Here is a 72,089-nt window from a genome sequence, read left to right as displayed (position 1 = left end):
AGTGGGGTCATAATGAGTAGGGACACAACTGAAATGACTGAACAACAACATTAAGTAATGTTGTCTGAGGACCTGAGTTCAAATCTTAACCACCAACACTTATCTGTGTGACACTGGGCAAGTCCCAAGAGTAGTTAATATTCAGCCTGGATGGTCCCTGATGGCCCTTTCAAATCTAGAGATGTGAACCCCTGACTGAACTGAAATGTTAGAGGGAACAAGAGCTGGGATGGAGAAAGAGTTAATAAGTAAAGATCCCCACTTTCCCTAGTCTTGTAAATGACTGATCACAGGGCAGGGATGGGGAACCATAATACTGGATTGATCACTCCAAATGCAGAGGCTTGGGTGAAGGAAAGCAGAGAATTCTATCTTCACATTTGACTCAATATTTAAATAGAATCTAGATTCCCTCATCTAAATTCGCACTCAGTGCCAACTCAATAGCCTTATTCAGCAATGATAGAAGATGACTCAGAAGATACATGGTGTTGAAATAAGTCTTTAGTTCACATTCTGAGTCCCCAGAAGTATGTTTCTTGCTCCTTTGGCCTAAGGTTTAGAAACTCTTATAGATATGCTCATAGCACAAGAATGATGTTAAAATAAGAAAACTTTTGAAATGAAAAATAATCTGAAATATTTTATTTTTAAAAATACTAGCAAAATCAATAGTTAATTAGCAAGTCTAGGGAAAAAAGAGGGCAAATCTGAATCATCAAAATTAGAAATGAAAGATCTCAATAAAGGTCAAAAAAATTATCACATTACTAAACATAGCTCTATCCTAAACAATTTTTTAAAAGACTGATTGTCTACAAAAATATGAAATGCTAATATTAAAAAAGAATTGGATAACTTAAATAGCATAATTTCAGAAGTAGAAATCATAGAGGTCACTATGCTCTGACCTGCAAAAAGATACTTAATTATTTTGATTAAACTTTCTTTTTTTATAAATGAATACTATATTTTTTATTTTTATCGATATTTTATTTTTCCAAATACATGTTATAAAGGTTTTTCAACATTCATCCCATATGCATATGTATATTTTTAAGTTACAAAATTTCCTTCCACCCTCCCTTCCCACTTCTCTCCCTCAGTGGCAAATAGTCAGGTTAATATTGTACATGCACATCTGTTTTAAACATGTTTACAGATTAGTTATTTTTGGTATGAGAAATTAGGATTAAGGGAAAGAAATACCTAAGAGATGTTTTAATTAAAAAAGTGAATATGGTATTCATCAGATTCTGAGGGATTTTGTTTTATTTTGTTTTTATTCCTCTGGATGGGGACAGCATTAGCCATAGCCGGTCTAAAAGGGTTGTTCTGGCCCTCTGAACTGCTGAGAGGAGCTTCCATCAAGGTTGATCATCTCACAATGTTGTTGTTAATGTGTAGATTGTTTTCTTGGTTCTGTTCCCTTCACTCAGCATCAGATCCCATTAAGTCATTCCATGCTCCTCTAGAGTCTGATCATTTATGATTTCTTACAAAGTAATAGTATTCCATAATTTTTATGTACCATAGTTGTTCAGCCATTTTCCAATTGATGAGCATCCCCTCAATTTCCAATTCTTTGCCACTACAAAAAGAGCTGCTATGAATATTTTGGATCATGTTGGACTTTTCCCATTTTTCATGATTTCTTCTGGGTATAGGCCTAGAATTGCTGGGTCAAAGGGTATGAACACTTTTATTGCTCTTTGGGCAGAGTTCCATATCACTCTCCAGAATGGTTGGATCTGTTCACATCTGCTAAACTTTCAAAGAGTGATGAACACATACTGTATATTCTGATGGGCAGTTTGACTTCATGGAGAGAGCACTGAACTGGGAGTCAGGAGGACATCAGTTTGAATCTTTTCTCAAACAAAGTGATCCTAGAAGAATCTTTCTTACCCTCAGATTCCTCACCTTTAAAATTCTGATAGTCATAGCAATTAACCTCACTGATGTGTCATAATAAACAAATGACATAACCAATTCCATGTGTTGTGCAAACCTTATCATGATATATAAATGTTAGCTATTGCTAGAATAATACTATTATTGTGTATAAGGATATTTGAAACAGAAAAGTAGATAGTTCGCTTCCCAGTTCCTTCTATAAGGCAAATATGGATTTTGATACATATCAAAATAAAACTAAAAAAGAAAAATATAGAATGAGGAGAATAATTACTATTTTGATGTATCTGTGATCTCATGAATGCAGACACTAATTTCAATTCTGTAATCTACAACTCATTCAGGCCTGCCCATCCTTTGCTACTCTTGTCCATGTTATTCCTTGAATTCTTCAAGTCAAAAGCATTTGCTAATAAATTTAATACTATTAATTAATGTTAAAATTATTAACATATCATTACTGATTTGACCTGGTGTATACTCAAAATACCACAGTTTTCTCCCTATAGCATAACATTCATGTATGCCAACAGAACATTCTAATTGTTCCTCAGTTATCCCTCATTCTTATTATGTGACTTAATCTTTTTTTCCTGGTTACATGTCTCACTAGAAACAGAACTAGAAAAGAAAATCCAGTTGAAGATGAATGAAAATATGGCTCATAAGTTTTCCTTGGAGATGCCAATAAAAAAATTGACAGAATTGTTTTTATTCTGCATCAAAAGGCAGCAAGAAACAACAATGCATTACCACTAATAGAATATTGATGAAGAAATTTAAAATAAAATATTTGAAAATAAAATATAAGACTACATCAAGAAATATTTAGCATGACCAAATAAGATATATATATCTACAGCACAAGGATCATTTAACACCAGGAAAAATATATACATATACATATACATATACATACACATACACATACACATACACATACACATACACATACGCATATACATAATCATATTAACAAGAAAAAAGTTTAATATGATGTCATTCATATTTTGGTCATTCAGTCATTTTTTCAGCTATATCTGATCCTTCATGACCCCTTTCAGGTTTTCTTGGCAAAGATACTAGAGTGGCTTGCTATTTCCTTCAATTCATTTTGCAGATGAGGAAACTGAGGCAACCAGTTAAGTGACTTGCCCAGGGTCACAAAGCTGGTAAGTATCTGAGGTCAGGAGTACAGATTAAACTCAAGGAAATGAGTTTTTCTCACTCTGTACTTGGCACTCTATATTCTTCGTCATCTATCTGCCCGTTTCAAATCATTAAATATAATTAAAAGTTGTTCATCAAATCCAATATTCAGTTACATAAAAAATAATATACATATATAACAACAGGCTGTTCCCTTAAAATGATCCAAAAAAGTTTCTAATATAACTGACAAGTTAATAGCATTTACTATTAGCAGTATTCAAAGTTAAAGTCATTTAGAAAAAGGTGAAAAGGGGGAATGCTTAGTCTTTCCTGTCCTCTTTGAAACAATTTTAGAAATAACAATATATCATGAAAAAGAAATTAAGGAATGCGATTTGACAATGAAGACAATAAAGAATCTCTATTCACAGAAGACTCCATGGCCAGAAAAACTAAGACAACCTATTACAACAAAATTAAAAATGGTAATGAGTAAAATAACAGGATATAAACTAGACTCATTAAAAACAATATATATTCCTATAGTCTACCCTCAAGTATCAAGGAAAACAGGGGAATAATCTTTAAAATAAAAATAAAATATGTGAATTGTTTGGGAATTAACTGATTAAGACAGAAGACAGTTGTAAAAGGGGCAAGTTCAAAATTATTCTAGTAGAGGACAAAGAAAAACTGATCATGGTTAGGTTGAGCAGTATATTAAAAAGGACAATCCCTCACAAACCAATTAATACATTAATATAATATATTTGTATTATTAATATAACCATATCAATATATTATTAATATTGTATTATTATAATATATCATTAATATAATATATTAGTCAAAATGTCAATAAGTTATTACATTACAGCAAAATTCATAACAAGTACATGAGCAACAATAGCTAAGAAAAAACTTGGCAAAGGGAACTCTCTCTCTCTATAAGATTTCAAAGCATACTCTAAAACAATAATTATAAAAACTGCCTGCTACTGGAAAATGAATAGAGAAATCCATCACAGGAACAGAATAAAGAAACCAAAAATAAAGCCCAATGTATATTAAATGTTCTTATTTTATAATACTGCAATTAAAAACACTGAGAAATACAATCACTGGTCAAAAATGTTAGGAAAACTAAATAGATGCACAAGGGAAAAAAGAAAGAAGAATTTGCATTCTTATAGCAATTCACATATAATAATTCTGAGTCAAACTAAAAAAAAAATCATAATGAACTAGAAGAAAGAGGGTATTGTATTTATCTGAACTATGGAAATGAAGCAGCATAAAATAGTGACAACAGGGGTAGCCTTAGAGTCTGGAAGCATGGCCTCTGTCACATATTATCTGGGTGACTTAAGAGCAAGTACTTAACCTCTCAGTTCCTAAGCAACCCTCAAAGATTTCAGACATATTGCTGATCTGCATCATTGAAAGGAGTTTCCATACCACACCCACTCTGATGAAACTATAAATCTAGACCACAAAAAGAACAAAAAAAGTTTAATTAACCCCCAAAACAGAATAATTTTAAGAGATCAAATTAATGAGTTTACACCATGTATAAATTACTTGATTCTGGTGATATTTGGTAGCTTAAGTTCAACATGGGGTAGTTATGATGGTGCAAATATGACTTGAGCCTCTATCTAATCCCTTCTTTACCTACAAATGAATCAGGAATTATAAATCAAAAAGGAAATAATTTACTTAACGTCGAATAGTACATCAAATAAGGAGAAATCAACTAATAGAATCATCTCCACTCCATTCCTCTTTTCCATTCACAATGGAGTGGAAACTCCAAAAGATTCTCACATTTTTGGAAGAGTGAACATTTTTCAGTTAATTCATTTGACTGAATTTATATAGCAATTGAAATCTCTTTGTGCTTCCATCTCCTGGCAACTAGCCATACCTCCCTACTGCTCCACTTTGCCTCCCAAAGATACCACTTCTATCTGCCTCTGAAATTCAAATTCATAGCTTTTTATCAAGATATTACTGCTATCCATTGGCACCATCAGTTGCTGTTGTGGTTTTTAATTCTATACTCAATTTCTGCTGCCATCTGTTGGAATTGCCTTCCCCCTCTAAAAAGCACTGTCATTTTTCTAAGAGACTTCACTGGGTCAAAGTGCTTAGGGACTGATCAACACATTTTTGCCTCTTTCTTAAGTCAAATACACAGTCACACCTGACCAACATAGAAATGGGCCTCTTAGGTAGCTTGTCAAGACATTTTTTTCAATTTTACTTATTCCTCCTCAATGAAAAATTCCCTAAGCTTCACTATAAGTTGAGTTAGGCCAAGTGAATTTTGCTCAATGTCCATCATGCCTCTGGTATCTAATATGATAGTCATACTTGAAACTTCATTAAGCTTCATGAAAGTACTAAACAATGTTGGAAAAAAAGGGCCAGAGTTCCCAAAACCTTTTCTGTTTTAAGGCTTCCATGCCAAAGTGATTGTGTCCTTAAACAAAGACTAAAACATAACAAGAAGCAATACCTTTTTTTTAAAAAAGCTAAATGAATAATGTTGAGGGAAATAATATTTGCAACACCTACAAATAAATCTGTCCAAGTCCTGATATCCAGAATCTCTAAGAAACTGATACATATATGAGACTAATAAGCACTTCCCAATGGAAAAATAGTTAAGAATATAATTTTTAAAGAGAGAATGCAAACTTAATAACTGTATGAAAAGATGATTAAATCTAATAATCACAAAAATATAAATCAAAGATATCTTAAGAAGTCACATTATAGTCATTTAAGTGGCAAAATAAGAAAAAAAATTTTAAAAATAAAAGTCAACAATGGCAGAGGTGCAAGGAAATAGGCACATTAATATATTGCTGACAAATCTGTACACTAGAGCAATAAGTCATACAACTGATCACACCTTTTAAATTTTTATTTAATTTTAATTTATTGAATAAACAAGCATTTCTATAACATTGTATAGTAAAAAAGATGATTGCACATGAAACTGCAAATTTATTTTTTTGATTCTGTGATTCCATTGCTAGCATTTTATTTTTAAAAAATTAAAAAAGAAATGTATTCAAGATGCTTTCTTTATAATAAAAAAAACCTAGAAAAAACCTTTATGTGAATAATCAGAGAATGATTGACTAAATTGCTTTATTATGTAAAGCAATGGTACCATAAAAATAATAAAGATTTAGTAAAAAATGAAATCTGCAAAGATCTATATTAAGTAATATCAAGTAAGATTAGTAAAGCCAAAGGTGGTAGACCATGGGAAGACATTTTTTAAAATGTTTTTGTCACATATTAATTCTTTAAGCTCTGTCTTCTTAAATCTCAAATGTTCCTACAAAATTTTATATTTGCATCTGTATGTTTATTTGATTATTTGTATTGTTGATTATTATAGCTTTTTTTTATTTTAAGTATTTTGGAAAGTGGCTATTACAGAGATGTGAAGGATCTGAGATGGGGAATTCTGTGGGGCTTCAAAAACCACCTCTCCTCTCCTATGTGGATTTAAAATGCTACTCTCCAACAACAGGCAGTCTTTGGAACTTTAATTTGAAGATGCTTGAATGAAACTTTTCTTTTAAGGATTTTGAACTTTCTAGTCTTGAATGATGATGTTTGTCCTTCATTCATGAAGAAGATCATGACATCAGGGAAGTAATGCCATGGACAAGAACATGAATTGCATTGGAGTGAGGGAGGTCCTGTGCTAAGTCACCAGCTTTACCTTCTTCTCTAGAACCCATTTGGGACCAGTGGCTAGATATGTATTTGGATGACTGACCCTGGATGCAAGGCAATCAGGGTTAAGTGACAAACAGAGTTAAATTAAGTCCAAGGTCACACATCTAGTAAATGTTAAATGTCTGAGGCTGGATTCAAACTCCTTTTTCTCCTGACTCCAAGGTCAGTGCTCCATCCACTGCAGCACCTACCTATTAATAGGTTAGGTCAGTAAGAGACCCAGAAAGGAAAAAAATATCTCTGAATATATACAGTAGATTCGGTAAAGAAAGAGATTTTGATTTAAAACCAAAGGTTCAAAATAAAAATTCTTGGTTCTATCACTTACTAGCTATATGCCCTTAGACAAGTCATGGTGGCTAGGTGGTGCAGTGGTTACAGCACTGGCCCAGGAGTCCCTGAGTTCAAATCCAGCCTCAGACATTTAATAATTACCTAGTTGTGTGGCCTTGGGCAAGCCACTTAACTGCCATTGCTTTGCAAAAAAAAAAAAAAAAAAAACCCTAAAAAAATGTAGGACAAGTCATTTACCTCTCTTTACTTCAATTTCCTCATCTGTAAAATGAGAAGCTTCAAATTAAATGACCTCCAGCTCCAGAATCTATGAATCTATAATATATTCTGCCAAAATTTTCTGGGCATTATTTTATGATCATTCAACAACAGGGCACCCAAACCATCACCCAGTACAATGGTACATTCAAGTAAGGAGGTCTTTTTTTTCTCTCAATTACTGTGAATTTACTTCCAGCAGCACTCATAAACAACTACCACTATTATCAAGATCTTTTCAGTTAATTTGTTAGGTCTGGGCCTAAATTCTGGCCCTACTACCTAATACCTGGGTTATCTTAAGTAAGTCATCTATATTCTCTGGGCTTCAGGGTCTCTCCATCAATGTGGGGCAGAAAGATTGATGAACTCTAAGGTACTTTCCAGATCTACAGTTATTACCCTACTAAGTCTTCAACAAAAGTCATAAATAAGAGCTTTTATGCCTAAGAAAAAAGGACTACAAATCATGCCTGGGGCAAACAGAACAAAAGGACCCCTTAGTGGAAGGGGCTTGAAAATCCCCAAGACATTGATTGACATGAGGATGGTGCTAGATATGAATGGGAAGCAGGATTTGGGAGGAGGGAATCATGCTAGCATATCATCTGATTGTATCATTATTAATTAATATCAATTTTTAGATAAATTATTCTATGTACTAAATTTTATTTTTACAATACTACACAAAAACCTTAGATGCTTTTATATCATGAACATTTTTTCTGAAAAAAAGATTATTAGATGCCAGATGTAGTAAGCAATAAATATCACATAATATCAATAATTGTGGGCTCACTATGGAAGAACCAGTTAGCCAACTAATTCATCATCATCCTTTCTTCCCTACTTTGTCTGAAGAATCACATACCCTAGTAGAACAATTAACCCTCCTTTTTTAAAATCTAAAAACAATGTAATTAATCCTCAGGTCCATATGGTCTCTTTATTTTGCTTCTTTTTGAAGTTTATATTAAATTAAATGTAAGGAGTGCAATCACAGTAACTTGAAGTCCCTATTAGGAAAGTGCTTAACATTTAGAAGAATCCAGCTCTCTGATCTAAATTTATGTTTACCTTTAGCTACCCAGTTCTCTTTATGGTTGAAACAAAATTCAGGTTTCCTAGAAACTGCAGAGTAATCAAATGAATAGAATATGTTATAGTGTATGTGGTGGAATGGGAAGTTGGAAGAAAAGCAAACCATTTCCCTTAGTCTTCAAAGAGGTATTTATAATAAACAGCTTAAGCCTGAGTCTTCTCCAAGATGACTCTCCTTTAACTTTTCTTTCTGTATTACAGCTCACCTCATACTTTTACCTTTTTTATTGATTTTTCCAATTATTTCAGTGCCTCCAATTCTTTTTTTAAAAATTTTTATCTATTTAAGGCAATGGGGTTAAATGATTTGCCCAAAGTTACACAGCTAGATAATTAAGTGTCTGAGGCTGGATTTGAAATCAGGCCTTCCTGACTCCAGGGCTGGTGCTCCATCCACTATGCCACAATTCTTTCTAGCCCAGTTCTTGCCATCCCCCCTTTTTATGCCTCATCTGCCTTTCTAAAGTTATTTGTGCTTCTTTAAGAACTCTGGAGTATGACTTAATTCTACCTCCAGGTTCAAAGATCCTAATAAAGCCAAATTTATCTCAAAGCTGAGAGGAAACAAAAAAATTTAAAAAAAGAGAGAATGTTTATTGCTCTAAATAACAGATCTTAAAAGGGCAGTCAACTCTCAAGTCCATAATATAATCACAAAAAATGAAGCAGAATATATTTTAACTTATGAGAAAAGATTTGTATTTTTGTGGGAGTTGTTTCTGGATCAAATCTGTATGATGAGAACACTGGTTTTTAGGACCAAAGATCAGAATAAGTAAAAATAGAGAAGAGAGAAGAATGAGAATGAAGTATACCTGAAATAAGCACATTCTAATTTTTTTAAACAATTAACCATACAGAATTTTGGAAAATGAATAATAAAACTAACATCAACAATTACATTGATTTATGTCCAAATTCAACTGCTGAAAATCTATTGGCCCAACAAGAAAATAAAAAGAACACTGAAAATGACTTAATCAGCAATAATTGAGTTGCTCACCAAATGGAAAAAGTTGGTTTCTAGAGGCAACATGAACTTAGAATGTAAATGTATTGGTAAAATGCTATGAAGGAGGCAAGATGACATCTAATATATAATTTTGATATCTCTTAAATAACAGAAATATCTATGTGTCAAAAAAGAAGAAGTTATCAGCTGTAATAAGGAAATGGGAATTTTTCCTCTTTAGAGTGGTTATTGGAGCCTTTTACAAAGTTAAGTATATTAAGTAAAGATATGTATTAGCAAGACTACAATGACATGAAAAAAGGAGGTATTGTTAATACTCCTATGGTGCTTACTGTTTATGTCCTGCTCAAGTATTATGTGGTTTACAGGGAGTTCAAGCTTGAATAAAGGCAGAAATACCACTGAGAAATGAAGAAATCTCAGATAATATTTCATTCCTTAGAGAATTTTTGCAGCTTTAACTTTTCTTGGTAAAGATCATTTGATGTACTAAAACTAAGCATCTAATATTAAAGGATGGATTTAAATATGGAAAAAGAATAAAATCTTAGAAAGCAGGATGATGGATGATCATGAGCATCAGCATCTCAAAAAGGCAGAGAAGCAGTGGAGGGAAAAACTAGTTTAAAGAAATCTTGACAAGAAATGCAACTAATCAAGGTCATTTGAAGGATTATGTAAGAATGAAACAGAGATGAAGACAACACATAAAAGAAAAATGGAGATAGATAAAGATTACTATGATAAACTGTTCTTTTCCTACAATAACAGAGGAACCACCATATTTGAACTCTAACATCAAAATCCTGAATGTGCTTATTAAGAGGTAGAAATGTTACTGAAAAGACCAAAGATAGGAAAAGCAGATAGTTTGGGCCTGGTGAATACAAAAAGAGTAAAACATAGAATACAACAGTCTCCAAAAGAAATTTAAAATTATGATCACAGAGTGGGCAATGGAGAAATGCTGGCAATTTGAGCTAGCTGCATCATATAAGCAGTAAGGTACAATAAAAGGAACGAAGGATGTTTTAGGAGATTTATTAGTAAGAAAAAGAAGAGGGGCCATTCATGAGGCAAGGGCAAGGTTTTATAGTTTGAACACCAAAAGGTACCAATGACATATAATCATGATGTCAGGAGAAAGTGAGGAAGGACTTCTATATGTTAGGTAGACAATACACACACACACACACACACACACACACACACACACACAAAATCCATGAGAAACTGTTGGGATGACATGCACAAGATGTACACACATGATGAGCAGATATGAATGTTATAATTTTTCATCACTGAAGAGAACACTCAATTTCATGAAATCAAAGATTCATTTAAATACTCTCTGAAAGTCTGTGTTTTACTTCTGATAAAATGATGGAAATTTTATCTGGAATACTCACGTTACTCACTCAGCTTCCTCCCTCTGTACTATACTCCAGAATGGAGCTCTGATATTCATTCTCCTGCATATGGGGGCTTTCGACAGGATTCATAATGACATTTATAATGACATCCCAACATGTTTGCTTCCTAACCAGTTTGTATTTCACACTTTGTCATGAGATAGAATTGACACAACACAAATGGAAAGGAAACTTGATCTCAGCTACTTATTCTCTAAGATTTAAGCAACTCTTTTGGTGGTGTTAGGAATATATGACGTGTCCTTTACTCACTCTACATCCGTGCCCCTTGATTTTACAGTGCTGCAATGTATTCATTCCACAACACTTATCAATTCATTCTTTAAGAAAGAACTTTTTTTCTCACTAAGTAAAATACAACACCAAATTTAGAGGAGTTTATTTCTGTCATACATACTTATACATATTCTAAGCAGGTATAAGAAAATCAGGAATCAAACAGGGATCTTCTGATTTAAGGTGATGTTATAATTTCATCTGCATCTGGAGAAAAGTAATCCTCTTTTAAACTATTTGGGAAAAAAAGGATTGCTTCATTTTTAGTCTCTTATCTCTAACTCCTAGCATAGTATTTATAACAACATTCTATTGATGACATAATTTCTCTGGTAAATGCCATACATATATATGTTTATATATTTATATATTGTTGTTTGTTGTTCATCCTAAAAGAAGACCATGACATCAGGGAGGTGATGTCATGACATGTATGTGAACTGGATTTGAGTGAGGGGGGGTGCAATGCTAAGCCACCAACCTCACTTTCTCCATTGGAGCCATCTGGATCCAGTGACCATATATATGGATTAGGATAACTGGAGATGGCCCTGGATGAAAGGCAATTAAGTGACTTGCCCAAGGTCACTCAGATAGTAAGTGTCAAGAAGTAGAGAAAACATTTGAATTTAAGTCCTCCTGACTCCAGAGCTGGTTCTCTGTCCACTACACTACCTAGTTGCAATGAGTGCATATATGTATATTGTGAAAGCATGGAGAGAGAGAAGGATTTGGCTTAGTCAGATGGAAAATAATAACCTTGCCATTTATTTATCTTTTCTTCTGGTTCACATTCATTTTAATGCTAAAACAGAAAAGAAATTGGGAATTTTTTAATTCTAACTAAAAGAACAGTGTGGGACAGAAGACTGAAATCTCTAAGATTTACAGATCAAAAAGAAATACCTTAAACTTAGTCTAGGGACACTCATTCTTGCTTTTGTTAGTTGTATGTTACTTGGATATAAATAAAGATATGACAGTCTACTAATTTATAGGATAGGTTTCTAGTGATCAAACTCTAGCAGACTAACATGAGATGATTGACAAATGGCTCCATATGATGGAAAGCTATGAGAAGGAATACAAGGCATAAGGTGAAGAGTGACCTTGAGAGATTCAAATTTTACTCCCTAGAACAAGAGTGGGAACTATTCTTCTGTCAAGGGCCATTTAGATATTTATAGTATCATATAATTAATTCACCCCTAAAAAGCTCCTAGATTTATTGAATTTCAAGTCCTGACTGCAATCTTTGTGGCAGCACCAGGCCAAAAGTAAGGTCCAAGGATCAGACATTCCTTCCCCTGCTAGAAGAGACTTTATCATTGAAACAAAGTTAGAACTATTATATCAGTCTGTAACTGATACTTCACAAAGTACCTGGAAGCAGTCAGTGCTTTTCCAAGGATTTATGCTTTAAAATCTTGGTAATTCTACATGTTAATTTTGTATATTGGGGTCAAGAGAAGATATTAGCTAATAGAAAACTGACTTGACTGATCCAAAAAGACCATATGAATCATTACTTTTGAATCTAATATTTTCAAATGAAATCACTACTAATATATGTTATATAATTGTAGAAGAGAAAAATTAGCAAGCCATCAGAACCTATGTTAAATCTCTCTCAGATCAGAAAAAATTCAAACAACATTTAGTATACTCAATTCAAATCCTCATCTCTGCTATTTACTATTTTTGCAACCATGATTAATCATGTCTTTCAGTCTCAAGTCTCTTCATTTGCAAAATTTGAAGTGACAATGTTAGTGGTGTTTATCTCAGGGGTTTACTTTGAAAATCAAGAGATAGTAGATTTAGATTTAGCAATTTACATATAATGCTTTATAAATCTTAATGTGATATAGAAACTTCAGTTATTAATAGTATGACAGGGAATTAGAATGAAATATGGCAAAACTGAATGGCACTGAATTGTGGGATTTCCTGATTTCTAAAATCTGACATTTATGCTTTATTTGATTGGAAATTGTGAGTTAATAGTTACTGAGATGGTGATGGGTTTTTTTTAAGTTTAATACAAAAGTGATAACTATGGCAGATAGGTGACACAGTAGATAGAGAACCAGGCCTGAGGTCAGGAATACCAGAATTCAAATCTTACATCAGATACTTGCCAGCTGTAGGACTCTTTTTGCCTCAATTTCCTCATCTCTAAAATGATCTCGAGAGAAAATGGCAAATTACTTCAATATCTTTGCCAAGAAAACCCCAAATGGGGTCATGAAGAGTCAAACACAACTGAAACAACTGAACAACAATAACAAAAGTGACAAGATGGGGCAGCTAGGTGGCACAGTGCAAAAATGTTAAAAAAAAAAGTGACAAGATGATAGCAGAGCATTAGGAAGAATGTTATGACACCTGTGATAAGAAGTATTGATGAAATAACTAATCCATGTCAAACAATTAGTAAATGTATGAGGAAAGATTAAAATCAGGTCCTTCTGACTCTTAACTCAAGATCTTTAGACATTATTCCACACCCCTCTTAAAGATGATTCAGAGAAAGAAGCAAAGAAATTCAATGAATGTTTGGATGACTAGGATGAGGGAGCAGGATGTGGCAAAAAAACTTGGAAGATTTGGTGTCTGGGTGGTTGAGAAAGGGGGATCTCCTCAACAGAAGCAGGGCAGTTTATGGGAAAGTAACCTTCTCTGAGACTAACAGAAGCAGTAAAAGAATATTGACCAGTTCTGTAATCTCTCACTTCATGACTTAACTATTTACCTGGCCTATTATTAATAACCAGAGAGCTGAGGTTGGATAGGAATGGGGAAGCTGAAGGATTTGAGTTGAGTCCCTTAAACTGTACCATATACAGAAAAAGAAAATATTGCATTAGGTCCTTACAATCCTAGTTTCCTACGGAACTCAAACAAGTCCTGAGTCTTATGCTTGAGCCTGAGCCTCCACAGGACCTTAGAGGGTTTATCCCGACTCATACTTCCAATAGGGCTCCTGCAACTAAGCAGTGCCACCTAGTGACCAATGTGGTGGGGGGGGAGAGAATAATGGCCTCTATTGGGAGGCAGAAGAGCAAGAGGCCAATGACCATTCATCCAGCACTAAACACACACACACACACACACACACACACACACACACACACACACACACACACACACGAAACCCCTACCTGAAAGCCCATCAGTGTCAAGTCACCCAATTTCTGTTCTTTAAATCTTTGAGCATGGACCCTCTATCCCCTGACTGAGAGTCAGTCTTGAAAAGTGGGGAAAAAAACAGCCTATGGATCAGGAAGACCTAAATTTCTAGTCATGTTGACATATATTGATTGGCCTTATTAATCTGGGTAAGGCATTTAACCTCTTACTTCCCCTAGCAATTCTTTACTTCTAGAGTTGTGTTTCTAGGAGAATTGCTCTTTTTTTTAAACACAGAAAATCACAGGTCTTGAACCATAATGACCCCAAAAAATGCTTCAACTGCATGTAGCACTTTGCTAGGAGTTGACAATAATAAAGACCTAAAAGTAAAACAATCCCTGCTCTCAAAGTACTGAAAAGAAGATTTTTCTACTCCAGATACAGATCCTTTCCCCAAAGAGATTAAGTGAATACATGGACTCAAAGTCAGGGGATTCTTTTTTTTTGTCCTGGTTCTCCTTATACTATCTACTTTTACTATCATGACCTTGCATGAGTCCCTTTCCCTCCAAGAGCCTCAATGTTCCCATCTGTAAAAGAAGATACTGGACAAAATTATCTCTAAGGTCTTTCCAGCTCTGATATTCAACGAGCTTCTGATCATATTTAAACTGTTTGGTTAGAGACACATCAAAGCTTTTGGCAGCAAAAACAACCCAGCTTTGCTTCCATCTATTTGATCTAAGCAAATAAATAAGTCACTTTCATTTGCAGTTTAACATAAGAAGAAAATTTTACATGATAATTTGCTTTTTTAAAAGCTAGCTGTGAAGTTTAATAACAGCATGTGAAGCAGTCTGTCATTTTGTATTTACATTCCACACAAGTTTCACTGGTTCCCTGTGGCTCAGGAGAGCTTCCCAGGAGATATTTTGGGCTACTTTTTCATAATCACAGGTAGGAAAATTTGCTTCAAACCTGGATGGAAACAGACAAAAGAGTCCTTCTTTCTCCCTACTCCTCCACACAAACACTCTACCATCAATATACACATAAATTGTTTGGAAGCTATTCCTGGTTCTTTTCTCTATTCCCTTTCTTCACCATTTATTACTACAAAGTTGAGCATTGGACCTGGAGGCAAAGGAGTTGGGTTCAAATCATAGATCTGATTACTTACCAGATATACAGCTATGAGTAAGGCACAGTCTCCTCAGGGGAAGTAAAAATGGGGAATATTTATTTCTATATTCTAGCATGTTTCTCTAAGTAATGTTAGTAGCATCATGGAGTCAGAAATACATGGATTTAAATCCCACATTTGACATCTACTAACTACATGAACCTGCTTAAATGACTACTTTTACACATCTCCAGCAATTCCTATGGACTTATGTACTGAGTTACAGAGTAGTGGCAATCTTCATAATAGATATTCTTTGGAAATATATAAATTTCACTTAATAATTCTAATAAAAAGAACCATGAATTTTGAAGCAGAAAGCTTGATTACATTCTGAGCTCTGTACTTTACTTGGTAACCTTGAACAAAGCATTTAACACCTTTGATCTAAAAATTCAAAATCCTTTATGTCTAAAATAATGAAAATCATAAATAACTTGTATGCCAAAATTTGATTTTGAACTGTCAGACCATATTATAATTGAATTTGAGGAATTCTTTTTAATTATAATCTCTGTGGCATATCCCTACAGCCTAGGAACATTTGAATTTGACTCATTTCTCTTCAAGAAACACCAGATCCACTGCAAGCACTCAGGTTAACAAAGATATGTAACAGATGTTTATTTTTTTAGTTTTTGCACGATAATGAGATTAAGTGATTTGCCCAAGGTTACACAGCTAGGTAATTATTAAGTGTCTGAGGATGGATTGAACTCAGTTCCTCTTGACTCTAGGGTTAGTGCTCTATCCACTGCGCCACCTAGCTGCCCCTAGCTCCCTCATTCTTAACAAGACAATAGAGTCAATCACTGTTCCCTCTCCCATTTTCATACCTCATTCCTCTACTCTCTCAAAACTGTTCACTACTAGGGGCAACTAGGCAGTGTAATAGATAGAGCCCTGGAGTCAGGGGGACCTGAGTTCAAATCTGACTTCAGACACTTAATAATTACCTAGCTGTGTGACCTTGGGCAAGTCACTTAACTCCTTGCCTTGCAAAAACAAAAAACTGTTCACTACTCATTCATTCATTCAGCAAAATTATTAAGTGTCTTTTCTATATTAAGTAAGATTATGAGAGATAGCATAAAAAGAAAAAATTAAACTATTTCAGTTTTCATGGAACTTATATCCTCTGGGGAGTAGATAATGTATGCAAATAAGTAAATATAAAATTCATATAAAGTAAATCTTAAGAGTAATTTTAGAAGGGAAGAACTAGCAAATGGGGTGACAAGAATTGTTTTCATTGAAGAAATAGCACTTAATCTGAACCTTGAATTTGGGATTCTAAGAAGTAGAAATAAGGAAAAAGTACATTCCAGGATGGGGGAAAGCCTGTGCAAACACTTGGCAATGGGAGATAGAATCAAGTATGCAAGGAAAAACCAATAGGCCAATCTGTCTGGAACAAAGTAAGTAAAAATAAAGCCTGGAGTCTAATTGCAAATGACTTTATATTTTTTTATTAAAGATTTTATTTATTTTGAGTTTCATAATGTTTTGCCCAATCCCACTTCTCTGCCCCCACCCCCACAGAAAGCAATCTGTCAGTCTCCACATTGTTTCCATGCCACACATTGATCCAAATTGAGTGTGATGAGAGAGAAATCATATCCTCAAGGAAGAAACAAAGTATAAGAGATAAGAAGATCAGACAATAAGATTATCAATTTTTTTTCTAAATTAAAGGAAATAGTCCTTAGACTTTGTTCAAACTCCACAGTTCCCCATCTGGATACAGGTGGCATTCTCCACCGCAGACAGCCCCCAAATTGTCCCCAATTGCTGCACTGATGGAATGAGCTAGTCCATCAAGATTGATCATCATCACCCCCATGTCACTGCTAGGGTATACAGTGCTCCTCTGGCTCATCCCACATCGGCTACAGTGCTCATCCCACTCAGCATCAGCTCATGCAAATCCCTCCAAGCCTCCCCAAATTCCCATCCCATCCTGGTTTCTAATAGAACAATAGTGTTCCATGACATACGTATACCAGTTTGCTGAGCCATTCCCCAACTGAAGGACATTTACTTGATTTCCAATTCTTTGCCACCACAAACAGGGCTACAAATATTTCTGTACAAGTGATGCCCTTACCCTCCTTTATCATCTTCTCAGGGCATAAACCCAGCAGTGGCATTGCTGGATCAAAGGGTATGCATATTTCCATTGCCCCTTGGGCATAGTTCCAAATTTCTCTCCAGAAAGGCTGGATGAGTTCACAGCTCCACCAACAGTGCAATAGTGTCCCAGATTTTCCACAACCCCTCCAACAATGATCATTGTCCTTTCTAGTCATATTGACCAGTCTGAGAGGTGTGAGGTGGCACCTCAGAGAAGCTTTAATTTGCATTTCTCCAATAAGTAATGATTTAGAGCAATTTTTTGCAAAGGACTTTAAATACTAATCTTTGAGCTACAAGGAAATCTTGAACAAGAAAGTAATGTAGTCAGAACAGTACATTCCATCTCCTAAACATCATTAACTAATTGCTTTTTGATATCTGTTTCACTATACTTCTTATGTTTCAGTTCATCCATACTAATCTAGAAACTCAGGATTCTGTGGGTGCATATGCCTTCAGGCTTCTGCCTGGTAGGGTAGAATCAGGGACTACACACAATTTCATTTCATAGGATAATTGTGAGGGAATCAGTTCTGAACATTAAATTACTAAATGATTAGAGGACCTCAGTCTTTTTTAATCTGGGGTCATCTCTAGTCATCCTGATCCAAATCTGACCACTGGACGCAAATACCTCTAGAGGGGAAAGTGAGGTAGTGACTTTGCATAGTACTTCCTCACTTACATCCAGTTGGCTTGAGACTTCCCAGGTGAGCCAAGATGGCAGCGTGAAGCTAACATGCTCCTGGAGCTTTTCCCTACCAAAGATAAACCAAGTCTCTATTCTGACATATACAATATAGATCCCGCTAAAAAAGGGAGAAGATTCAAAGACATTTTCAACTATAGACATTATAGAGAATCTTTGGTGAAAAAGGGGGAAGTAAATTTCAGGAGGTGAGAGAGCAGGAAAGCCAGCAGGAGACTTTTAGCCACAGTGCAATCCAGTTCCAGACAGCTTAACAATAGCAGAGCTCCCAGCATCTAGATAGCAAGCCAGCACAGAGGATCCCAATCCCAAACAAAGTCTGAACCCTGAAAACAACCAGGGTAAAAGACAGGACTGGGTTGGGATCAAACCACTGTTAAGTCAGGACCTGGACAAAAAGGGGGAAAAAAATCTCTGCAAAGACAAGGCCTAGACCACGTAGGCAACATCTTGGCCAACATCAGGGATCAGACCCCAGCCGCACAAAAAAAAAAAAATGTTTGATCTATAGTCCCTATACCCCAGGAGCAAACTAAAGCACCAAAGATGAACCAAAAAAAAAAAAAATCCTAAAAGACAGTTCACTATAGAAAACTACTTTACAAACAAAGATGACAGCAATACCATGTCTGAAGAAGCAAGGAGTGAAAAGTCACTCACAGGGGAAGTATCAAAACAGTCTATAAACTTGATCAAATACAAAAGCTCATTGAAGAGTTTAAAAATGAATTTAAAAACCAAAGAAGAGAAGAAAAATGGAAAAGAGAAAATTATAAAAAAAATTGATCAAAAAAAATCAACTCTGTTAAAAGTAAAAATAACCACTGGAAAAAGAAACACAGAAGCTAATTGAAGAAAATAAAACTCTAAAAATTAGAATTAAACAAATAGAAACTAATGAATCTACAAGACTACAAGATTCCATTAAGCAAAATTAAAAGACTGAAAAAATTGAAGAAAATGTAAAGTACTTTTTAGGGAAAATGAATGACCTAGAAAATAGATTCAGAAGAAACAATCTACAAATCATCACACTACCAGAAAGCCTGGACCAAAAAAAAAAAAAAAGAACCCGGAAAAAATCATGCAGGAAATTATAAGGGAAAACTCTCCAAATCTATTAGAACAAGATAACAAAATAATCATTAAAAGAATCCACAGAACCTCTCCAGAAAGAGAGCCCAGGATAAAAACTCCAAGGACAGTAATAGCCAAATTCCAGAATCCTCAAATAAAGGAGAGCAGCAAAAAGAAAACAATTTAAATACAAAGGAAACACAATCAGACTCAACACTGAAGGATGAAGAACTGGAATAGCATATTTTGGAGAACAAAGGACCTGGAATTACAACCCAGTATATACAAAATTCAGTATATATTGTCAGGGGAAAACATGAATGTTCAACAAAATAGAGGACTTCCAGAATATCCTAACAAAACGACCAGGACTAAACAGAGAATTCAATCATCAAATACAGGACTCAAGAGTTGCATAAAAAAAACATAAATGAAAAAGGGGAAGACAAAAAACAAAACATCAAATTGTATACAACCCTAAAAGGGAAGATATAACATTTCTAATTCTTTAGAACTTTACTTCTCTTAGGATAATTAAAGGGTAGAATATAATTGAAGGATATGGGTATAACTGGGTCTTATTTCTTCCTTGAAGAAGACCAAGATGACATCACTATATTTGAGACAAAAAAGCCCTGAAGGAAAGCAGGAGTGTTTAACTTTAAATTTAAGTGTCTCATTATCCTTTGACCCACTTTAATCCTACTGTCCTTAGCACCTTGTCTAATGAGGGCATCATTAACTGTGAGGACTTGAGTCAGTGTCTCTGTAACTTCCATCCTTTGAAAAGTTCTCAGGTGAGACCTTCAGAGTACTTAGAGATCTTTCAGATTCTTGTAGTTAATTAGATCAGGGTTGGATTTAATGTGAGCTTCACTTAACAAGGTGTTAAGTACCCTGGGTGGGGAGAGGGGAGGTAAATGAAAGAAAATAGGCCTTGCTTCATTTAAATGTTCTGGGTGGGGATGGGGGGGGGGATAAAGTGGGAGAGAGAATAGGCCTTGCTTCACTTAACAAGGGGTTAAGTACCCTGATCCTGGATGGGGAAGGGAGGAGGGGTAAGATGTGAGAGAAAATAAACTGGAGGGAAGGGTACAGATACTTCAAGAAATGATATGGCTTTGGATGTGATACTTTAGTTCATGAGGGGGGATTGTATGTATTTGAAAGATACTTGAAAAGGGGATAAGGTTAAAAATGAATATAATTATAATTTGATGAAATTTGAGTCAATGCTGCTTATCAAGCAATCAAGCAAACAATCAGTGATGATACCTTGATGACAATATGAGCTTATCAAGCAATTAAATAATCAAAGTATGATCTATGATACCTGATTTATTTTTATAGATTGTATTAGAGCAATAAATAAACCAAGGCAAAAAGCACAAAGATTTATACTTTTAAGGGGGAAAGAAGGGAGAATGTGAATGCTGAGTAAATTCTATTCAATAGATTTAGCCCAGAGAAGGAATAAGATACAGTCTCACTTGGGTTTAAAAAATCTAATCTTATCTACAGGGAAGGGGGGGGGGGGACCGGGAAAGGAAAAAGATAAGAGAAGAAGGGACTGATAAAAGGGAAGGTGAAGGTATGATTGAAAATAAACTGAAAGTTAAATTTTTAAAAGAAAAGTCAAAGGGAAAAAAGTAAAAATTTCCTGCATGAGGAGGAATAAGAGAAAAGGAAAGAGACAAATATAAATGAAAAAATATAGCATGAAGGGAAATACAGAATTAATCATCTTAACTGCAAATGTGAATGGGATGAACTGTCCCTTAGAATGGAAATGGATATCAGAATGGATTAAAAAACAGAATCCTACAATATGTTGTTTACAAGAAACACATTTGAAGCAGAGAGAGATACACACAGGGTAAAGATAAAAGGTTGGAGCAAAATATATTATGTCTCAGCTGAAAAAATTTTGGGATAGTGATCCTAATCTCAGATAAAGTAAAAGCAAAACTCAATCTCATTAAAAGGGATAAGCAAGAAAACTACATCTTCTTAAAAGGCACCATTGGTAATTATTAAATATATATGCATCTAGTGGTATAGCATCCAAGTTCCTAGAGGAAAAGCTGAGTGAATTACAAGGAGACATAGACAGCAACACTTTAATAGAGACTTCAATCTCCCTCTCTCAGAACTAGATAAATCTAACAACAAAATGAACAAGAAGGAAGTTAAGAAGGTGAATGAAATATTAGAAAACTTAGATATGATAGAAACAATGGGGATAGAAAAGAATATACCTTTTTCTCTGTAGTACATGGCAACTTCACCAAAATTGACCATGTACTAGGGCACAAAAGCCTTATATTCAAATGTAGAAAGGCAGAAATAATAAACACTTCTCAGACCATGATGCAATAAAAATTACATGTAATAAAGGGCCATGGAAAAATGAACCAAGAACTAATTGGAAATTAAATAATTTTATCTTAAATAATGGGTGGATGAAACAGCAAATAATAGAAATAATCAAAAATTATATTCAAGAAAATAATAATAATAATGAGACATCATACCAAAATTTATGGGATGCAGCTAAAGCAGTTTTGAGGGGAAACTTTATATCTCTAAATGCCTATATGAATAAAATAGAGGAAGAAGAGATCAATGAATTGGGTATGCTACTAAAAAAGCTAGAAAAAGAACAAATTAAAGATTCCCAATTAAATAGCAAATTATAAATTTTGAAAATCAAGGGAGAGATTAATAAAAGAGAAAGCAAGAAATCATTGATCTCATAAATAAAACTAAGAGTTGGTTTTATGAAAAAAACAATAAAAATAGACAAATATTGGGTTAATCTGATTTTAAAAAAGAAAGAAGATAACCAAATTACCATTATCAAAAAAGGAAAAAAGGTGAACAAACAACCAATGAGGAGGAAATTAAAGAGATAATTCAGAGCTACCTTGCTGAACTGTATGCCAAAGAATTGGATAACCTGAGTAAAATGTATGAACATTTACAAATAGGGGGTAGAGCCAAGATGGCAACATGAAGGCAGCATTTCCCAAAAACTCCTTCTTCCAAAAAACTCCAAAAGCTGTCCAATTATGACTCTAGCCAAAATTTAAAGGGGGCAGAACCCATAGAAAGACTGAGTGATACAATTTCCAAGTCCAAGATAACTTCAAAGTTTTGCAGGAAAGGTTTGTTTCACCAGGACTAGAGGTTGGGAAAAAATCCCAGCCACAGCACATTCAGCCCAGGGATCACTGGGAACAGTTTGAAGGGACTATAAGAGAACTCTGCTGCATCAGAATGAGTGTGGAGTGAGGAGCGCTAGCCTCAGAGCAGCCGTGCAGTGAGAACCTGCAGTAGGAATTGGGGGAAATCAGCCTGCACCTCCAGGGTCAGGGGAAACTGCAGAAATCTCTCTACTCTCCCTGGGGGAGGACTCTGCTGTTTGCCCACACTCAGATCTGGGTTGCAGTTTGCACTTCCATACTAAGATAGCCAGCAGGGACCCTCCTTAACCCTCCTTACAGCTCCAGGGCAAAGGGGAGCACCTGTGGAAATTTACATATCAAAGCACAGGCAAGAGAGCATAAGACCTCAGGGGAATAAAGGTCCCAGTGGGATGTCCCAAAAAAAACCCAAAGCCTTAGAAGGGCTGTAAATTAGTCTTAGGCTGAAGAAATGAGTAAACAACAGAAAAAGAAGAATCTGACCATAGAAAATTATTTTGGTCCCATGGAAGATCAAAACACATAACTGAGATAATGACAAAATCAAAGCTTCTGTATTCAAAACCTCCAAGAGAAATAGAAAATGTGCTCAGGCTATGGATGAGCTCAAAAACAGACTTTGAAAAGCAATTAAGGGAGGTAGAGGGGAAAATTGGGAGGAGAAATGAGAGCAATGCAGATAAATCATGAAAACCAAATCAACAGCTTGGAGAAAGAAATACAAAAAATACTGAATGAAATAATATGTTAAAAAAACAGTTTAGGCCAAATGGAAAAAGCAAAACAAAAGGCAAATGAGGACTGCCTTAAAAAGCAGAATTGGCCAGTTGGAAAAGGTGATAAAAAAGCTCTCTGAAGAAAATAACTCCTTCAAATGAAGAATGGAACTAAAGGAAGTTGATGACTTTGCATGAAATCAGGAAGAAATAAAATTCTTCCAAAAAAAGTCAAAAATTAGAAGAAAATGTGAAATATCTCATTGGAAAAACAACTGACCTCGAAAAACAGATCCAGAAGAAATAATTTAAAAATTATTGGGCAATCCAAAAGCCACAACCAGGAGAAGAGCCTAGACTTCATTTTTCAAGAAATAATACAGCAAAATTGCCCTGAGATCTTAGAAGCAGAGGGTATATCAGAAGTCACCTCCTGAAAGATATCCTAAAAGAAAAACTTCCAGGAATTTTATAGCCAAATTCCAAAACTCCCCAAGTCAAAGAGAAAATATTAAAAAACAACTAGAAACAAATAATTCAACTACCGTGGCTCTATAGTTAGGATTAAACAGAATCAGGCAGCATCTACATTTAGGGCTCATAGGAATTGGAATATGATATTCCAGAAGGAAAAAGATCTTGGTTTACAACTGAGAATCAACTACCCAGCAAAACTGAACATCTTTCAGAGGAAGATGGACTTTCAATGAAACAGGACTTTCAAACTTTCCTATTGAAACAACCAGAGCTGAACAGAAAGTTTTATCTTCAAATACAAGACTCTGGTGGACCAAAGAGGTGAGGTGGACAAGAAGGACTATGCGGAACTAAATGATATTGAATTGTTTGTATTCCTGCATGGGAAGAAGATGCTGATAGCTCATGTGAAGTTTCTCATTTATAAGAGCTGTTACAAGGAGTATATAGACAGGACACAGGAAGGAGAGGAACATAATGGTATAATATAGTAAAAAGATGGAGTCAATGGATAATAAAGGAAAGTACTGGGAGGAATAGAAAGGAGAGGAAGAAGGTGTTAAGATATTTCACATGAGTCAAGAAAAAGCTTTTTCAATGGAGTGGAACAGGGGAAGGCAAGGGGGAATGAGTGAGCCTTCATTCTCATCAGAAATGGCTCAGAGAGGAAATAACATACACACTTAATAGGGTATAGAAATATATCATCTTACCCTAGAGAAAAATGAGAAGAAAGAGATACAATAAGGGGGAAGGGAGTAGGGAGGAAAGATTGTGGGAGAGAATACTCCAGTACAACACACTTTTGAACAGGGACAGGATGAAAGGAGAGTGATAATAGAATAAATGAGAGTAGGGAGGAATAGAGTGGAAGGAAATACAGCTAGTAATAGCAACTGTGGGAAAAAATATTGAAGTAACTTCTCTGGTGGACTTATGACAAAGAAGGCAACTCACCCCAGAGACAGAGCCATTGGAATCTGAACACAGACTGAAATACATTTTTTTTCTCTCTCTCACTTCTTGAGGTTTCTCATGTTCTAGAGGGTGGGGGGGGGGGCTATGTTTACTCTTATTACAAAATTATTGTAATAACATAAAAGAAATAAACCAAAAAAAAAAGGAAAGAAAACAGGAGGGATGTGAATTCAGTGAAGCCTAGAAGGATTTACATGAACTGATGCTTGGTGAGCAAGATGAGCAGAACCAGAAGAACACTGTATACCCTAACAACAACATGGGATTGATGATCAATCTTAATGGACTTGCTCATTACATCAGTGCAAGAATCAGGGACAATTTTAGGGTACCCAAAGAACTAACTGTGGAGTTTAAGCAAAGACCAAAGACCTTTAATTTAAAAAAATATATAACTTATTGTGTAATTTTGCTATCTCTGATATTTTATTATTTTCATTTAGGATATGGTTTTTGTTCTCAACACATTCAATTTTGATCAGTGTATTGCATGGAAAAAAATGTAAAAACTATCAGACTACCTTCTGTGGGGGGGGAGGGAAACAAGATTAGGGGAAAATTGTAAAATTCAATAAAAATTTAAAAAAAATTAAAAATATTTACAAATATACAAACTGCTCAGATTAACAGAAGATGAAAAAAAACTTACTTAAATAACCCCATTTCAGAAAAAGAAAATAAATCCTTCAATAAACTCCCCTAAGAAAAAGTCTCCTGGTCCAGATGGATTTACAAGTGAATTCAACCAAACATTTAAGGAACAATTAATTCCTATTCTTCATAAACTATGTTAAACTTAGGAGAAGGAGGAGTTCTGCTAAACTCCTTTTATGACAGCAACATGGTGCTGATATCTAAACCAGGCAGAACCAAAACAGAAAAAAATAATTACAGACCAATCTCCCTAATGAATATTGATGCAAAAAAAATCTTAAATAGAATTTTTACAATGAGACTACAACAAGTTATTACCACCATTATATACCATGATCAGGAAAGATTTATACCAGGTAGGCAGGGATGGTTCAACATTAGGAAAACACTCAATGTATAATTAATGTATAATAATGTATAATTAAGCACATCAATAGCAAAACCAACATAAATCATATGATTGTCTCAATAGATGCTTTAGGAATAAATGGAGTTTTCCTTAAAATAATAAATAGTATCTAAAACTATCAACAAATATTATATGTAATGGGAATAAACTCAGAGCATTTCTAATAAAATCAGGGATGAAATAAGGATGCCCATTATCATCATTATTATTCAACGTAGTATTATAAGTGCTAGCAGTAGTAATAAAAGAAGAAAAAGAAATTGAAAGATTCCAAATTGGCAATGAGGAAGCAAAACTTTCACTCTTTGCAGATGATATGATGGTATGCCTAGAGAACCCAAGAAAATCATCTAAAAACTCCTTGGAACAATTACCAAATTCAGCAAAGTAACATGATATAGAATAAACCTACATAAATCATCAACATATCTATATATTAACAACAAAACCCAAGAACAAGAGATAGAAAGAGAAGTTCCATTTAAAATAACTATAGACAACATTAAATTCTTGGGAATCTACCTCCCAGGACAAAACCAGAAAATGTATGAAGACAATTAAAAAGCACTCCTCACCCAAATAAAGTCAGATCTAAATAACTAGAAAATGTCAAATGCTCATGGTTAGGTCAAGCTTATATAATAAAAATGACAATTCTACCCAAATTAAATTACTTATCCAGTGCCCTACCAAGTAATTTAATGAGCTAGAAAAAATAGTAATAAAATTCATCTGGGAGCACCAAAGGGGCAAGAGTAGCAAGGGAGAGGCAGCTAGGTGGTATAGTTGATAAAGCACTGGCCCTGGAGTCAGGAGGACCTGAGTTCAAATAGGGCCTCAGACACTTAATAATTACCTAGCTGTATGACCTTGGGCAAGTCACCTAACCCCATTGCCTTTTAAAAAACAAAACAAAGCAAAAAAAGAATAGCAAGGGAACTGATGAAAAATATAAAGGAAGGTGGCTAGCTCTACTAGATCAAAAACTATACTATAAAGCAGCAGGCATCAAAACTGTGTAGTACTGGTTAAGAAACAGAGTAATGGATTAGGATAGGTTCAAAAGAAACTGCAGTAAATGACTACAGCAATCTACTGTTTAACAAACTCAAAGACATCAGCTTCTGGGATAAGAACTCACTATTTGACAAAAATTGTTGAAAAAACTGGAAAATTATATGGCAAAAACTAGGTATGCACTCACATCTCACACCCTATACCAAAATAAGATAAAAAATGGGTACAGGAAATAGACATAAAGAGTAATACCATAGATAAATTAATAAACTATCAGATCTATGGAAAGGGGATAAATTTATGACCAAACAAGAATTAGAGCATATTATAAACTGCAAAATGATTTGACTATATTAAATTTAAAAGTTTTTACACTAATAAAATCAATGATGCCAAAATTAGAAGGAAAGCAGAAAGCTGGAAACAATCTTCATAGCTAGGAATTCTGATAAAAGTCTCATTTCTAAAATATATAAAGAATTGCATCAAATTTATAAGGTCACAAGTCATTCCCCAATTGATAAATGGTCAAATGATATGAACAGGCAGTTCTCAAATGAAGAAAATAAAGTTATATATAATCATAGGAAAAAATGCTTCAACTCACTGTTGATTAGAGGAAATGCAAATTAAAACAACAATGAAGTATCATCTCATACCTATCAGATTGGAAAAGATGAGAAAAAGGGAAGATGATCAATGTTGGAGAGGTTGTGGGAGGATTGGGACATTTGATTCATTGCTGGTGGAATTGTGAACAGATCCAACCTTTCTGGAGAGCAGTATGGAACTATGCCCAAAGAGCAATTAAAACTGCTCATACTCTTTAACCCAGCAATTCCAACTCTAGGTTTAAAGAAATTATTTAAAAAGGGGAAATTATTTAAAAAAGGGGAAATGTCCTACATGTTCCAAAATATTCAGAGCAGTCCTTTTTGTAGTACCAAAGAATTGGAAATTGAGGGGATGCCCATCAATTAGAGAATGGTTAAACAAGTTAAGGTACATGAATACTACTGTTCTATAAGAAACCATAAATGGTCAGACTAGAGAAACATGGAATGACTTACAGGATCTGTTACTGAGCGAAGGGAGTAGAACCAAGAGAACAATTTACACATCAACAACATTGTGAAATGAACAAACTTAATACAAGCAACTCCTCTCAGCAGTTCACAGAGCTAGGACAACTGTATTAGACAGGCCATGGACTATGGTATCCCCAACCAGAGGATCCACAAACACACACAAACACACACACACAAAAACCCCTCCAGAACCTGATGAATACTTTATAAAAATTATATCTTAAGTATCGTTTCCCCTTAATCTAATTCCTCATACTAAAAATAACTAATGCTAATCTGTAAACATGTTGATCCAGATATGTATGTACAGTGCTAACCTGACTGATGGGAGGAGGATGGGAAGGGGGGGTGGAAGGAAATTTTGTAACTTGAAAATATGCATGTGCAAATGGATGAAAATAAATTAACTAATTTTTAAAAATCCAATTCATTTTCATGTCATGACATCACCTCTCATGTCATGATCCTCTTTGAGAATGAAAGACAACAGCAACTATGTGAATTATTACTGCGATTCTTCCACTAATATTTTCACATCCTTCTACAATGCCTAATTATGTTTTGGATGCACTCTTCTACTCTTGAAGGCTACAGTCATTGAAAAAAGGCTTGATCCATCTGTACCAAGTTGGAAAGACTTTTAGTATGAGCAAAAGATGGACTATTTTCTGAGGACTAACCTCACTAGATTTAGAGAGCTCCCCAGGAGGCTGGTCATGAAGGATAAAATTTTGGTCATAGTAATTCATTGATACATGACCTAAGGCCTAGGATTGATATCTCCATTGGAAGATGAAGTATTCATACTGATAAAATTATGAATCTATTAAGTATTGAAGATCATTAGTGATGTCTCTTTTATACTTCAGTTGATGTGTATTTATCTCAGTGGTTCAAGAGATTTCTCCCCTAGCAAAGCTCAAAAGAGGAAACATGATAGGGTAGATAGATTCAGAATCTATCTGAATTCAGAATCAGAATCAGAAAAAACTTAGATTCAGTAGAATCCAGAAAGTTCATAGGATCATATTTTTATTTTCAGAAGGGATCTTAAAAGTCATTTATTCCCATCCTCATTTTACATAAGGAAAATGAAGCCCAGAAAGGTTAAGTCAATCAAAGTCCTGTGATTCCAAGTTCAGTCGCCTTCTCCCTGTACCATATGGTTTCTCATTCTCAGAATAAAAATAAATTTAATTTCTCTTTATTTTGAAAAAAAAGTTTGCAAAAGAATAAGTACATGTTCGAAATGAACATAACTTTGAGGTTATACCTCAGACCCAATAGATTGTCAAAGATGACAAAAAAATAAAATTATAATTATTAGAGATGTCAAAAGATATACACTCATATATCACTAATAGAGCTATGAATTGGTCTAACCAATCTAGAAAGCAATTTGTAGGTTACCTCCACCCCTAAAATCCTTAAATTATCCATACTCTTTGATCAAGTAAATCATCACTTGGGTCTTTTAAGAATCATGAATTTTGGGGCGGCTAGGTGGTGTAGTGGATAAAGCACCAGCCTTGGAGTCAGGAGTACCTGGGTTCAAATCCGGTCTCAGACACTTAATAATTACCTAGCTGTGTGGCCTTAGGCAAGCCACTTAACCCCATTTGCCTTGCAAAAACCTAAAAAAAAAGAATCATGAATTTTACAACCTTTTCCAGTCTTGTGGTGACCCAATATTGAAAGGACTTTACATTTTAACATTAGTGGTAAAATTTCAGCAGTTCCTTGATGGATACATCCCCAAGTCACAATGTGAGACTGCCAGGGGGAAAGAAGGATACCACATCTGGCAAAAGAAAAGAATACTTCAAGCTGGGTCCTTTAGCTACATCTCTCCAGATGGTATCAAGTGATTCTAGTGAAAAATGGAAAGAACAGGTCTTTCTTTAACCCTATATTACAGGCACCTCATCCACATGCTAGCTTCTGCAGGGAGCTGAAGCTAGATAAGCTTGAGTCAGATCTCCAGTCCTTTGCCCCAGATGAATATTTCAAGACAAACATGCTCAGAGATGGAAGCAATCTTTTGAAATTGCACTAAAATCCAGAGATGAGTTGAGACAGTGGGCCAGCCCCCAGAAAATACACCAGCATTCTCAGAGAGGTCTGCCACTGAAGAGAAGACTGACCCAAGCCTGTCTGTCTCACTGTCAGTTGTAAAGACAGTTCTCAGCTGAGGTGAAATGCAAAATATTTAATTAGTAGTAGTACTTATTGCTCTATATTCTGATGGTGTTTCAAAATCAGCCTTCTAGCATATTATAGCAGTTGTTACATTATTACTCAATTACTTAATTCTAGTAACGTATGCTTCTAAATGTTCTGTGTTTAGTGCTTCTTTTCTGTGTAGGACTAAATGACCTGTCACATAACCAATTTATATTGTACATTGCATTCCTTTTACTCCCCCCATTTCAAGGAGGTCCTACATAGGAGCCATAACTTAAACCTTTCTTTCTGAGGTGACAGGGTGGAATACTCAATGGACCAATAAGGAGGAGAAAAGGGAACCTCCATCTGATCAGAGGTAAGGTTTCCCCTGGTTGAACCCAGTCCACATCAATGCCAGAGTACAAAACTGGGACCTTGTAACCAAGTAGTGATTTCTGAAGATTAGAAATACATAATTCCAGAGGGCTAATGATAAAATATGATTCCCAGACCTTGACATAGAAATTTTGTATTTGAGATATAGAATAAGAATATTTATTAAGACACAGCCGGCATTTCTATGTTGTTATTTATATGCTAACTTGTTTCAAGGGAGGGATATTTTAAGTTTAGAGAGAATGAGATCAATTGGGGGTGGTGAGAGAGGAGGGAAAGGAAGGGAAAAAAGAATTAGAGGGAGAGAGGAAGGAAGGAGGGAGGGAGAATGTGAGAAAGGGAGGGAGAGAGGGAAGAAGGTAGGGAGCAGGGGGGGAAGGAAGGGGAGGAGAGAGGAATTTATAGTTTCCAAAGAGGAATCTTATTCAACACAAGAACGAAAATTGCATCTAGACAAATAATATGCTGGAAAGGAAAAAAATTAATATGAGATAGGTCCAGGGTAATAACCAGACGTCTGGGGTCTTTTATTGGAAAGGTGAGGTACATATGTTCATGCTTTGTAGATGCTAATTGTTGGCAACATGGTTAGATGGCTCCACAAATTGAAACTGACATCAACCTGCTCCATCCATTTGCCATCTTTCATCTTCAGAGTAAAAAGTACATCAGCGCAGTGAGGCTGCCATCCCTTGGGAGGTGGGGCATCTAGTTTTCTATTAATGATCAATTTTGTAAATGATTAAATTGAGTTAACACATTAAATTTCATCCAAGTAGATCACCAACAGCAGCTTGGAAGGAAAAATACAATTTACAAAAGTCTAAAGGAAAAAAAAAACCTTTTCATTCAATCTATTGACAAACCCTGAGTCCCTACATTAATACTGAAGTTGCAGAGATGTATAATGTAGAGTAGGTTATACTCTAATATGACAGTCATACATAAAAACAAAAAATATAATTAATGTAGACTATGGTGTTTGAGGAGTTGTAATTGAATGACATCAAAAGCAAATGTTTTTAGTTCTGTGAGGAATAAAGAATTGTTTTAGATCAAGGAAGTCAGGAAAAAGGAAAGATTTCTTGGAAAAGATGGGGTTTTAGAGGCAAACCAACTTCAAAACAAAGACTCATCTTTGTGGCCAAAAATGGTGAATATCCAGGTCTATATCCCTATGTGATTCATATTTAGTATAGTGAGTCAACATGGGTGTCATAGAAAAAAGTACTGGTTTGGGAATCAGAGGACCTTAATTCTAGTCCCAGCTTTGCTTGATCCATATTATCTATATGACTTTTGGAAAGTCATTTATCCTCTGTCATTGTTAATTTCAGTCATGCCCAACTCTTCATGACCAAATTTAGAATTTTCTTGGCAAAGAGAGTAGAATGGTTTGCCATTTTCTTCTCCAGCTTATTTTACAAATGAGGAACTGAGGCATACAGGATTAATTGAATTGACTTGCTCAGGGTTACAGGTTTTAGACTAGAAGGATATGGAAGACTCTTATAGTTCTAAAGATATGCTTCTATGATGATTTTGTGTTTTATTATTGACCCTGAAATGAAGTTGAAATACTAGGAATTATTTGCTTGAACTTCCCTCCTTCACTCATCCCATTCTTAAAAATAAGACATCCAGCCACTATTTCTTTAATGTAAACCTCAATAATGGGTAAACTTACTACTTAGAAATCTTTTTTTTTCAGAAATAACAAACATAGTTTATTTCCCAGGTACTCACCTTTTTTAATCCTCTTCCTATCCTGATCATCCATCTCTCTCTCTCTCTCTCTCTCTCTCTCTCTCTCTCTCTCTCTCTCTCTCTCTCACACACACACACACACACACACACACACACACACCACACTTAGATTGGGTATGCTAAATCTTGGCTGGAAATGTTGGCTTCCTGGAAGAGAACCTTCCCACAGAGCTCACTGCCCAGTAGTTGCTGAGACAAAAATTCTATGGGAATGAGGAATAATTTCAGAGGATAGAACACCAATTTTCACCGTAATTGTTATTGTAGAGAGGGCAAAGTGTCTCTGGGAAGCCTTGGACCAGAAGAAATAGAACTCTCAGGAGTGGAGCTCCCCATTCTAACAAGGCATTACAGGTTGAGGTGCTAACTTTACTAAGTTTTCCCATCATAGCTTGGACAGTCAGCTTGAGGGCTCACTAGTTCTCTGTAGGAACTAGCCATGTGGGTCTGTAGACTTCCTCAGGGCAGGTGGTTCAGTACCTCAGGAGGAGACATGGATAGATCTAGGAATACAGCTTACTCTCCAGGTGAGAGCTCAAGTCCCATGTCAATTTGGGATAGACTGGTTAGATAACATTTCTTCTTAGAGTCAACAATGAGGTTTCTATTTATGTGCTTGATTGGGCCAGATTTGGAGGGGTTAGGCTTGATCTGTGTATCCCAGCTTCCAGAGATTTTAAACCAATGTCTTAGGTGGGTCTGAAGCCTGAAGTGGAGTTCTCCCTGGTAGTAAGAATCTTTACAGAGAAGTTGCATCTCTGATTTGGATTGGCTTCTGTAGAATGGAATGAAGCAGACTTAGAGATTCCATCATAGCAATGGTGAAGGTTTGGGAAAAGGCAGTGGTCATTGCTTCTTCCAACTGTAGGAGTCAGAATGGTCACTCAGTGGATAGGACCCTGGGAATGGAGTCAGGAAGATCTTACTTCAAATCTGACCTCCAACTTTTATTAGCTATGTGCCTGTGGGCAAGTCCCTTTACCTGTTTGCCTTAATCTACTATAGAAAGAAATGTCACGTCGACTAGGTGGTGCAGTGGAAAGAGCACCAACCCTAGAGTCAGGAGGACCTCAGTTCAAATTTGTACTCAAACATTTAATAATTGCCTAGTTGTGTGATCTTGGGCAAGTCACTTAATCCCATTGCCTTTAATAATAAATAAATTTTAATAAAAAGAAAAAGAAAGAAAGAAATGGCAAACTGCTCTAATATTTTTGCCAAGAAAACCCCATGAACAGTATGGTCCACCAAGTCACAAAGAGTCAGATATAACTGAATGGCTAAATAACAATGCTTCTTCCAACTGGTTAATCATGACCACCTTTTTAACTAGATCTGTCCAAACCTCAATGGGAGCTGGAACTTCAGTCTTATGAAACTTCTTTTATTTCTAGCCCCAGCAATGTTATTGCTGAATTATCTTCCAAGTCACACAACACTCCAAACAATTGGAAGAAATCAGATCTCAGTCTCACCATATTAAGGCAACTTCTGCCTCAGTTCCAACACCACTGGTTCATGCACTGTAATCTCAAAGCTACAGTAAACAGGAGCTGCTGTTTCTCCATTGGGGTCCAGAATTTGAACATTCAGGCTCTGTCTGAAGGTATCTATCCTGATACCTCACTGGGAAACTTGGGCTGCCATACAAGGAGTCAGAATTACTTCTTAGAAATCTTTAAAAGTTCTTCCTAATGTGGGTCTGAAATACGCTTTCACAATTTCCACTCATTAGTCTTAGTTCTATCTTCTGAGACCAAGCAGAATAAGTTTGATCTCCTTCAATATAGCATCCTTCAGATACTGTCCCTTTAAAGTCTTCTCCATTTTAAGCATCCTAATTTCTATAACTATGCTGTAGATCCCTATCAGCCTAGTCAAATTCAGAGAGACTCTTCTTTACATTGGTTTTGGACTGGATTTGAAATGCAATTATTTTAAGATAATCTCAGTGTAGAAACCCCCTCTACCAATATATGACTTCACCTTCTCCAAAAGTTATCATCTTGTCTGCGACATAGAGACTTGCCTGGGACATGCAGAAAGTTAATAACTTGCTCCTGGTGACATCAATGCCAGACCTTCTCAATATTTTAGTCTTCCTCTTTTGAAAGTGCTCTGGTTTATCAATGACCTTTCTTTTAAATGCACTTGGTACACAGAACTGAAGACAGTGTTTCAGATGTGGTTAAGACCTGGGAAGGATACAATGGGACCATCATCTGAGATATTTAATGGACTGAAAATTCAGTGAGTTTATTTACTTTGAGTGTGAGCATGACTTGTCTTGACAGTTAAAATGTTAGGATACATGAAAAATAAAATAACAATCAGTACTAGGGAGGTAATCATCTTATTCTACTATGTCCCACACTCCATCTGAAGTGTAATGACTAGCTCTAGTTACCCTAGTTTGGAAAGAAATTGATAAGCTTAGAGAACATCCCAAGAAGGGCAACTAGAATGGTGAAGGACTTATTGTCTATGAAATGAGGGGGTTAGCCTAAATAATCTCTAAGGATGACACAATCTAGAATCTTGGGATCAGCAAGAAAATCAGTTAAAGCAACTGAGACCATTTAACTTAATAAGAAGAAAGAAGGAAGAAAATTGGAAGAGGCATAATGGCCATACACAAATATTTTAAGGACTATATAGTAGAGGGATTAGGCAGTTTTTGCTTAGCCAAGGAGAGCAGAACTAGAAATGGGTTTAAATTTACTTTGGAACTAGACCTTAAAGGATAAGTAAGATTTTTAACAAGAAAATGTAGTAAAGGAAGGTACAGCAGGTGAAGGGAAAAATCTGAGTAAAGCCTAAATAGTAGGTAACAGGGAACATTTGGGAAGTCAAGTAACCCAACCATATTGAAGGGTTGAATTTTTGTGGAAATGAAACTGGAAAGGTAGATGGAGCCAAATTGTTTATTTATTTATTCTTATTTTGTACAAATATTTTTCTATACATTACTAAAATATTCTTGCTTAAGAGTAAACATAATACCCCCCAAGAAAATATAGACCCGCATAAGCAATAAGTAAAGGGGAGAGAAAAATTTAAATTAAATAATAATAATAATAATAATAATAATAATAATAATTGTAGATATGGCCTGGTGGTGCAGTGAATGAGCACCAGCCCTGGAGCCAGGAACACCCGAGCCCAAATCCAACCCCAGACTCCCAACAATCACCCAGCTATGTGACCCCATGCAAGCCACCCCAACCTTATTGCCCTACAAAAAACAAAAAACAAAATAAAATAAAATAGTAATAATAATAATAATAATAATAATAGTAGGGGCAGCTAAGTGGCAGATACATCACTGGCCCTTTTGCCAGGAGCACCTAGGTCCAAATCTGGCCTCAGACACCAAACAATCACCCAGCTGTGCAGCCCCAGCAGGCCACTCAGTCCCATTTGCCCTGCAATGCCCCCCAGAAAATAATAATAAAAAAATGTGCATCAGTCTGTGTTCCAGCACCACCAGCTCTATCGCGGGTGGATCACATTCTTTAGGATAAATCCATCACAAAAGTTACTTCCATATTTTTCCACCATTGCCATTGCTGATCGCAACTCCCTCCATTCATACTTCTCTACTACCATGAACTATATTTTCTCTCTCCTTTCACTCTGTTTCTGCTGTAGGGTAGTTGAGTGGCTCAGCAGACAGATCCCCTGCCCTGGGACCACGAGGCCCTGAGCCTACATATGACCCCTTAGGCCCAGCATCCACCTGGCCCTATGGTCCCAGACAGGCCATCCAATCCCAGCCCCTTGCAAGAAGTAAAAAAGAAAATGTGTTATATCTGACCACTCTCCCCCATGGTCCATCCTCTCCATCACTCACATTTCCCCCTTCCCCCTGTCCCCCTTCTCTCCTTTTTTATATTTAATATTTATTTACTCTCATTTTGTACAAATAATGTTTTTATACATTAATAAAATATTCTTGTTTAAGAGTAAACAAAATACCCCCCCAAAAAATATAGAATCACTTGAGTGATAAAGTAAAGGGGAGAGAAAAAAATAAAATTAAAAAAATAATAGTAATAGTTGTAGGTATGGCCAGGTGGCACAATAGACGGAGCACCACCCCTGGATCCAGGAGCACCTGAGCCCATATCTGGCTCCGTACACCCAACAATCACCCAGCTGTGTGACATGCAAGCCACCCCAACCCTACTGCCCTGCAAAAACCAAAAAAAAAAAAAAAAGAAAAGAAAAGAAAAAAAGACCAAAAATAAAATAAAATAGTAATAATAGTAGGGGTGGCTGGGTGGTGGACAGAGCATTGGTCCTTGAGCCAGGAGCATCCAGGTCCAAATCTGGCCTCAGACACCCAACCATCATCCTGCTATGCGACCCCAGGCAGGCCACCCAGCCCCATTTGCCCTGCACCCCCCCCCAAATAATAATAATAAAAAATGTGCTTCAGTCTTTGTTCCAACACCAACAACTCTGTCACAGGTGGATCATATTCTTTATAAGTCCATCGCAAAAGTTACTTCCATATTTTTCCACCGTTGCCATTGCTGATCACAACTCCCTCTTTTCATATTTCTCCACTACCATGTACTCTATTTTCTCTCTCCTTTCACTCTGACTCTGCTGTAGGCTAGCTGAGTAGCACAGCAGACAGATCCCTGGCCTTGGGGCCAAGAGGCCCTGAGCCCCCATACCACCCCTTAGGCCCAGCATCCACCTGGCCCTATGGTCCCAGACAGGCCATCCAATCCCAGCCCCTTGCAAGAAATAAAAAAGGAAATGTGTTATATCTGACCACTCTCCTCCCATGGTCCATCCTCTCCTCCATCACTCACATCCCCCCCTTACCCCTGACCTACCCCTTCTTACTCCAGATGCCTATACCCCATTAAGTATATATGCTGTTTCCTCTCCTAGCCACCTCTGATGAGAGCAAAGATTCCCTCATTCCCCCTTGCCTTCCCCCTTCGATATCATTGCAATAGCTCATTGTAATAAAGAAAAATCTTATTATATGAAATCTCTTGGCCTATTCTCCCTCTTCTTTTTCTTTTTCCCATTACATTTCCCTTTTTCTATTGACTCCATTTTTACATCATATTTTATCTTCAAATTCAGCTTTCTCCTGTGCTTCAACTATAAAAGCTCCTTCTACCTGCTCTATTAACTGAGAAGGTTCATATGAGTATTATCAGTATCATTTTTCTATGCAGGAATACATGCAGTTCATCATGATTAAGTCCCTCATATTTTCCCCTTCTCTGATCTCTATGCTTCACCTGAGTTCTGTATTTGAAGATCAAACCTTCTGTTCAGCTCTGGCCATTCCAACAGGAACATTTGAAATTCCCCTGGTTCATTGAAAGTCCATCTTTTTCCCTGGAAGAGGACATTCAGTTTTGCTGGGTAGTTGATTCTTGGCTGCATTCTAAGCTCTTTTGCCTTCCGGTATATTATATTCCAAGCCCTAAGAGCTTTTAATGTAGTTGCTGCTAAGTCCTGTGTAATCTTGACTGCAGCTCCATGATATTTGAATTGTGTCCTTCTGGCTGCTTGTAATATTTACTCTTTGACTTGGGAGTCCTGGAATTTGGCTATAATATTCCTGGGGGTTGGTTTTTTGGGATCTCTTTCTCAGGGGGATTGGTGGCTTCCTCTCCATTTCTATTTTACCGTCTGCTTCTAGAATATTAGGGCAATTTTCCTGTAGTAATTCTTTGAAAATGATGTCAAGGCTCTTTTCCTGATCATGACTTTCAGGTATTCCAATAATTTTTAAATTATCTTTTCTAAATCTGTTTTCCATATCAGTTGTTTTTTCAAGAGATGTTTCACATTTTCTTTTAATTTTTCATTTTTTTAGTTTTGAAGTATTGAGTCCTGATTTCTCATAAATTCATCAATCTCCCTGAGTTCTACTCTTTGTCTGAAGGATTTGTTTTCCCCAGAGAGTTTTCTTATCTCTTTTTCCATCTGGCCAATTTTGCTTTTTAAAGAATTCTTCTCCTCAATAACTTTTTGAACTGTTTCATCCATTTGACCTAAGCTGGTTTTAACATGCTATTTTCTTAAGCATTTTTTTTGGATTTCCTTGACTAAGCTGCTGACTTCATTTTCATGTTTTTCCTGCATCTCTCTCATTTCTTTTCCCAATTTTTCTTCTAACTCCCTCATTTGATTTTCAAAGTCTTTTTGAGCTCTGTCATATCCTGAGCCCAACTTCTGTTTTTCTTGGAGTCTTTAGATGCAGGAGCTTGTGCTTCTTCATCTTCAGACTGAGTGTTTTGATCCTTCTTGGGCTCATATGCAAAATATTTCTCAATGGTGTTCCTCTTTATTCTCTGCTTGCTCATTTTCCCAGCCTGGGCCTGGTTTTGGGTGTGCTTCCTGAGCTTTTGGGACACTCCCACAAGGGTCTCATTGTGAGAGGCTCTGTCCTCCCTCCTGGTCTGTTAATGACCATATGTACCACCCCCACCCCACCCCCGCCACAGGGCTGAGGTGGGGGGGGGCCTGCTGTTCTATGGGGGGCCCTAGACTGCAATCAGGATCTGAATGTGGTCAGAGACCCAGAGTCCTGTTCCAGGCGCAGAGCTCTGCAGTCTCTCTCTCTTCACTCCCCTCCCTAGGTTCAATGGGCTCATGCCCTGGGAGCTCCTGCTTATGGGCAGCTTCTGTTTCCTGGATCTGGGCTGCTGCAGCCAAGCTGCTCATTGTGTGCCCTGAGGTCTGGGCTTCGCGTACTCACTCTGGCAGAAGTCCCCCAGCTGTTCCCCCAATTTGTTCCCGGTACTCCCCGGGGTGTAGGTCAGGAAACTCCCCTGCTGCTGTGAGCCCAGCACCCTGGGCTGCCTCGGGGAAGCTGAAGTTCTTTCACTCTGGTGGGCCACCCCTCTGGCAGGCTGCCCCTCTGGCAGACCACCCCTCCAACCCTGGGGAGCAGAGCCTTTCTGCTCTTTTCCAAGTTACCTTGAGTAGGAGAACTGCCTCACTGGGTCCCTCTGTGGGTTCTATCTCTTGAAAATTTAGTTAGAGTCCTTAGTTTCAAAGATTTATGAGAGAGCACCTAAGATACATCCGCTCTTGTCACCATCTTGGCTCCATCCCAGATGGAGCCAGATTGTGATGAGTTTTATCTTCCTGTGTTTTATCACCCAAGTGAAAATCCAACGAGGGTTTTTGAGCAGAAAAGGACCATAACCAAAACTTGCACATCAAGAAGCTTACTCTGGAAATTTATGAAGACAAATGGATTGGAGAAAGGAGGAATTAAAGGGAAGAAGAGAATGAAAAGACTATAGTTCTGATGTGGTATCATGAGGGCTCAGACACCAGGGAAGATATAAGAAGGAAAGGTGAGGACAATGTGAGGAGCATGCCCTTGGTACTGCTAAGGAATGATGTTTAGGGATGTCTGAAGAGTTCTTGAATTTAATTCAACAAGAATTTATTAAGCATCTCCAATATTCTCATTGTATTAAACACTGAATAAAAAATGAATAGTGACTATTCTCAAGAAATATACATTCTGTTGTCTCATAATACAAGAGCCATTCTATCAGTGTTCTGCATGGAAGAAGCTGTATTCAGAACCCCAAACATCCTGGAGTCAGGAATCAATTAATAGAATATCCTAACCCCTAAATATTATTTTATTATTATTATTATTATTATTATTATTATTATTATTATTATTATTATTATTAATTTTGCAGCTTCCTCAAAATCTTTGTTCAAAGAAATACTATTGACTTCAGTTGTGTTCTTTATAACTACATACCTTTTCTGAAAGAGATATAAAAATCAGTTCTGTAACTTCTTTCCTTATTTTTTGGCAAAATCATTAGTACTACTTACTGTGTAGTCAAATGTGAGGGGATCTGTGCCATTCATGGTTAAATCATTTACTTTTCAGTTCTGCTCAACTGCACTGGGTTTTTCCGGAGTATGGGAATGGATGGGTTTACTCTATTTAGTTTCATGTCCTTATTGCCATCATAAAGCCTGGCCTGGATATTTTCCCTTTCTTCCATAACACACAACAATCATCCCTCTAATTCCACACTAAGGAAGCTAAACAAGAAAGCCCTGGCTTCAGTTCCACCAGATCCTTCTCTCTTTTGCTAATTTACTCCTGTAAGACTCTCAGCTTCATTTCCAGCAGCCTGAGAAAGGGCTATCTAGCAATGGATTCATTATATAACATTTGGTTACAAGAAAATAATTCAATAGCCTCATAGGGGGTCACTATAATGGGATTTTAGTTGTCAAATTTCACCTGTGGGGTGGAGAGAATTTATGAGAAGAGAAGCATTTCAAATTTCTATTAGGTAAAACATTTGGAGAAAGTCTCAGTACTTTGAAACTTCAGCTACACTTCTGCAGGACTGAAAAGGCATCTGGAGTAGATATAATTGTTCCATTAATAAGATGAATGCCATGTCTAGGGATATAGATTAGTGACCAAGGAGAATGACCCAAGCAATTATACTAAAAAAACTCACATCAATTTTGAATTCTCACCCATCAGCATAGTCTCTTGTTTTTTTTTAATTCTATCTTTTCATCAATCTCATAATTCTTTCCCTTAAATCCTGGCAGTATCTTTGTGGGCCTTCTATACACCTTTGCAATATCTCTAATGATGTTCAAGGGATGTTTATACTCTGACTTGAGAACAGTTTCAATTTCAACATTATTTAATCCTAAGATTCATGATTGCAAAATATAAAGCAAGGAAGTCTTGTAAGCAATTTCCTTATACTCTGCCTTCCTTCTTTCTCCACTTCTCTCAGTTCATCCTTAGAATAACCTTGACCAAACTCAGCACCTGTAGTCTCTTTCTCAAAATCAGATACAGAAAACTGATAACGCAAAGTTGGTTTTGGATCTTTCCCACATTTATAAGGGAGAGGACTAGTTATATATAATGCAATTGTATCAAACTCAAATAGAAACAGAGATTAACTAATTTTATGTAAGGAGCCCTGGGGGTTAAATAGTCTTAGAAAACCACATATTAACTCTATGTTTTAGTATTTTTTCATTTATTTTGTTAAATATTTCCCAGTTACATTTTCACCTGGTGAAAACAGCACTCAAGTCACAATGCAGTCCACCAGCAGCATGTTTGATACTTCTGATATTGCAAATAGAATATTAGACTTGGAGTCACAGAGATCTGAGTTCAAATCATATCTCAAATGTTTACTAGCTATAAGCTACATGACCTTAGCCAATACACTTAACTTCAAAAACAGAACACAGATTAACTATCCCTTTAAAAAAGAAAGATTTCTACTTTATACTGTCATTAAAAAGAGAAGCTGGATGACTTAGTGGATAGATTGCTAGACTTGGAGTCAAGAAGACCAGAATTCAAATATGATTTTTAATACTTACTAGTTGTGTGATCCTGGGCAAGTCATTTAACCTGAATTTGCCTTAATTCACTGGAGAAAGAAATGGCAAAACATTCCAATATTTTTGCTAAGAAAACTGCATGGACAGTATGGGAAAGAAGTTAGACCAAGAGTTGGACATGATTGAACTACTGAACAACAAAAATGAAGATCTTTCCCAATCCTTAAAGTACCATGCAAATGTGCTGCTGCTTGGTTGGTTGGACTAAAATGACATCACTATGTTTGAGTCAAATTACAGTTTGTACCAATACTAGCTTGAAATGCTCTGCCAGAGACTGGACACAAATTGTCCATGTGAACACCTGGGGTGGGTACTCTCACCTTTGAGCTGCTTCAATTCTGCCTTCCTCATAAAGTGCAGCACCCTTACTGCTGTAAATCAGTTCTAAAGTTCTTCAATGAGACCTTCAGGGTGTCTCAGAGCACTTCTTCTGACCCCCTTGTGAGCACTTGTCCTGTGTGAGTTCTCCATAAAATAGTGCTTTTGTCAAGTATACATCTGGCATTCTAACGTGTCCACCACATCATAGTAGCACTCTCTGTAGTAATGTTGGAATGCTAGGCAGTTGAACTTAAGAAAGGACCTCAGTATCTGGTATCTTCTCCTGCAAAGTGATCTTCAGAATCTCCCTAAGACACTTTAATGGAAGCCATTCAATTTCCTTACATGGTGCTGGTAGACTGTCCAGGTTTCACAGGCACATAGCAAAGAGGTCAGCACAACAGCTCTGTAGACTTTCAGTTTGACAGTCATTCTAATACCTCTTCTCTCCCATACTTTCTTTCAGAGTTTCCCAAATACTGAGCTAGTTCTGGCATTGTGGGTGTCTACCTTATTGTCTATGTGTACCTTCTTGGAAAGAACACTGCCAAGGAAAGTGAACTTGTCCACAGTACTCAAAACCTCTCCAACTGTGAATGGAGGAGTGATTTCCTAAGACATTTTAGTGACTGACTGTTCCATATCCATCTTCCTTGTAAAGGGATCAACAAGATTTTCTACTGACCAGGTAACAGTACCAAAGGTAGAAGTTTGGATGATTTTGGGGACCAGGGAATTAGTAATGACTTTACCTTCTTTACTTTTGTTCTTGACTCATATACTTGCATATAAATCATTTAGAACTTGAAAAGCAAAGTAGACTTGCTCACCCAAGGCTCTGTGTAGGCCCTATGAAGTATTTTATTTAATTTTTAATCAGGGGAAGTATAACCTGAGAATCTATACAACAGAACAGCACAATTTTCAAGCAGCCAGCTGGCCCAACTCAGACTCAAAAAAGAAACTCTAGCTTAACAAATTCAACATGTGGTCATTCTGCCTCTACTTGAAGACCTTCAATGAAGGGGAAACTTCTACTTCCCAAAGAACACCAGATGTAGATAGCTCTAATTATTAAGACATGAAACCCAACTTAGCTTTTCTGAAAAGTCGATCTTTTGCATCTGGTTTTGCCCTTTATGATCAAACATTGCATAGAGAATCTCTTTTCATCATAAAAGCCCCCTCAAACACAAACTACTATTCCTGAATTTGTGTTCTCTGGGGAAATAGAACAAGTTTAAGCCTTCTTTCCCATGACAGACCTCAAGTCACTTTGTACTCATCTGGGTACCCAGACTTAAAGGGAACATCTAGTCCAACCCTTTCATTTTTAGAGATGAAGAAACTTGGATCCAAAGAAGTTACCACAATCACACAAATATTTAGTGGTAGAATTAGGATTTGAACCCAGGTCCTTTGATTTCAAAGTCAGAGTGTATCTTATACATACCATATCTTCTAGTAGTATGTGAAGGATTTGAGATCAGGGATGATTTTGTTTTAGTCTTTAGATTTCTGGTGTCTAGCACATTAGCTTATATAACCCTTTGGCTCCCATCAGATTCTGGAAATGATTATATATATATATATATATATATATATATATATATATACACACACATATATATATATATATACTCACTCTTGACTACTCCCCAATTTGGGGACTTATTAAGATTTTGCCTCTGAGTCATCCAGCATATGCTTCCAACCTTTGGATAATAGCCCTGCACTATCCTGTCAACTTTTCTTCAGGATCCTGGAAAGTTGTGGTTGAAGGATGATGAGTAAAGTACTCATCTTAGAGTCTGAAGACCTGGATTCAAATATTAGTTCTGCCTTTCACTATGTTTACTACAGGCAAAGCATCTAAATTCTCTGAGGCTCAATTTCTCTAAAATGAAGGACAGCTAGATATGCTCTTTAAAAAACCTACAGTTCTAAATTTCATGATTTAACTAGAATCTTTGATCAGCATTACTTGCCATGAATGAGTATTAAAATATATTTTCTGGAATCTGGTTATGCTAGCGTTTTTGTAGTTTCCCCTGCCCTTTGATTGGTTTCATAATCTAATCCACTGAGATCATTAATAAAGAAGTCTTTTTATTTGCTTACTTCATTGGCCAGTTTCACATTAAAAACAACGAGCCCTCCTGGGAACCCTCATCTCTCACCTCCCTTTCTGTCTCTACCACTGAGCTCATAAGGGAGGCTTATGAGTTCACTCTCATATCTCATATCCTGTTTCATGTGTAATGCCCATTGAAGTCAACCCCAGGGATGATGTGGTAACTGGGCTAAATTAAAACTGAGGCAGAATGAAGAGCTCATTTCACTGAGGGCTTCAGGGAGGTATTCTAGTACCCTGGAAATTGTCCTGGTTTTAGAGTCAAGGGAACAGAATTCAAATCCTAGCTTTGGCTACTTTCTCTTTGCATGAGTTTGGACAAGTCAGCCTCTCTGGTCCTCATCCAGAGCAAAATAAGATTTAGTGCTAGATAGTCTTTAGATTCCTTCCAGTTCTAAAAATAGACTTCTCTGATCAAGAAGGGAACTATATCCCAAGAAGAATAAAGAAATCTTCAGTTTCTACACACACACACACACACACACATCTGAGACCTCAGTCAGTCATGCCACAAGTATTTATTAAGAAGCTATTGTGCATTAATTGTCCTTTTAGGCTCTGGGGATAAAACTATAAGGAATGAAAATGCCCTTCTCAGGTTTTTTTTAGGTTTTTGCAAGGCAAATGGGGTTAAGTGGCTTGCCCAAAGCCACATAGCTAGGTAATTATTAAATGTCTGAGGCCAGATTTGAACTCAGGTACTCCTGACTCCAGGGCAGGTACTCTATACACTGTGCCACCTAGCTGCCCCAAAAATGCCCTTCTCAAAGGGAGCTTATATGCTAATGGGGAGATGAAATGATGATAGCATTTTTGTAGTGCCTACCATGTGCCTTGACCGTGCTAAACACTTTACAAATACCTCATCTGATTCTCACAAACTACCTTAGTAGATGATGTATTATCATCTTCATGTTACAGTTGAGGAAACTAAGGCAAATAGAGTTTAAGTGACTTGCCAAAGGTCACAGAGCTAGTCTGAGTGGATTTGACTTCAGGTCTTCCTGATTCCAGGTCCAGCTCTCTAACCTATCTATACACTTTCAAATATATGTATATATGTATATATATATATATATATATGTATATATGTATATATGTATATATATATATATATACACACATACATACACAAAATTATGAAGTTAATAATACAATCATTTATAGAAATAATGGGAAACACACACCAGAAGAAGGGAAAGAAGATTGACTCAGGACAGATGAAATAGACCTCAGGAAGAAGCTGTGAAATCCGTTTCTCAAAGCCACTTCTCTACTGAGGACAGTCTTTTGTGACCAGAGACCTAAACAAGACCAGTTTTTCTGATGGCAAACATTGCATCCTAGATTTAACAATTCCCAGAGCTCCATCCCCTAACCACTTGACATTTTTCTCATGGCTTAACTTGGCAGAGAGCACATTTCAGCCTGGCTCATTACCTCAGGGCACAGTCAACTGGAGGGAGTTTGCAAGGCCACATTTAAGAGGTTTTATGTACCAGCCTTTAAATTTCTCAAGAATAGCAGCTATTAGTCATTCTATCTGATTGCCCCATAAACCTCCCCTCCCTCTCTCTCTCATCCCCCAAGATTCACAGACTCCTAATCTCATAGAATGTCAGAGCTGGAAGAAACCTTAGAGATCTTAAATCATCAAATCCAACCTCTTCATTTTACAGATGGGGAAACTGAGAACCAAAGAAAGGGAAAATAACTCACCCAAGGTCATACAGCATATCACTGACAGAAATAGGACTCCCAGGATTCCTAATTAAATCCAGTGCTTTTTTTTTTTTACTAATACTAAACAACTCACCAAGATTCTAAGAAAAGTGTCATCTAAATGTGAACTATTCTTGTCTTGTCATGTGAGACTTATTATTAGACAGGGTGATATATTGAGAATCACCTGCACAGAGATGATAATTTAATCCAAAAGAAATGAGAATAGATAGAAGACCAGCTTTAGACTCACAATGACCTATTTCAAGACCTACTGCCTCTGAGACAAACTAAGCCTGGACAAATCATTTAATCCCTGAGTGCTTCCAGGTGATTTCTCAAATTCTAAATTAAGAGCCAATATGGTTCAATAGAAAGTAGGTTGGCACTGCAGTCAAAGGACCTTGGTTCAAATTTCACCTTTGCCTGTCGGGTCTCACTTTCTTAATTCATCTACTTGGAAAAGTGGGCTAAGACTCATTCAAAGAATATAAGTATCCAAAGTAAAGACTGAGATGTAGGTCATTCCCTTGACCCAAGAGAGCAGTGACCTAACCCCAATAGCTAAGTGATCAACCAAGGTAGGGTAAACTCTGAAAGTTGTTTCAGTGACCAGTGAGTAAAAGTCCTACCCTGATTTCCTTCTAAATGGGGTGGGAAAGAATGAGTCTCACAAGGTAAAACAGACAGGAATGGGGGTTGTGACATGCATCTCAGATTTTTACCTTTTTCCTCAAACTCGTGTCTTCTGTCTTCAAACCCAGCCCTCCTTCCAAGTCAACCTCATTGTTAAGTGAATAAAATACAAGTTTGAAAACAAAGAGCTTAACTGGTCTATTTATGACAAGCCTCAGCTACTCATTTCCCAAAAGGAAAGTATCTCTCTCACCACCTCCCTTCCCATTGTCCTGTTTCTGAACAAAACTGACTAGAACCATATGTTGTAATTACAACCACTTAGTTTATAATCTATAATCTCCTTGAGGACAGGAGTCCTCCCTAATCACACACCCTAAAAGCAGCCCTTTGGCTTTCATGAGAGGAGTTCCTTATCAAAGATTTCCTCTTTAGTTTTAAGCCAGCCTCCTTACCCAGGCAAAACTAGGAAAACATATTTTTTTCCTAATTCTTATATCTAGTTTATCATTAGCTGGGGAGAGTAAGCCCTTTCAAAGTCTGATATTAAGCAGATTATTGCAAGGTGGAAATGATCATCTCAAATACACGTAGCAACATCTTGAAGTCCATCTTGATATTAGAGGTGATTTTATGCCAATCAGTCCATGTTAGCGTGACGGCATTTAAGTCCAAAACTCAGTGCCCAGACAAAGACAGAAATAGCTGATGCAATAGAGTCACTGTCCAGTCCTTCACTCAGTGCTCTGGTTGGAGCAACCTTGCAGAGCAAGGAATTAGTCTTTATCTCAATAAATCTGGCCCCTCAACTTAGCAGTGTCCCCCAACCTCCACAATTTTCTATTGTCATTCTAGTAGCTCTTCTCATCACTTGGCTTTTTTTCCAATCCTACTTCCCAAACCATCTCCCATCAGCTGACTGGATTTTCCCTTTCCTCCAGGATCAGATTTGTTTTTTCTTTATTGCTCAGACAGAAACACTCCATGAATAATAAGAGGGCAGAATCAAAGGCCAGGGCTGCAGCTGTGAATCTGCTGTTAACCCAACTCCTATGCAGACAGCTGCCACATTTTGCAGAGAACTAACCTTCCCAATTAGGCCCAGATTTCAGGTGTCTGGAGGTGTTGTCTCTGCCAATGACAGTAAAATGTCAAAGTCAGAAAGAGCAAGCCTAGGGCACACCAAGCCTTTCTGTCCTAGGATACGCTAGGGAGGGAAGGACAGTGATGGTCCAGAACAACACCTGTGGTGAGAGTCAGGGACTGTATAACATGCTTCTGGCATAGTAGAGACCAAAAACCCATCACACAGCAGGTGTCCATCCTGAGAGATGGTGCCTAGGCTTTCTCAGGCCAATGAAGAGACAGGTGTGCTCAGATGAATGGTCCATCACAGATGAGTGGTTCGATGGCAGGAGGTCAAGCCAAATGATACTACCAACAGGTTCAGTTTGGAAACTATCATGAGGAGGTCACCAATGACCTTTAAAAGAATTTTTTCAATTATGTGATAAGACAAGAGTTGAACTGCATGGGAGACAGCAGGTTCAGATTATAAGGCAAGTCTCATAGAAGGTTGTCATAGGATCATGGATTCAGAACTAGAAAAGATTTTTGAGGTCATATATTTTAACTATTTCATTTTACTAATAAAAAAAACTGAGACTCAAAGAGTTTAAGTGATCTACTGAAGTTTACACAAGTATTAAGATGACAGACGTAGGATCTGAATCCATAGCTTTAACTCCAAATTCAGTATTATTTTCCCTATATGAGCTGGGGAGGAAGATTACACTTTTTCTTTGTTAATGGATTATCAAATAGAACATGGAAATGCCTTGAGATTAGAGATTGGTTTTTTATTTTGTTTTTTTTTGTCTAGATCCCCAACAGTTATCACAGTTCTGGGTTGTGGTATGTATTTAATAAACAATTATTGATGGTTCAAGTGACTTTTCCTTCTCCCTCTTCTCTCATCCAATCAAATTCCAAATCCTTCCAATTCCAACTCCACAAAATCTATCTCATCTAAATTATTTCATAATCCCTTCTTTTCTTTTTTTCCTTTTGAGTCAGAGTTAAATGATTTGCTCATGTTATACATTATTATTATTATTATTATTATTATTATTAAGTGTCTAAGGTTGGATTTGAATTTAGTTCCACCTGATTCTAGAACCAGTGCTCCCACCCAGCTGCCTTATTATAGAGCCTTCTTAAAGGTCTTCCTACTTCTCTCTCCCCCTTCAATTCATTCTTCATTCTACCACTAGAATTAACTTCCTTTTGCAAAAATCTGGTCTTGTCTCTCCTCTGCTCAAAACCCTTCATTGGCTCCCTATTGCTTATGGAGATCATTTCAAATATTTCAGATTGGCATTCAAGGCTTTTCACAAGCAAACACAACCTTCTCTTTCTTAGATAGCCCATGCTACTCAGATACTCTCCAGTGAAAGACTTGAGATCACAAACATATAACCTGTGCTTCACTGTCTCCTGCTGTGCTCACATGCACCTGGAACATATTTCCTCCTCTTCCTAGTCTATCATATTTCTACCAATATTTAAAGCCTAGCTAAAATGCCATCTCCTTCTAGAAGACTCTTGAAGACTTTAGTTCACAATGACCTCCTGTTTTGGATATCTTGAATATTTGTCATATTGCTGTTTTGGTTTGGGAGTTTTGGCTTTGTTTTTTGAATATAGTCCTGGTATTTTATTAGTTTAGGGAATTACTAAAGAGGAGACTATTCCAATATAAATGGTCACCCACTCTAGTCATGGAAAGTTGTCTAAACCACTAAGAGGTTAAGTGACTTGTCCACAGTCAAAAAGTCACTTTGAAGCAGAGAGAGGACCTGAACCCAGTCTTCCAGATTCTAAAGTCAGTCGTTTATCCATTTTGCCATACTGCCCAAAATTAATAACAATAACTAGCATTAATATAAAGATATAAAGTTTACAAAATATGATTTTATCAACCCAACAACCCTGAGAAGCAGGTGCTACAATTAACTTCATTTAAAGATGAGGAAAGTGAAGCAGACAGAGATTAAGTGACATGCCCAGGTTACACCACTAAGTAAGACTCTAAAGCCAAATTTGGACTTGGATATTCCTAAATACTGGTCTAGGGCTCTAACCACTGCTTCACCTATCTGTACAAGAAGACTTCTGAACATGCCCAGATTGCCTAACAAAGAGACATGCCTACATGTCTGTTTACCCCTACCATATGGATGGGATTAGCCTCCTTCAATAGGCTTCTTAGAGCAGACTATTTCTTTAAAACTACCAGATCCTGACAGCCTTATTCTCTTTTCTATATGTCTTACTGTGCAGTGAATGATGATCACCCCACAGCTCAGATGGAACCAAGAAAGGATGAGGAGGATGAACAGCTCCCTAACTTCCCCTTCTCTCTTTTTATCCTGTGGTTCCAAGAAATGGATCTCAGGTGTTTCAGTGTATGCTCTGTTTTAGTTTTCTTTCTCAGTTTCAGGTGAGGGCAGTAATCTCCCAAAGTCCCAAATCATGGCAATTTGGGAGCCAGGATTCCAGCTATGGAATACAAGAACCCTGAGAAAGCAAGGGGCCTGAGGACTTGAGTCCAAAGGAGGGTTAAGGACTCCAAGAACCTGAGATTGTCCTCTAGGAACTGAATTAACCATGAATCTAATTACCTTCTCCTTCCCAGAGTCTGAGATATTAGGGATGGGAGAAAGGATTGACGGATTAAGCCCAATAAGAGTAAGTTTGAATGTTTGTTTTATACTTTTGAAACAAATATTCCTTTGTAAAAGATAAACTGAATGTCAGTGGCAAAATGGAACTGAGGTGCAAGGCACTCACTCCTAGAATTGAGGGAACATCATCAATGGAGGTTGGAAATGTTGACCCAGAGCCTAGACACACCCACAGTCACCCTTAAAGATACCAAAGAAACCTGGGAGGGAAGGATGGAATAAAATATCACTTAGTCTTCAATGGGAATCAGGATAGCCATATTTACAGCTTGAAAAGGTACTATTTGGGACAGCTGGTGGGGCAGTTGGTGGCACAGTGGATAGAACACTGGCCCTGGAGTCAGGAGGACCTGAGTTCAAATTCAACCTCAGACACTTAATAATTACCTAGCTGTGTGACCTTGGACAAATCATTTAACCCCACTACCTTGCAAAAACTTTAAGAAAAGAAAGAAAAGAAAAAAGAAAAGGTACTATTCAATCCCATCTTGTTTGAATCAACAAATGGAATAACACAAAATGATCTGCTAAAGTCAGAGTTGGGGTTGGGGGGTAGCCTAGGGCAGGGTTGAGGGGGCAAGAGACTGAGAAATGAGAAACAGTGGAACCCTTCAGAATAGGAGCAAGAAACCCATTAGTCCCTACCCTATCACCCAGAAGAAGGGTAGTGAAGCAAAGGACCCCTAACTGGCTTGAGACTGTAGCAAGGGTGAATAAGGAGGAGTCATTCTGAAACTTCTGAGGAAAATCTCAGTGGAAAAAGAAACTATTTCTAATTGTTTGGAGATGAGATTTTTTCCCTTCTTTATTCCTGTCATTAATCAGCCTACTCGGTCTTCCATTACTTTGTACACCTTGTGAGGTTCATTCACAAGGGCATCTTCACACAGTGGTAGCTGGAACAACAAACAGCAGAGAGCAGAGCCCTTAGGAAACATACAGGAAAAAAAATTCAGAATTTCCCAAGAACTGGATCACTAAGTTCAAGAAACCATTAAGATCAAATCCATTCCACATGAACCAAATTTAAGCCCCTGAGTCTCTTAAATTCAAGGAAGCAAGTTAACAAACACTAATTAAGTCCTTGTTATATGCTATATATTGGAGATAGAAAGGAGGGGGAAAAATGAAACTGTCTTTACCCTCAGGCTTACATTGTATCATGAGATGAAACTAGCCTCCCTAAATGTACCAATTGCTCCTAGCTCTGGCTGCTGGGACCAAGCGTAATCTTTCTTATACTGATGCTGTTCATTCAGACACTTAAAAACAGTAATCATGCTCCCTGTCCCTCATTAAGTCTTGTTTTTTCCAAGATAAACATTCCCAGTTCCTTCAAAAGATCCTTCTAGCTAATCTGATTCGTCAATCAATCCACCCCTCCATGACAACCAAAAGCAGGCTGGTTGTTTCCCAGCCCAATTGAAACACCCAGTTTCAGCAAAGGAAGTAGAACTGATTTCTTTTGTATTCCTTTTTTGTACATATTTATTGTGTTCAGAATTTTTTTTTAACAATTTACTTTCTTATTATTTTGAATGTTTTACAATTTTTCCCCTAATCTTGCTTCCCTCCCCCCACCCCCCACAGAAGGAAATCTGTTAGTCTTTACATTGTTTCCATGGTATAGAGGTATACATTGATCTAAGTTGATTGTGATGAGAGAGAAATCATATCCCTAAGGAAGAAAAATAAAGTATTGTGCCTGGTTGTTGCACTAATGGAATGAGCAAGTCCATCAGAGTTGCTCATCACCCCCATGTTGCTGCTAGGGTGCACAATGTTCTTCTGGTTCTGCTCATCTCACTCAGGATCAGTCCATGCAAATCCCTCCAGGCTTCCCTGAATTCCTGTCCCTCCTGGTTTCTAATAGAACAATAGTGTTCCGTCATATACATATACCACATTTTGTTAAGCCATTCAACAATTGAAGGACATTTACTTAATTTCCAATTCTTTGCCACCACAAACAGAGCTGCTATGAATATTTTTGTACAGGTGATGTTCTTCCTTCTATACGTTACTTAAATACTCCCATTCAAGAGCAAACACAATACCCCCTCACCCCCAAAAATATAGACCCTCATAATAAATAAAGGAAAGAGAAAAATGTGTTTCAGTCTGTGTTCTGATACCATCAGCTCTGTCTCAGGTGAATCACATTCTTTATGATAAGTGCATCATAAAAGTTACTTCCATATTTTTCTACTGGTGCTGTTGCTGATTGTAATTCCCTCCATCCATTCCTCCCCACTACCATATATTATATTTTCTCTTTCCTTTCACTCTGTCCCTCTTCTAAAATGTGCTGTAGGGTAGCTGAGTGGCACAGCAGACTGATCACTGGCCCTGGGGCCAAGAGGCCCCAAGTCCACATACCACCTCTGAGACCCAACAACCGCCCAGCCCCATAGTCCCGGACATGCCACCCAATCCCAGCTCCTTGCAAGAAGCAAAAAAGCAAATGTGTTATATCCAACTATTCTCTCCTATGATCTACCTTCTCCTCTATCACCCATATACCCCCTTCTCCCTTTCCCCCTTCTCTCCTTTTTACTCTAGATATCTATACCCTACTGAGTGTGTATGCTGTTTCCTCTCTGAGCCATTTCTGATGAGAGTGAAGGTTCCCTCATTTCCCCTCACCTCCCCCCTTCCATAACACTGCAAGAGCTCATTCTAAAAAAAATAAATATATATTTATATATGAAATATTTTAGCCTATCCACCTCTCCTTTCTCTTACTCCCAGTGCATTTCCCTTTTAGTCATTGACTCCATTTTTACAGTATATTATATCTTCAAATTCAGCTCTCTCCTGTGCTTCATCAATAAAAGCTCCTTCTACCTGTTCTATTAAATGAGAAGTTTCATATGAGTATTATCAGTATCATTTTTCTATGCAGGAATACATGAAGTTCATCATCTTTAAGTCCCTCATATTTTACCCTTCTCCTCTGCTCTCTATGCTTCACCTGAGTTAGTTCACCTGAAGGTCAAACTTTCTGTTCAGCTCTGGTCATTTCACCAGGAACATTTGAAATTCCCCTGGTTTGTTGAAAGTCCATCTTTTTCCCTGGAAGAGGATGTTCAGTTTTGCTGGGTAGTTGATTCTCGGTTGCATTTCAAGCTCTTTTGCCTTCCAAAGTATTATATTCCAAGCCCTATGAGCCCTTAATGTAGTTGCTACTAAGTCCTGTGTGATCCTGACTGCAGCTCCACGTTATTTCAATTTTGTCCTTCTGGCTCTTTGACTTGGGAGCTCTGCAACTTGGCTATAGTATTCCTGGGGGTTGTTTTTTGGGGGACCTCTTTCCAGGGGAGATTGGTGGCTTCTCTCCATTTCTATTTTACCCTCTGCTTCTAGAATATCAGGACAATTTTCCTGTAGGATTTCTTTAAAAATAGGTCAAGGCTCTTTTCCTAATCATGACTTGGTTTAGTCCAGGCTTGGGTTTAAGGTCACTTGACAGACTATTCTGAGGTATAGGTTTGGTTTAAGGTCAATAGATTTAGAAAATAGGTTGCTTTGTTTCCTTGAAATCACTTCACTGACTGTTTTGTATTTAAGGTAAAAACACACTGACAGGCATAGATATCCATTTAAACACTTGACAGGTATCCCAATAATTTTTAAATTATCTTTTCTGGATCTGTTTTTCCAGATTGGTTGTTTTTTTCAATGAGATGTTTCACATTTTCTTCTAATTTTTCCTTCTTTTTGGTGTTCAAGTATTGTATCTTGACTTCTCATAAAGTCATCAGCTTCCTTTAGCTCCATTCTAGATCTGAAGGATTTGTTTTCTTCAGAGAGCTTTCTTATCTCCTTTTCCATTTGACCAATTCTGCTTTTTAAAGCATTCTTCTCCTCAATAACTTTTTAAACTGTTTTATCTATTTGACCTATGCTGGTTTTTAACATGTTATTTTCTTAAGTATTTTTTTTGGATCTCCTTGACTAAGCTGCTGACTTCTTTTTCATGTTTTTACTGCATCTCTCTCATTTCTTTTCCCAATTTTTCTTCTATCTCCCTTACTTGATTTTCAAAATCTTTTTTTGAACTCTATCATACCCTGAGCCTAACTTACATTTTTCTTGGAGTCTTTAGATACAGGAGTTTGTACTTCCTCATCTTCAGATTGAGTATTTTGATCCTTCTTGGGATCATAAACAAAGAATTTCATAATGGTGTTGCTCTTTTTTCTGGTTTAGTTATTTCTCCAGCCTGTGCCTGGTTTTGGTATGCTTCCTGAGTTTTTGAGTATTATTGGGATACCCGCCTTGGGGGGGTGGTTTGGGACACCCCACTAGGACCTTTATTCCCCCAAGGTCTTATGTTCTCTTGCCTGTGCTTTGATATGCAGATGTCCACAGGCACTCCCCTCTGCCTTGGAGCTGTGAGGAGAGGCCCTGCTAGTACAGAAGGCCAAACTGCAACCTGGATCTGAGTGTGGGCAAACAGCATAGAACTGTCCCAGGAAGAGCAGAGAGATTTCTGCAGTCTCCCCTGACCACCTCACCATCTGTGGGCTGTGCTCTGATGGTGCAGGCTGGTTTCCCCAGATTCCCACTGCAAGTTCTTACTGCAGGGTTGCTCTGAGTCCAGTACTCCTCACTCCACACTCATTCTGGTGCAGCAGAGTTCTCTCACTTCCCCTTTTCTCACCACTGCTCCCAGTGATCCCCTGGGCTGGACTTGGCTGGGGCTGTGCTGAGCTGTGGCCAGGGCTTTTTTCCAACCCCCCATCCAAAACACACCTTTCCTGCAGAACTTTTAAGGTATCTTGGACTGGGAAAATGTATCACTCAGGCTTTCTATGGGTTCTGCCCCTCTAAATTTTGGCTAGGGTCATCATTTGACAGCTTTTGGAGTTTATTGGGGAACAAGTTTCTGGGAAATGCTGCCTTCACACTACCATCTTGGCTCCAACAAACTGATTTCTTTTTATCCCTTAGGTTTTCTAACCCAGATATTCTCAGGGTCTAGCATATAATAATTATTTTTTTATTGGTTCATTTCTGATCAGAGCAGGAATTTAAGCCACAGCAGCACAGGGGACCACAGAAATTATTTTTATTTACTTTGAAAGTTGCTTACCTGCATTATCTAATTTGACCTTCACAACAACTCTCTGGAGTGGATGCTACAGTTATTATCCCATTTTCACAAATAAGGAAACTGAGACTCTGAAAGGTGAAGTGATTTGTCTAACCACTTAGTAAGTTTCAGAAGTAGAATTTGAACCTGCATCTGTTGTTCAGTCATTTCAGTTGTGTCTGACTTAGCAAGACCCCATTTGGGGTTTTCTTGGCAAAGATACTGGAGTGGTTTGCCATTTCCTTCTCCAGCTTATTTTACAGCCAATGTCTTACATGTTATCTAATCAGATCTCTTCTATGCAGGAATCACCTAAAGAGACAGTCACAGATATCAGCAAACACTGGTAAATGATTCATTCATTCTCTTCTCAGAACTCAAAGCAGAAAATCTTGGTTTAGTCCAGGCTTGGGTTTAAGTTCACTTGAGAAACTATTCTGGGGTATAGGTTTGGTTTAAGGTCAATGGATTTAGAAAATAGGTTGCTTTGTTTCCTTGAAATCGCTTCACTGACTGTTTTGTATTTAAGGTAAAAGAAACACTGACAGGCATAGATATCCATTTAAACACTTGACAGTACAATGTTCCAATGAATTCCATCTCTTAAGAAAAATAAAGAAAAGAACAGGAAATATAAAACTCAGTAACACCAATTTCTTAATACCACAGGTCCATGTTGTGGCCAATTAGGTGAATATATTGCTTTTTAATTCAAATTCATAATTTTTATGTAGATCTTTCTTACCAAATTTCTTTTCTTCTTCAGGATAATATCTATTGAGAAGACTTCCTAGTTATGTTGGAGTGCTCTGTACAGTAACTGTTCACTGTTTGTTCCTGGAAGACTTGTCATTTGCTGAATTACATGAGAAGTACTAATTCATAGGAGTTTTTGTTCTACTCATGTTACTCCATAAAAATAAGAAAACTGAAATGAACTCAACAAAATTGCATATACAAGAAGAGTGTTCCAGAAAATGTCCTTTCTGGGATTTGTTGCTACAGCACTCTTTGTTTATATGATAGATAATTCAGATGCTTTCCAGAGCATCGTGGAACACCACCCAAACTGTTAGTGTAGTCTGTAAGCATGGTGGGCATAAATTTCAATGTTACTGTAAGGAAAATAGCAACACACACACACACACACACACACACACACACACACACACACACACACACACAAACAGTGAGTTTGTTCTTCCTGAGTCTCTAAACCAGTCAGAAGTAATAATACAAGCAGTACAGAAATTCTGCTCAGATGCTGAGGAAGAGAGGAGACAAATGCTAATGTCATAAAGTTCCTTCATCTAGTTGGAGATTTGGACCCACTGTCTATTGTAAGAAGAGAGCCTAACTATGGTGTACTGATAAATATTTAACAATCTCTCTCCATGGGGGGAAAATGGGACACATATCATAATTTTAAGTTTAATCTACATTATTAACATTTTTCCATTACTTCTTAAGTTTAGAAATCAACAAAATAACAAATCAAGCCCTGGGTTGTAGTGTTTGCTCATTTCTAAGGTGTAAATACTTATGCTGAAAATTTTAAAATCTTGCTTCTCCTAAATAGGTTTGAGCTGGTTCCAGCACACTCCTGCCTGTAGCCCTGAGAAACTTCTCATGTGGCAATAGTGCTGGAGCTGATGAATATTAAAGGACTTTTGGAACAATAGAGGTATCATTTTCAGATATAAACACACTAGATCCATCCTTAAAATTCAGGCTAGTTTTCAGAAACATCAATGCTTTAAGATAGAGAATAAGCACCATCTGGTGGAGGTTAAGAAAGATGACAACATAATGGAGAATGTAAAAAGAACAGTGATCACTCTACCACCCACCAGCTGGGTGTTGAAGAGAGCTGCAGGAAGCAGCAGAAAATTGCCCTTATACATTGTATAATACTAAATTGCTGCTATGTATAAACTATGTGTTTCATCAGTATAGGCTATGGTGGAGCCAGAGAGGTATCTTCATTCCACTAGAGAATAAAAAGGTCCCTTTAATGGTTGAAGTACTTGAGTTTAAGGCACTTGGCTTCTCCAGTGATAGAACTACCCTTATTCCTTAGTTATTTTCTTTCATCATTCTCTTGAAATCAAGAGGATTCTGTTGCCATCCTGGCATCCTTCATTCCAAGTTACAATTTCTTACATTAATTGAAACAATTGTAATGTAATGGATAGAATTGAATTTGAACTCAAGAGACCTGGGCCTGAGTCTAGACTTTACCTCCAACTTCTTAGTTACTCCACCCCTCTGAGACTCCATTTATCTTTCTGTAAAATGGAGTTAATAACACTTGCATAATCTACTTCTTAAGACTGTTGTGGCAATCAAAAGAGAAAAAATATGCAAAATATTAAACGTCAACCATTTAGAGCAGAGATTTAGAGCTTGGTAGTGTCTTTAGAGACTCACTTAACTAGCTCCTTCATTTTAGGGGTGAAGAAACTGAGGTCAAAATAGGCTAAGTGACTTGTCCAGGGTCATTTAGAAAGGAAGCAGCAGTGGCAGGATTTGACCCAAGGGCTTTAGACTCCAAATACAACATTCTTTCCATGCATATTGTGATGCTATCAGTTGTTGCTGTCAACTGACATTTTACAAGGAAACCATTGCTAAATGTCAAAATGAGGATGCAAGCTGGGTTATTAACCCACTCTCTTACCCACCTCAACCCCTAAGCCCCAACAACTCCCCTCCCACTACTTATACATTCTTTTCAACTCCAGATTTAGAGTGACCTACTTCCTGGCTTTGTCTATGATAGATTAGATCCTGTTTGGCATCCTAAAGTCACCCATCCACTACAGACAAAAGGAAGCTTAGATCCTAGGTTCAGTCTCCTCAGTGAGAGCATGTCAGAGTCTCAGACAAGCTGTCAAACTCCCTGCTGATGCTATTTGAAACTCACAATTGGATACATTTTTCTCTCAGAATTAATATGGCCCATTCCAACCAGTGATATGAAATGCTTACTGTTTAATTTGGAGCTCCTCTGAACTTCAAAAAGCAAAATCATAGAATCTCAGAACTGGATGAGATACCTAAGGTTATCTCTTCTAATGTGTCCCTGAACAGAAATTCCCTCTAGTATTTCCAACAAATAACTATCCAGCTTCTTCTTGAAGACACTGTGGAATGAGGATCTCCCTCTCTCTCTCCCTAGGCAGCACATTCCTTTTGTATGTTATACCTGCTTTGAGTTATGCACTAATTGTTCTTGGTATGGCATGTATCCAAAAGGAGACATTCTGACATATGTCAGACCACAAGGACCACTGTATAACAATACATTCTGATAAAAGAGAAAGTCAATAATAGTGCCAAAACATAAATCCTGACCACAACTTCCCCTGGGTAATAGGGCAAGTTATGGATTCTAGTCATTCCCCATGTGCTTGCAAGCAAACTTTATAAGCCCTTTTGGTTGCAACTCCTTTTCCCTCCCTGTAATTCTTCTGCCTGTCACCCAGTGACTATGCTTTATGCTCTATGATTACTGACGTTTTAACACTTTTCACAGAAGAGCCGTAGACCAGTAAAAGTGATTAAATAACTAAGTGGACCTTGTACTAAGTGAGTTATTTCTTGGCTGCCATTATGTCTAATTCACCACAGATTACTCAGTCTGAGGGCTTTTTAGAATCACAAGTAGCCAAAATCATTTTTCACCTCATCATCCCATTATCCATAATGAGAAAATACTTCTAAATGTGAAGATTACTCTTCCCCTAGATCCCAGGAGAGTCTTCTGGTAGACATTAGCAAAATGTATCAACTGTTTTCTAGTAACAGGAAAAGGACTCAAAAGGATGCCCACACAATACTAGCAAGCCCTCCCAGAAATTCCTTCCCTTCTTCCTGGTTATAAAGTTACTCTGTACTACCGAGGAACCTGCCAAGTTATGTAGCCTAGCAGGCTGAAGATTTGCAGTTTTCTAAGGGACTTCAGCTGTCTCATAAAAAGTTATGGGAAAGGTAGAAGAACATAAACAATCCCATAGTTAAGAATTAAAGAAATTTCCTATTTATCCAAGAAGTTGAATTTTTAAAATATCTTTTATGTATGCAGTTGGTCTTTATCTCATAGTTACTTCTTACTTCCCTCCAAATTGAACCCCACTTTATGTAAAAAAAATGAGCAAAAAAAAACCTGAAACAGAAATCTCATTTGACAATGTATAAAATAATCTGTCCCAGATTCCACCCAACTCTACTATGAAGGAGGAAGTAGGTTTCATGATCTCTTCTCCAGGACTTTCATTGTTTTTTTTTTTCCATTCCTTAGTGTACAGTTTCCTTTTGGTGAGCTTATTATTGTTGGTATCATTGAATCTTGGCTCTTTTTATTTGATTCTGTATCACTTCCTATGAATCTTCCCATGTTTCTCTGGGTTTCTCATGTTCCCTATTTCTTACTTCTTATTAAAATTCCATTACATTGATATGGCAATAGTTTTGTTTTCAGTCATTCCTTAATTATTTCCAACTTTGTTTCTAGTTCTTAGCTACCACAAAGAATCTTTTTTTAATTAATTTATTTATTTTTGAATTTTGCATTTTCCCCCTAATCTCGCTTCCCTCCCCCATCTCCACTCAGAAAAGTAGTCTTTTAGTCTTTACATTGTTTTCATGCTATACATTGAGCTAAATTAAGTGTGAGAGAGAAATCATATCTTTAAGGAAAAAATTAAAATATAAGAGATAGCACAATTACATAATAAGATAACTTTTTTTAATTAAAGGTAATAGTCTTTGGTCTTTGTTCAAATTCCACAATTCTTTCTCTGGATACAGATGGTATTCTCCAACACAGGTACCCCAAAATTGTCCGATTGTTGCACTTATGAAATGAGCAAGTCCATGAAGATTGATCATTAATCCCATGTTTCTGTTGATGTTCAATGTTCTTCTGGTTCTGCTCATCTCACTCAGCATCAGTTCATGCAAATTCCTCCAGCCTTCTCTGGTTTCTAATACAAAATTTGGATGCTATACCACTTGATGCATATATATATTTAGTATTGCTTCATTGTCTATGATACCCTTTAGGACAATATAGTTTACTTCCTTATCTCTTTTCACTAGATCTATTTTTGCAGCTGCTTTGTCTCAGATAAAGATTGCTACCTCTACTTTTTTCACTTCAGCTGAAGCAAAATATATTTTGCTCCAATCTTTTACCTTTACTCTGTATGTATCTCTCTGCTTCAAATGAGTTTCATGTAATGTAGGATTCTGGTTTTTAATCCGGTCTGCTATTCAATTACATTTTAATTTAATTTAATTTTTTTTAACTTAAACCAATGGTGTTAAGAGTGACTTGCCCAAGGTCATGCAGCTAGGCAATTATTGTCTGAAGCCAGATCTGAACCCAGGTCCTCCTGACTCTAAGGCCAGTGTTCTATCTACTGTGCCACCTGGCTGTCCCCTTGCTTACATTTTATGGGAGAGTTCATTCCACTCACATTCAAAGTTATAATTACTAACTCTTTATTGCCCTCAATATTATCTTCCCTCTGTTTACATTTTTCCTGTTTTTCCACTTTATTCATATTCCCAGTATTTTGCTTCTGAATATATCACCTTCAGAGTGTTTGCTCCCTTGTATACAACCCCTTTCCCCTTTCTTTCCCCTTTCCCTTTGCCCCTTCTTCCTTCTGTTAGTTCCTCTTTTCCTCCCCTCCCCCTTTTCCCTTTTAATACTTGAAAGGTAAGATAAGTTTCTCAACTTAACTGAGTGTGTGCATGTTAACTTTAGGCCTAATCTGATGAGAGTAAGATTTAGGTGGTTCTCACTTTCTCCTTTGTACCTCTATCAGAGTCATGGATAAGTCATGAGTGTCCATCACTTCTGGCTAAGTATATAGAGTTACAATTCTCAAAAGTTTAGAGAATCTTTCTCCCAGGTGGGGATATAGCCAGTTTCATCTTACTGGATAGCAGTTATTTTCTTTACCCTTTTTTTAAAACTATTTCATGTGTCTCTTCAGTCTCCTGTTTGATGTCCAAATTTTCTATTTAGCTCTGGTCTTTTCATCAGGAAGAGTTGGAAGTCTCCTATTTCATTAAGTGTCCATCATTTCCCCTGGAAGAGAAGGCTCAGTTTGGCTGGATAGTGGATTATTGGCTGTATTCTGAGCACCCTTGCTCTTTAGAATATCGCATTCCAGACCCTTCAGTCTCTTAACGTTGATACAGCCCAGTCCTGTGTAATCCTTATTGTGGTTCCTTAATATCTAAATTGTTTCTTTCTGGCTGCTTGCAGGATTTTCTCTTTTATCTGATAGTTCTGGAATTTGACCACAATATTCCTTGGTGTTTTCATTCTGGGATCCCTTTCTGAAGGGGATTGATGTATTCTTTCAATAACTATTTTGCCCTCTGGTTCCATGATATCAGGGCAATTTTTGATCACTAAAACCTGTAATATTAAGTCCAGGTTTTTTTTTCTCTTCAGTGTTTTCAGGGGGCCCAATGATTCTTAAGTTGTCTCCCCTGGTTCTATTCTCCAGGTCAGTGGTTTTGCAGATGAGGTATTTTACATTTTCTTCTATTTTTTTCTATTTTTTGGTTTTGTTTAACAGGCTCTTGCTGTCTCATAAAGTCATTAGTTTCCACAGACCTCATTCTTGTTTTTTTTAGAGAAGAGTTTTCTTCATTTAAATTTTGCAACTCCTATTCCAATTGATCGATTCTGTTTTTGAAAGAGTTTTCCATTTGACCAATTGAAGTTTTGAGAGGATTATTTTCTTTTTACATTTGCCCAGTTGAAGATCTGAGAGAATTATTCTCTTTTTGTATTTGTCCAGTTGTATTTTCCAGTGAGTTGTTTTCTTGTTGCAAGGTGTTAATCTTCTCTTGGGTTTCTTTTCCCAAATTTCCCAATTGATTTTTTAAACTCCTTCCTTATTTCTTCAGGAAGTCTTTCTGTGCTGGAGACCAGATCATATTCTCCTCAGAGGTTCTAGGTCTCTCTGAGTTAGGGTCTTTTCCTTCCAAGAATTTTTCTATGGACCCCTCCTTTCACTGGCCGTTCTTCATTTTACTAAGACCTTGAGTTGGGGAGGGGCTGGTTCATAGAGGTTTGGTGTTGGAGTTCCTAGAGGCTTTACTCACTGAGTGTAATATCTCCAGCTGGCCAGTAAGGGGTGCTAGTTGCTTTCTCTAGAGTGTCTGTGACCTTGACTGAGGCCATCTTCCTTGGCCTGGAGGGAGTGATTGAAACTATTAAATACTTTTATCTTTGATCAATAGTGGGCTATACCCTCCCAAGATGATCACTCTCCCTATTGTCAGCTGAATTGTGTTTGTTCTAGGAAAAGGCTTCACCTGAAATGGAGGCATGGACTTTGAGTTCCTCCTGACCAGGGGAGGCCAGGGATGATGATCACAGTTGTCCCACACCAGAATTCTCCTTCCAGCCCTGCTGGCAAGCTCCCCAGGGTTAATTCCAACACCAATGCTCCCTAGTTGACCCAAGTCCCCACGGTCGACCAGGCTCTAGCCCAGCCACTGATCAAGCCGGTCAGGTTCTAGGGCCCTCAGGCTCCCAGGGCTGCACTGCTAATCAGGCTAATCCAGGGCTACTCCAGGCTTCTAGGCTTTCCTGGTCCATGCTCCCAGAAGAATCCGCCCTCTGTACCTGGACTCACCCACAATTGCAGAAGACAAATCCTGAGGTAGATGTACTTTCTCCTGGCTTTTCTTTCTGGGTTTTGTTGATTGGATTTCTGTTAAGAGGTTTGTTTCATATCATATATGGGGAAAGATAAGGATATTTTAGAACTGTGCCTGTCTTCTCTCTGCCATCTTGGCTAGAAGTCTGAGACTTCATTTTTAATTCTACCTTCCATATTTGCTAGTTGTGAAAACATAGGCAGGTCACTTAAAACTCATCTAAACAAGTTTCTCCATCAGTAAAATGGGTATCAAAATATCTATAGTATTATCTCAAGTCAATAAGCATTTATTAAGTGTCTGTTGTATACAAGGTTGTGTACAGTGGTACTAGAGGAGGCACACTGGATAGAGCACTGGGTCAAGAGTCAAGAAGACATGAACTAAATTTCTGCCTGCTATGTGACCTTGGGCAAATCACTTAATCTCAGTCTGCCTTAGTTTCTTCAACTTTAAAGAAAGGATAAAAAGAATATGTGCCTTCCAGGGTTATTGCAAGAACCAGATGAGATAATATTTGTAAGGTGTCTGATAAATAGGCATTTAAATGCTTGTTTCCTTCCATCTTTTTTTTTTCCTTTACGTCCTTCCTTCCTCAATTTCTTTCTTCCTTCATGTGCTAATTCACAGTGGAGAGATTCAGTGGAATTATATACATAAAGTACCTTGCCAACCTTAACGTTCTATTTAAATGCTAGCTACTACAATTTGTGAATGTGCTCTAACTTATTCAAATATTTATAAAAAACATTTCAACTGATATATAAAAGATAAAATAAAGTACAGCCTTTGCTTAAGAGGAACTTAAGATTAGGAGAAATAAGAGAGGCACTTTAAATATCAAGTTCTAATTGGTATTAAAGTTAAATGCAAAAAAGAAGATTCAAACAAAGTGCCATGGCAATTTGAGGAAGAGCTCACTTCCAGCAAAAGAGAATCAGGGTAGTCTTCGCAGAAGAGGTGGCACTTAAGCTAGGTATTGAAGGAAAGATAAGATTTCAATGATCAGAAATGGAGGAAGTTCATTCCAAGAAAATGAAGGTGGGATAAGTCACATAAGTATGCAAAAGAAGGAAGAAACACAAGGACTGGATTGTAGAGTATATTAAGCAAAGCAATTAAAAATAAGACTAGAAAGGTAGACTGTAGTCAGATTGGTGAAAGGTCTTGTATTCCAAGGTAAGAGGTTAGTAATTTATTCTGTAGGCAAAAAAGGAGTCATTGTAAGTATTAGAAGAGAGGAATGATGGAATCAGAGTAGTGCTTCAAAACAATTGGTCTGGCAACATGTAAAAAAGTGGACTGAAAAAAGAAGTTAGAGACAAGGATGGCAATAAAAATAAAGTCATTACAATAATCAAGACAACAAGTAACAAAGACCTGATCCAGGGTGATAGGAGGCGACAGAGAATTATGATGTAGATAGAAGGGTATAGGTGGCACAATGGATAGAGCACCAGCCCTGGGGTCAGGAGTACCTGAGTTCAAATCCAGCCTCCGACACTTAATAATTACCTAGTTATGTGGCCTTGGGCAAGTCACTTAACCCTATTGCCTTACAAAAAAACCTAAAAAATAAATAAACTAGATAGAGGGTATATAGTTTAAATAGAGTAGAAAGAACTTGGCAAATGATTTCATATAAGTGATGAAAGAAATTGAGAGACAGAGAAAAGTACAGAGAAAATATCACCAAGTCGGGAGACAGAGGCTGTGGCTTCAAATTCCACCTTTGACATTTACTGCCTCTTCACGTGAGCTTGGGTAAGTCACTCAGCTTCTTTGTCTTATTTCCTCATCTATAAAATGAGAGGAAAGGGGTTTTCATGTATTCTGAAATTTCTTTCAGCCCTAAGACAATGATCCCATAAATTATGATCCTGGAAGGAGGATGGGACAACAAGGACAACAACAAGGAAATAGGAAGAAGGGAAGGTTTGGAGGAAAGGTGGTGAGTTCCACTTCAGACACATAGTTTATGTTACCAAGGATATAAGTCTTTTTTCCTTAAGGACATAACAATTGTTAATGAAAGAAAGAAACTGAGAACACATTAAGAAAGATGAGAAAACCAGTCTAGAAATAAATAGTTTCTGAAAAGACTCCCCATGGGGGTAATTGAGTTCACTGCAAAAATATTTCTGTCCTTTTATGATAAGAATTTTCTGAGTTTGTCAGCCCAGAAGTACCTAAACAATGTCAATTTACCATTGTGTCTGTTAAAATGTGAGCTGGCTGGATCCCAGAACTGAACACAATACTCCAGATTTGGGCTAACCAGGAAAGAATTATCTTCTTCATTGTGGATGCTATGTTTTCTCAATGTAGTTGAAGATCACATTAGCTTTTTTGGTGATCTCATCACACTGACTTGCACAGAGTTTACAATCCACTGAAAAGATCCTTCCTCCAGTTCTTTCTCATATGAACTGCTATCTCACTGTAGCTCTCCCCTTAATCTTATATAAATATTTGCCCTTCAAAAAGTATGTTAATAAATAGGAAAATTGACAAGAGGAAAACAGCTGGAATGATGAATGAAAGGCCTGAATATCATTTCAGTAAATGGTGAGTCTTAACTTAGAGAAAAGAAAACTTAGCTTAGAGAAAAGAAAAAAAAACATGATAGCTGTCTTTGAGTATCTGAAAAGTTATGCGGAAGAAGTAGTATATTTGTTCTGTTTGACCCTAAAGAGCAGAACCAGGAGCAATTTTTGGAAAATGGCAAGAGGTAGATTTAGGCTTGAAGAAGAATTGAGAAAGAATTTCCTGACAATTAGAACTATCTAAAAGTGGGAAAGTGAAACCCTGGGATATAATGGGTTCCTCTTCATTGGAACTTTTCAAATGGAAACTGAATAACCTTGGTGGGTAAAGCCCCTTCCAACACTAAAATTCTGTGATTCTGTCATCTCTCCCCAATGGTGTAGTTCTTTTGAAGTTGGGCACAGTGTTTTACATTTAGCCCTATTAAATTTCATTATGATATTTAGTCTTTCAAAGAGAACTTGTTTCATGTTGACATTCATATGTTCATCAAAGACCCTTTAGTTTCAAGTATTCAAATAGATCTGTGCTCTTACTGATTCCGGAATCTCCTCCAATAATGCAGGTCAAATCATATCCATGCCTACCCATGCTTTTATGTTCCCCCAAGATCTGATCACTGAGATCAACATGTTGGACACATTCCTCAATTTTTTCTGATATAAGGGTACAATAAAACACTTTAGCTGTCTACCAGGATAAGCTCGCCACCTGAAATCTCATTGGCATGGAAACTGAAACAACTTACTTTTTAAAAGTTTTTCCTTATAAAAAAGAGAAATGTAACATGAAAATTAACCAATTTAAAAAAGATATCAGTAAAATTTAATTTTTTTAAAAAAAGTTAATGATGGGGGCAACTAGGTGGCACAGTGAATAGAGCACCAGCCCTGGAGTCAGGAAGACCTGAGTTCAAACCTGGCCTCAGACATTTAATAATTATCTAGCTGTATGATCTTGGGTAAGTCATTTAACCCCATTGCCTTACAAAAAACCAAAAAGTTAATGGTATCATTTTGATTTCAGGAATTAAAGTTATAAGTCTTAGACATATAACTCCCCCACACCAAGGTATCCCCAGGACTCTGAAAGTCAGTTTTGTATAGCAGTTGCCACTTTGAGCGCTCTAGGCTTGTCAATATTAGTAGTATTCCAAAGAGAGAAAAAAGTTAGGTTCCCCACACAAGCTAAAGATATTAAATTTAAAAAATAAGCAACTCAGATTTACATTAATATTTTTATCTTAGTTTAAAACCATTTAAAAAAACCAAAGAAACAAATGTAGTACCAGGAAAATTCCAGAGAGAAGAAACAGGAGTAGGGAAGAGTAAGAAGAAGAATATTCACTATCCTATTCTTTGCTTTCTTTGGATCCACCAATCTCCCTCAGTCTCAGTATCTGATTCTTGCCTCAAATCTGTTTCAAACTTGAATGGCATCTTTTATGCCTCCTTTGGACTCCCCAGTTGCTTGGTTTCCCATTTGTTTCTCCAACTCACAAACCCTTTAACCAAAAAGTATAGGAATCTGAGCACTATCCACACAAGTCAAGGCTATCTCCAAGTCTTTCTGCTCTTCTTGTGAGCATGGCTAAACTAGGACTACATAAAAATATTGACACATCCTCCTTTCATGGACTTTCTAGGAAAAGGAAATAAGCATTTATATAATAACACAGCAAAGTGCTTTTATGATACCTTGAAGGCTATTTATGGGCCAAAGACCTATGATGCATCTCAACTGCTCAGTACTGATGAATTCACATTGATCAATGATAGAACACGATCCTAGATAGATGGGCTGAATATTTCCATAGTGTTCTTGATAGACCATCATCAATCAATGCAGAAGCCAATGATCATTTGTCTGAAGTTGAAGTCAATCAGTCTCTTAGCTAAAGTTCCAATTGAAGAATAGCTCTTGAATGCTATTAGGCTACTTTTAAGTGGCAAAGCAGCTGGTGCTGATTCTATCTCAATTGAGATCTACAAGGTGTGTGTGGGGGTCCATTACTCATCCAAAAACTGACTGAAATTTTTTCAGATTATAAACATGAAGAGGTTATCCCCCCAGGAATTCAAGAATGCCTCTATCATCCATCTCTAAAAAGGTAAAGAAAGTAGATTGTCATGTGACAATCACAGGAGTATTTCTCTTTTAGTCATTGCTGGTAAGATTTTTGCTAGAGGAAGATGGCTGAATGGAAGCAGGAAGTCACAGAAGCTTCCCCCAAACCATTCCTTATGACTATGACTCTAAACCAAAATCTAGAGTGGCCACAGAAAGACTGAGTGAAACATTTTCCGACACAAGACAATTTGGAAGATTCATGGGAAGGGTCTGTTCCACTGGATTGGAAAGGGCTGAAGCACAGTCTGGACCACACCACACTGGAGCACACCAGCTCTAGCCTTCCAGGAACAGCTCACAGGGTACCTGAGTCCCTGGGAGGTGCCTGGGTTCATGGTAGCCAGGGTGGTTTCCAGATCATTTAAAAATTATTGGGTTACCTAAAAGTCATGACCAGGAGAAGAGCCTGACTTCATTTTTCAATAAATTATTCAGGAAAATTGCTCTGCTATCCTAGAAGCAGACCTTAAAATGAAATTGAGGGAATTCACCTATCACCTCCAAATTCCAGAACTCCCAAATCAAAGAGAAAATATTACAAGCAGCCAAAAAGAAACAATTCCAACATCATGGAGTTAAGTCAGGATTACACAGGATTTAGTAGCATCTACATTAAGGGCTCATAGGAATTGGAATATAATATTCCAGAAGGCAAAAGAACTTGGATTACAACCAGGAAACAACTACCTAGCAAAATTGAACATACTCTTTCATGGAAAAAGATGGATATTCAACAAAATGTCCTCATTAACCCTTTCAAACTTTCCTGTTGAAACAACCAGAGCAGAACAGAAAATTTGATCTTCAAGTACAGGACTCAGATGAAGCATAGAGAGGATGGATGGTAAGGGAAAATGATGAGGACTTTAATGATATTGAACTGCAAGGGAAGATGATAGTGATAACTCATATGAACTGTCTCATATATTTGAGCAGTTAGAAGGAACATATATAGACAAGGCACAGACCTAGGTGCTCCCAGGGACCCAAGCACCCTGTGGGCTTTTCTGGAAGGCTGGAACTGCTTCACTCCAGTGCAGCACAGTCCAGGCTGTGCTGTGGCTCTTTTCAGGCCCAGGGGAATATACCCTTCCCATGGATCTTCCAAGTTGCCTTGTATCGGAAAATTATTTCACTTAGTCTTTCTATGGGTTCCACCACTCTAGATTTTGGTGAGAGTCATAGTTATAATGCATTTGAAAGGTCTGGGGAAGAACTTCTGGAAATTCCTTCTTCCACTCCTCCATCTTCCTTTGGCAAAAATATTACCAGCAATGACTAAAAGAGAAATACCCCTATAAAGGGTACAGTAGATAGAGCACCAGCCCTTGAGTCAGGAGGATCTAAGCTCAAGTCCATCCCCAGACACTTAATAATTACCTAGCTATCTGACCTTGGGCAAATCACTTAACCCTACTGCCTTGCAAAAATCCATAAAAAAATAAGTGGCTCAGAGAGGAAATAACATACACACTCAAATAGGGTAGAGAAATATATCTCACAATAAAGGAAAAAAAGGAGAGGAAAGGAACAGGAAAAAGGGGTCAGGGAGAAGGGGAGAGGAAAGATCATGGGAGAAGGTAGTCAGATACAACACACTTATGAAGAGGGACAGGATGAAAAGAAAGAGAATAGAATAAAGGGGGAGGACTAGAATGGAGGGAAATACAGCTAACAATAGCAAATGTGGGAAAAAATATTGAAGTAACTTCTCTGATGAACTTATGATAAAGAATACAATCCATCCCAATGACAGAGCTGATGGTGTCTGAATACAGACTTAAGTTCATTTCTTTCCTCTCACTTTATTTTTCTTGGGATTTATCTATGTGAGGAGGGATTATGTTTACTTTTCCAACAAGACTATTGTAGTAATGTGAAAATAAATAAATAAATAAAATGTAAAAAAGGGAGAGAGTTGCCAGATTCCTTCTTATAGGCTGATCATTCACCTGGAACCTTCACATGGTCACCTCCATAAGAGCCAGTGTGGCTTCAGAAAAGGTCAAGGAATAGTTGATATGGTGTTGGTTGCCCAACAAATCCAGGAAAAATGCCAGGAACAGAACAAAGGTCTGTATACAGCATTTGTAGATCCGACCAAGGCCTTTGATACCGTCAGTTATGAGGTTTTTTAGAAAATTGTGTCAAAATTTGGTTGCCTGGAGAAATACATCAGTATTGTACATCAGTTCCATGAAGGTATGCTTGCCTGGGTTCTGGATACTGGAAGATGCTCTCGAGATTTCCCAGTCACTAATAGAGTAAAACAAGGATGTGTCCTTGCTCCCATGCTTTTTAGCATGAAGTTTTCAGTTATCAAATGCCTTCACTGAGGATGACCATGGTCTCAAAGTCAGCTACTGCATGGATGGCAAATTCTTCAACTTGAAAAGGCTACAAGCCAAGACTAAAGTGGAGGGAGTGTTGGTGCAGGATCTTCTGTTTGCGGATGATTGTACACTCAATGCAGCCTCTGAAGCTGAGATGCAGCAAAGTATGGATCATTCTCTGCTGTTTATGCTAATTTTAGTCTAACAATTAATACCAAGAAAACACAGGAGCTCCATCAGCCAGCACCACACTATCCATATGTGAAACCATTAATTACAGTAAATGGAGAAGTTTTGAATTCTGTGGACAAGTTCACTTACCATAGCAGTGTCCTTTACAAGGAGGTACACATTGACAATGAGGTTGACACTCTCATTGCCAGAGGTAGCTCAATATTGGGGAGGTTCTGAAAGAAAATGTGGGAGAAAAGAGGTATTAAACCAACTACCAAACTGAAGGTCTACAGAGCCCTTGTGCTGACATCATTGCTATGTACCTGTGAAATCTGGGCAGTCTACCAGAGCCATGTCAGGAAACTGAATTGTTTCTATTTAAATTGCCTTGGAAGATTCTGAAGATCACCTGGGAGAAGATACTGAAGTCTTTTCACAAGATTAAATGTCTAGCATTCCAATAGTACTACAAAGAGCACAACTATAATTGGATTGGGCATTTTGTTAGAATGCCAGATGTAAGCTTGCCAAAAAGTCTACTCTATGGTGAACTCACACAGGGCAAGCTCACAAAGGGGTCAGAAGAAGCGATACTGGGACACCCTGAAGGTCTCTCTCTTAAGAACTTTAGAATTGACTGTACAGCATAGAGATCCTGGCACAGGACCACCTAGCATGCCATACCCTCATCAGTGAGGGGGGCTGTGCTCTATAAGCAAGGCAGAATTGAAGCAGGTCAAAGGAAACATACCATCCGTAAGTTTAGAGTAAACACCCCAGATATTCATAAGGACTATTTGTGCCCAAATGTGGTGGAGCATTCTGAGCTCACATTGGTCTGATCAGCCACAGTTGGACACACTGCAATTTGTCTCAAACATAGTGATGTCATCTTGGTCTTCTTAAATAATGAAGGACAAGAACCAAACCAAATCATCCTAAGCAATGCACTAAGCACTTACTACAAATATTTGTATCCTTAAATATTCGATCCTCATATCAACTCTAGGAGGAAGGTACTATTATTATATCCATTTATGGTTAAGAACCTGAGATAAACTGACAGTGTCTTGCCCAGGGTCACATGACTAATAAGTGTCTTAGGGCAGATTTGAATCCAGATCTCCGTGACTCCAGGATCAGTTTTCTTTCTGTTATAACACCATCTGTCTCATCTTCTTGTCTAGTAAAAGGCGAGATATACAATATAAACATAATAAATATATTACAAATTAATATGGTACAAATTAAAAGATATGATAGTTTTACTAAAAACACGATGAGCCTTAGGCAATATAAAGGACAGATAAGATAAAAAAAAAATCACTATAATCTGAGGGCAGTCACCTCCTCCTTTGTAAGGGAAAGCTGTTTCAGAAACCCTCTCTGATTTTTCAGTAGATGAGCAGAAAGGTGTCACTTGGCTTTGACAGCTGACTCAGGTAACTGATAAAGATTCTCTTTATCAAATTAAAAAGAAATTCCTTCATCCTGAACTGTCTACAAGAAAAACTTTACTAACCAATTCAGAAAATCCTATCCCTAAGACAGTTTCTACATCTCTCAAAGATAATAAGCACATGGAAAACTTAGCTACTCCAAAAAAAAAAGAGCCAATTTTGATACTGGCTTTTTCTCTATCTAGAAGTCATAGAGCAGTGTGAAAAGTGAATCCTGAATAAAGCTCTGAAAGAAACAAATCCCCTTTTTTATTCCGATCCCATGTTAGTCTCTTCTGTTTTCTTTTGTTGTGTTGCACCTAAAGGATAGTTGAGGCCCTAATGTACAATGGAATTCTGACAATCCAGGTTAGCAGGGAGACAATGCATTAATCAAAATAGTTTTCAGAAAAT

The 72,089-nt window shown here is 37.2% G+C and overlaps 1 pseudogene; it reads right to left on the bottom strand.

Annotated features, from left to right (window-relative positions):
* Positions 1–32,655: 32,655 nt before the first annotated feature.
* Positions 32,656–40,167, bottom strand: LOC141523307 (snRNA-activating protein complex subunit 2-like; annotated as a pseudogene).
* Between the last annotated feature and the right edge of the window lie 31,922 nt (positions 40,168–72,089).

This window comes from Macrotis lagotis, chromosome 1 (assembly GCF_037893015.1).
Source record: "Macrotis lagotis isolate mMagLag1 chromosome 1, bilby.v1.9.chrom.fasta, whole genome shotgun sequence".
Lineage (NCBI taxonomy): Eukaryota > Metazoa > Chordata > Mammalia > Peramelemorphia > Peramelidae > Macrotis > Macrotis lagotis.
Note: the sequence above shows the minus strand (reverse complement) of the source record. Positions and strands in the feature narration are given on the sequence as shown.